The following is a 68458-nucleotide window of genomic DNA, read 5'->3' on the forward strand; positions in this document are numbered from 1 at the left end:
TACTATTAACTATAACTATACTCTTTTGTTGGTGATTTGATGCAGTAACAATGTCAAGTGTTGTAAGATTTTTATGTAAAGTGCCTTGAGATAAGGTTTGCTGTGATTTGGTGCCTGACAAATAAAACTGAATTGAAATAAATGTATTACCTCTTCCACAGAGTATTTTAAATATATTTGAGTATATTAATGAGTGTGTGGAATTTGATGCAGATCCAAATAGAAATCTAGATCTTGTGAATATAAATGGTTTCATGAAGAGACTGTTGGGCCTTGGTGGAGGTGTGAGCTCTACTGATGTTCACTTAAATTACGTTATCGACACTACAATGTAAAATCTATTCCATTACTGTGTCAGGGATATTAAAGAGAGCGGAATGCATGTAAAGTGACCAAAGGGGTAAACAGTGTCATGTGTCTGTTTGTTTCCAAACATCCCAACTAATGTAACCCACCACTGTCCAGTCCAGATAAAGACTGAATGAGATGGCAACATGAGTCGGTGTCAGGTAAATGAAATCTGATACCGGGCAGCTCCATCGTACTGTGATGGTTGAATGAGACAATGTGCTGCTTCTCCTAAATCTTAAATCGTAAAGTGAAAAATGCTGATGGCACTTTCCTGGATGGCTGCCTCCAGCTGGATGTCTTATCTTCTGCTCTTTCATTACCAGTACCCCCCCCCCACCCTCTCTCTCTGGATCCTAACACGTTAACCCTGATATCTGATTTCACATTCCAGCATCTTAGAAATCACAAGGTTTTAAGTTGCATTTTCAATTACAAACAAAACAAAACCCACACTTTAATTGCTGAGTTGTTGACTCGCTTTAGTTCTGTTCCCTTCACTTCTTGTCAGATACCTGAGAATGGAATGGCCCCAGCCTCTTCACACCTTTCCTTACTGTACCACATCAAAAGAACTTACTGGAAGTAAAATCTTTCACCATGCTGACAGGGGTGGAGGGTTGGTACACACACACACACTCAGAATGAGGGGGGGGGGAAAGTCCCTCCCTGCCACCGTCATCTGCATTGGCTGGATCAGCATCCGATGCAGGCGAGCTGTCAGCCAATGAACGCAGGAGATGCAGCCAGAGGAGAGGGGAGAGTTTGCAGACCGAGTAACGGAGAGTGGGGACAGACATCTTCTGGAGAGTGAGCAGCCACAGTCGGCTTCTTAATCTGCAAAAAAAAAATTAAAGTTATAATAACTTTTGGAACCACTCTGCATCAAGATGGAGGATAAAGTCACAGATTTCTCTGGAAAATGGAAAATGAAGTCTTCGCAAAACTTTGAGGATCTTTTGAGAGCTCTGGGTGAGTAAGAGAAACATCTCCAGTGAAGCTTTTTGTTCTGCTCTGAAAATGTTCCCACTAAATTGCATCCTCTTTTTGTAAATAATCTTCGAAAAACAAAAAGTTTTTCATCACTTGTGTTGCCTGAAGCTTTGTCAAAGGTCGATGCCGCTTTGGAGCCAAGCTGCACATTGTTATCTAGTTTATCATCAACCACCGTGGCCCATTGTGAAAATGCAAAAGAAATACAGAAAGGAAAGAGATGCATCTTCCTTCACAAAGACCTGTCAATCATTTTGTGGCATTGTCAGCGGGAAATCCACTTTGGCTTCCAGGTCAACTGGTAAAAACCAAAGTGGTCTGAAGTGAAGTCTGTGGTTGAATTGGTTCGCCGCTGCCCGGCTAACCCATGTTCCAGCTGCAGGAAAAGGACTTGTACAGGTACATGAGGCCGAGTGGAAGAAGTCCTCTGTGGGGAGAACAGGACAGGAAGGTCAGACGAGGGCCAGCCAGTGGCATCCATTAAAAATCTGAAGACAAATAGCCTGTGGAGGAATGTTAGATTAGACTCATCTGAAGCAGGGTCCTCCTCATGCGGTTGTAATTAGAGCCAGTGTAAACGGAACTAAGCCTCGACATGGGCCCCAGCAGCCAGCCGGCTCTGAGAACGACTTTTACTTCTCTACCCTGGGCCTCTCTGACCCAGTCTGGAACTTTGTGTGTGTGTGTGTGTGTGTGTGTGTGTGTGTGTGTGTGTGTGTGTGTGTGTGTGTGTGTGTGTGTGTGTGCGGCCTCTTTTAGTACCACTCCATGATCAAATCAGGTTTGACTTCAATCAGATTTGTTGGGTCGTCCTGATCTCTCTGAAGCCGGTCCAGCTCACACACGCACAAAAAACGGCAATAACTTAAGGGTCAACAGGCCGTTTACATTTGTTGTACTTTTTTTTTTATTAAACATCAAATCACATCTCTACTGACCTGGACCACGGATGAAAATACAAGCCGGGAGTTTCATCCTGGTTGTGCTTTGTGCGCCAGTGAGTCGGCTGATTTCTCCCGACAGGTTATAGCTCCCTGTTTTAAATCCTGTTAAATATTTCCTCTTGCTGAACAAATCCATGGGTGACTTGGCCTGTCACAAGCCCACTGACTTAACACATCTTGTTATATTAATTAAATGGTTACAGGAAGGCAAAAATGACTCAAAAAGACCCTAACGAGATGCAGAACAACCACAAAGAGACACAAAATGACCAGAAAGGCATGCAAGACAAGTACAAAGACAGGAACACAAAGAAACTCGAAAAGAATAAGCACAAAAAGACGCAAAACAACCACAAAGAGATGACAAATTAACATACATTTGCATCTCTTTCACCGAGAGTCCATGCAAGGGTCCACCAAGGAGGTTGTGTTTTCACTCCTGCCAATTAGTGTGTTTGTAAGAATGATGACACAAAAAGTACTGCACAGTTTCCAAAAAACTGAGAGAAAGAATATGATATGAGTCAGGGAAGAACTTATTACATTTTCCAGGAATCCAAGAATATTTTTTATGGCGTTTTTTCAACATTTTCTTTAATGTTCCAGTGAATACTTCATGGATCTTGAGGGGAAAAAACCCAGACATGTTTGGGAAAGATCTCTGTAAGTTTATGGAAGTTTTTGCAGCTTGATCGAATTTAAGGGGACTATCGGGCCTTGGTGGAGGTATGTGCTCTACTCTCCAGTCTATAGCCATCTCCCAAAGTTTCATCTCCAACTGACGGAAGTGGAATCGATATCTTTCCACCTCGATGTCAGAGAGAAACAAAGCTGAAGTTTATTGGACAAGTGAATTCAAAGTTTCCATTGTTCCACTTTGAGCTTTTGCGGAGCCGTCATGTTCGATCTCCGTCTCTTTGTGAAATCAAGCTGTGAAAAGATGAACCCCCTGAACCTGATTGTTGGAGCAGCGTCAGCAGAGATTTGGCAGCAATTTGAGTGGATAACCACCGATTTCTGTTCCAGGGTAAACTATTATGTTTTGCAGCTTTGGGGGTTCTTGCTCCTGCACGTTGAATTGTCAAGAATGCACTTCTTCTGTCCTTTTGCAGACTTTGCCTTGAATCACTTATTACAGTAATTAGTGGTTTGAAGGAATATACCTGTGGATTTGCACGTTGTAACTTATCCATCCGTCCATTAGCTATACAGCTTATCCTATGAGAGTCGCTGGGGGGGGGGGGACTGGAGTCTATCCCAGCTGACATTACGCTAACAAGCTCAAATCACATGTGCTTTACATTACTGGCAACAGTTTGCCGGAGCATACCACACATTCTGACTCGTAACCAAGGAATTAATCACGACGAGATTTTTATTGCCTCATGGTTTTGGTCAAAACGAAAAAATGTTATTGTTTTGGGGCAACGCTGCCGCACAGACGTTTTTTATAGACTGCTAAAAAAAAAAAGCATTCATAACTTTTGTTATCCTAAAACCAAACCGAGGAGATAAATGAGGAGAAGAAAACATTGTGAAAAAGAAGATTGAATTAGGTTGTTTCTTTGTTTTATTGAACAACGAGCAGAGAAAGAAACTTCATGCTCGTGGCTTCTTTGGTAACACTTTCTAAAAGTCTTAACCCTAAGTGCTGAAAGTTTCATAGTGATGGATCAGCTTCCTAAAGCAAACAGCAGATGTCTGCACATTTACACTGCTCATAATCCGCAGGCGTTTGGGGCTATAGCATCACCACAGCTGCCAGTTTAACATCTCCTCTGTTTGCATGGGTCCAGGTGTGAATGTGTTCCTGAGGAAGATCGCAGTGACGGCCGCCTCCAGCCCAGCGGTGGAGATCACCCAGCAGGGCGAGAGTCTGTCCATCAAGACTTCCACCAGCGTCCGCACCACCAATGTCTCCTTCACCGTGGGTCAGTCCTTCAATGAGGCCACAGTGGACGGACGTCCCTGCACGGTACGCAGCCCTTTCACTTCCTGTATAATGTAAATACATGCATACCAGCATTTGGTCAAGGTAATAACTAGCAACGGTTCTGCACAGACGGAACATATGGGAATAATAAGAGTGCAACTGCCGAGTCGTTGGTGATAGTGCATGGATCTGTTCTTCATTTCTTTATGCTGAGGTAGTGGTGAAGTGCATTGTTTCCTTAGAGACGGTAGAAATGTTCTAAGGTGTGGTTATGATGAAAACCAAAGTTTTTCCATCACATCTGTGTCCAAAGCACATGAATGATGTCAGGTGTTATTATTCTCCCTGCAGAGTTTTCCCAAGTGGGAAACAGAAAGCAAGATCAGCTGCGAACAGACTTTACAGAAAGGTGACGGACCCAAGACGGCGTGGACCCGAGAGCTGACCAACGACGGAGAGCTGATACTGGTAATCCTTTGTGTGCAGCGACCAAGCAGCTAAAACAAGAATCAGAGTCTGAGAGTTTCACAGTAAACATTTGTATAAACATGACTTTATCAAGATTTAAAAACTAGTAATTAAGATTAGTTTACTAATTATTAGTTTATTTATTTTATTTAGTTTAATAATTATTAGGCCAAGTCTGCAGTCATGCTCGCTGCTATAAATTTATATATTAACTCCATAAATCAAAACGTCAGGGAATCAATTAAGTCTGTGAATCATCTGTGGGTCATGAATAGCTGCACATAAGTTCACAACAATTTTGGAGGAATGCAAACCTTGACCTTAACCGTGCCGCTACACACATTATCAGGCTGTTGTTTATCAACCATTTGCATGATACTCTTAACTTTCTTTAAAGTTCTACCACTTAGCTTCTGCAAAAGCTCTGAGGATAATTAATTAAAATGGCAAAACAAGTTTCAAGTTGATGGAGGAATATCCACAAGCCGACAATACAAACCATATTTATGTTTATCTTAATATTTAATGAAGCATAATATTCCAGTAGGTTGAACTTTCCTTTTGTTGCTTTTCTCTTTCAGACGATGACCGCCGGGGATGTGGTCTGCACCAGAGTTTATGAGAAGGAATGAGGACATTTTTCAAAATCTTCCTCCAACGCTTCTCTTTTGTGTCTCCACCATCACTTCGCTTTCCTCGCCTAGATCTCTTCTTGTCGTCCTCACAGCCAATCAGATGTCGGAACAGTCCACCGTGTAGAAAAGGCTTCAGTTTTATTGAATGTATGTATATGCGATTGCCTTTTAACCCCGAAGCTGAATTCACTCGCACATGAATGCCACATATTCCGATTTAAAAGCTGCATCACAGTGTCTGACTCCATTTTCACGTTGTTATTAAACTGTTTTATATGAATTTACTGTTTTGACGACTTCTTTTCAAACATTCGTTCTTCATGCTGCCTCCTCCCTGCACCTCCTATTCCCCTGTCCTCCGTCTCCATTTCCCTTTACATCACTTTCTGCCATTTGTTCGTTCTCTGGACACGTTGATTATTCCGCACCCTTCCCCCCCCAACCAGTCTTTCAATTTGCAATCCAGTCCCCTGTCCTCTGTGTGCTCTCTGTCATCATAGCTCTGGACAATATGTGTGCGATTAGTTTAAAAAGGCCCAAAGACAATTCAGGTTTCATAAACTCTGCTTTGAGAGATGCTTTGGCAAAGCCACGGACGGAAATGGGGAGTGGAAAGGAAAATGAAGGAGAGCGCGGCCATGAGAAAATCATTTCATGACATCAGGAGGAGGTTATACATCTTATTCTCCCCCTCTCCAGCTGAACCTATTTACAGAATGAGCTCAGTAAAATCTCCCCCAATCGTTCTCTCTGGCTTTGCACCCAGGTACAACACGTAAAGTGACTTCCTCTTGCTCTCTGTGCTGATGTTTCCAGCTGCTCTCTCTCAAAACCCACTTTTTCACCGTAATGGATCCAAAGAAAAACATGCAAACCGGAGCTGGAAAATGAAGCGAGAGCACCACCAGTTAAAAATGATAGATCTATTGGTTCTCCTCGTCCCCGAAGTCCCTCCTGTCATCAACTACAACTCAACACCAGTGAGTGTGTGAGACTAACTTAACCTTTGCCCTTAAAAAATGTGTCGTTCACAGTCTCCTTCCTGAGGAGAGCTGCGTGGTTCACGGGCCAGTGATGGTTTTTCCAGGTTTTCCAGCAGAGTGGAGACAAGCGCCCCTGTGAAGTGCTTCCCAGTTTATACACACAGCGCCAAGCAAACAGCAGCAGCAGGACTGGGCCGCCTCGGGATGAACCTTCTCAATATGCTCAATGAGTCAATGAGTCTGTGATGGGAAAGCGTCAATGCAAAAATGCTCAATTGCAAGTGAAAGTCCTGCATTTAAGTTCTTTAAGTAAATGGGATGTTTATGTTTCTGCAATTTGGTGCAGATCCACATAAGAACCAGAACCCAGTTAATTTGAATGTGGTTTCATCAGGGAACTGTTTGGCCTCAGCGGAGGCTTGTGCTCTCTGAGTGCTCGTCTAGTCAAACTGTTTATTCATGGGGCATCATGAAATGATTACTGAGGTAAAAAAGAGGAAAGAAAACTTCCATGACCCAAAACTACTTGTTCTTTGTTGTGTGAAGTATTGGTTTATTTGACTTTAGAACGGAAACCATCTGAAAAGCAACAAGGGGAAATATCTTTCGGTGAAACATCTCATAAACATCTAAATGTTATGCCCAAACCAGACTCTGGGTTTTTCCGAGGGATCATGAGACAAAAGTTGGGAACTACTGGTTTAATCTTCAACATCGCATTATATTCTATAATCTCGTTATTTGTGATTTTGCGTGTAAAAATTTTATCCGTAAACTAAAATAGACTGTAGTAGACGTATGTTATTTGCATCTAAAATGAGGTGAAGTGTAAATAAAATGGGAATTAAGCACCTCAGAGTTGTGATATTTGACTGAACCCACATAGTTTCTTTCCTCCGCTGATCCTCAGTGTGCGTCTGCATGAAAGAAGGAGAGTGAAAAGATTATGTGTGACTAGGTATGTGTGGATTACACAACCTCAGCCGTCATGTACATGCTTTTATGTCTCCCAGGCAGAAAGTACATGTATGGATGTTTTGTCAGTGGTCTCAGTGAAACCCAATTTATTGTGTAAGCGCCCATCTGAACCGCAGAGGCTTTTTCCGCATTCTGGAGGGCACGGAGTGGTCCTGGCTTTTTGCACAGTAAGAAAATGCATTGCTCACACACACACACACACACACACACACATACGCACACACACACACACACACAAACACAAACATACAAGATGCCTGGTTCTGTCCAAATGACCTCTTTGACTCAAGCTCGTTAGAAACCACCCAGTCCCTCCTTGTTAGCCGGGTCACTTTCCACACTCAACTGTGATGCCAGTTCATTCCTCAGGCAGTGATGTCATGGAGCACTTGAGCTGCTCGATTGGCCGAGGAATGCTGTGGTTTTGGGACGGGGAGGCAACCAACTCCTGCGTTTGAGTCTGGGCCATCTGGACCAATCGTGACAGGGCCCATTAGAGGATGAGTCACAGGAGTCGGCCCACAGACGAAGCCTGTGAGCAGGTCCTGGCAGATCAGTGCTCACTCAGCTGCGACAGCCAAACTGAAAAAGCCTTCATCCATAATTATTAAATCTGTGAAGGCTCATTCTTTGCTGTCCCAACACATCCGTTTCCACCCTGTCCTGCACATGTTTCTCTTTGCTTTTTCATTTAACCTCTGTGGTTGCATTGATCTTTAAAGTACAGTTTATTGGTTGTTATATGAAAAAAGAGACAGTGTGCATGTGATGTATAAAAATCCCTGAATTCTTGAATATCATGACATAAATCAGTGTTTCACAGCTTTTCTGACTTAAAAACAACCTCTGTTAGTCTTGTTTGTGACACATTGTTACAGTATGTACTGTAAATGGTTAGGTTAAGGTAGGTTAGGTTTTTATTTTGAACATGCTTAATATAAAAATATCAATATATGCAAGAAAGCAAGGCCCAGCAAGTTCAACATCTAATTATCAGAATAAATGACCATGCACGAAAATTTATGATTTTGTGAAATGCTGGAATATTCCAACTTTTCTCATAAGGAGCTCAATTCCAGCTATGTGTTTGAGATCTAAGCAGTGTGAAATAGAAAAGATAATATATCCTTTAAGATTGTTTCAGAGGCATGAACAGGCTGTTTTCTTCTTTCCTATTCCACTAAATCTGATTCGTCTCGCTCTGCCTCACCGCTCCACTTGGACAGTCAGGACAAGCTCAAGCTGAGGAGTTAAACCAGCAGGACTTTCTATTGAAGTCGAGAGGAAAACCAAACATTTCAAATAATACTAAATATGTCAAGTTGAATTCTGGAATCTTTAAAACATCCAGAAGGTTTCCGTCTGAGGAAATGGTGCGGCCATAAAAAAACAAGGACGACTGGATTAGAAAAGTCAAGGCTACTTGAAGGGGAAATAAAAGTGTACAGGATATAAATGCACTTATACGTAAAATATTTTCCGTTATATCCAGGTTGCATATGTATTGATTTCTTAATAAATATCTGCCTGTTGAATAGAAACTCAGAAAGTGTGGGGGGTCCAGTGAAAGGGATTTACAGTATGTACATGAACAGGTCGGTGTGCGTGAGAGACACAGTCCAGCCTGTGTGTTTAAATCAAAATCAGGTGACTGCCCTCACACATGTGACTTGTATGAGAATGAAAAGAGACCAGGATGGATTGTACACGGGCATTAGCCCATGAAATGTGTGTTTAGAAGTGGAGCTGAACATGTAATCCTTGCTGCTGCTGCCGGGTCGTACAGAGGCACAAAGAAAAAACTGTACATGCAAGTTGCACATAAAAAGATATGTTACCTTGGTGGATATTGGCGAATATTGTCTGTCTTGCACAGATAGAAATTAATGTTGATGGTTGTGAATCTATTGCACTGTTGCACTTTCCTCCTCTTCATCACATCAGTGACTAATTAATACGTGTTACTGACCTGACTTGTTTCCCAGGAGTCCTTGTGCTTCATCGTCACAGATCCAGGATCTCAGCTGTATTGTGATTATGAATCGTTTGGGAACTCGTCAAATAACTACAAGTTTCATGAACAATGCTCAGATAAATTCTACATTCATGTTAAACTATTTGGATGTAGTGAAAAACAGTTTTAAAACTAATATATTTTGCTTTAACTGAGCCACGTCACAGTTCTCAATGTCCTGAGAATCTGTTCAAGCCCAGGAGTGAGAATTATCCCCTCAATGCACAAGAGGGACATCTACTGGACGAGGAGGGAAATGTCTTTTAAAACCAGGATAAAACGAAAGAGAAAGGACTGTTGATTTATAAATAACGTTAAACATATGCTGTAGGATTCTATATCATTTTTATGAGTGATTATATATGTAGTTTAAAGTGTTAATAGTGAAGTCTGTTTCGAAAATGTATCAAGACCTTATATCACTAAATTATTGTAATACTGATGAATGATACTAATAAAGAGAATTATAAATGTTAATAAAAAATAAAAATACAAAATAAATAAAAAAGTTAATTAAATTTAATTAATCCGCATCTGGGCAGGACATGCGCAGTTCACTTCTGCGCAGGAGGTAAATAAAATACAAAAATTAAAATTAAACTACAACTCCAAAATACAATTATAAATTTAAAAAAATATAGCATGTTGAAGCCCTCAAAAAAACAATTAATTTGTCTGAATAATAATAATAATCCTTACAATTTCAATAGGGCCTCACTGTCTGTCAGTGCCTCTCTGTGCTCGTCTTTTAAAAACAGGATAAAACAAAAGGAAAAGGACTGTTGATTTATAAATAACGTTAAACATATGCTATAGTCATTCTATATCATTTTTATGAGTGATTATATATGTAGTTTAAAGTGTTAATAGTGAAGTCTGTTTCGAAAATGTATCAAGACCTTATATCACTAAATGATTGTAATACTGATGAATGATACTAATAAAGAGAATTGTAAAATGTTAATAAAAAATCATAATAGAAAATAAATAAAAGAGTTAATTAAATTTAATTAAATTTAATGAATACGCATCTGGGCATGACATGCGCAGTTCACTTCTGCGCAGGAGGTAAATATACAAAAATTAAAAAAAAAAAAAAATTGATCATGTTGAAGCCCTCAAAAAGCCAATTAATAATAATAAAAATAATAATGATGATAATAATAATAATAATAATAATAATAATGATAAGAACAATAATAATAATAATAATAATCCTTACAATTTCAATAGGGCCTCACTGTCTATCAGTGCCTCTCAGTGCTCGGGCCTTAAATAGTAAAAAAACTAATTTACATTAATCAAATAAAACAAAGCATTAATCATAACACTAATTCAGATGACGTCCAGTGGTGGCCACGCCCCCCGGCGGCCCCACGTGCCCCCGTGCCGCAGCAGCAGTCACATGACCTAGCGGGCTGGCCACTTCCTGATCGCCTCTTGTTTTCCTGCAGGACGGAAACATGTCGGCTGCGTGTTGACGTCGCGTCCCGGATCGTGACCAGCGGGACTGAAGAGGACCAGCATCCGGGTGATCGCACCTCCGACCTGCGTGTCTCCTCCACCGCGTTCACCTGATTCATCTGTGCAGAGACATGGTCGCCGGAGGAGGGGCGGGTAGCTAGCTCAAAGGATAACACCGCCCGGCTGTCGTTGTCCTCCCAACAAAACAAACCCGTCGTCTGATTGAAGACGATTGATCTGGTTCCTTCTTCTTTTCTCTGTACGTGGTGGCTGCTTCGCGTTAGCTCGGATTTCTCAGCTCCGCGGTCATCATGTCCAAGTACACCAGCTTCCCGGACGCGGCCGAGGACCACAACCCGTTCCAGGTGGGTGCTGGGAACCAGTAGGCCCGTCCCCGGTATCCCAGTGTCTCTAACATGTTGTGTGTGATGTGTGGAAGTCGGTGATGTTTGTGTAATATCAGGCGTGTTGCTGCTCATGTGACTGTGTGTGAGGGGCCTGGGGGGTTTCTCTCTCCCTGGGCCTGGTCGTTCCTCCTGATCTGTCTATCTGATGCTTTTAATTAATTATACAGCAACATCACACAAAAAAAAGACCAATTGTTAAACCTTCACGTTCCAGTATTTGCTCGCTGAAACGTGTGTTTTCTGCCTCAGGACCCTGCAGTGACTCAACACAGCAGCAACACAGGATACGCCACACTGGACCTGTACAACCCATTTGACAACACGACCACTGGAGTGAGCAATAATGTTATTATGCTATCATATAATTATATGTGAAGTAATAACAAAGGAAATCACAAATAACCAGGGCTGCAGTTTTAATTGTTTTTTTTTTTAGTGCCAGAGTAATATGGATTTCCAGCCCCATGTCGATATCAACATGAGGGACTAATGAACATGTCCAATATAAACTGAGACATAGGCCGATGTGTTTATAATAGATGCCATTGATTCCTAAGATGTTGTTATTAAACCCTTATGAAAAATAAATGGATCTGAGGCTCAATATTTAAACAGTTTAACCACAATCTTTATATCCTTAAATATACACAACTCCAATTAAGAGAATAACCAATTTATTTATGTAGAATTCCAACATAAATTAATCATTTTACTCTGGTATGGTATAATAATAATAATATAATAAAACTGAAATAATAATAAATAAGACAGATTGCCCCTGAAGGCAGAAGGCAGACACAACAGTGCTATAGCATACAGTACACATTGGAACACTTCAGTTTTTTTTTTTATGGGGTTTATTGATTTTGTTGCTAGGGAACAGCTTGAGTCTAAGCGATGAACTGTCAAATTGGGGTTTTGTTGCTAGGAAACAGCTGGAGTCCACTTCCTGTTGGTGTGTTAGTAAACACACCAGCCTCAAGCCCACTCCCACAATCACCCACAGTTCTCTGACTTGCAGGTTGGGTTTGCTAATTTTTATCTTTTAAACAAAATATTTTCCAGCCTCCACCACCGTATGAGGCCACGTCCCCCACTGCTGCACCTGTGCCTGCGCAGACCCCACCCAGCAGGACGACGCCCACTGAGCCACGCAACTATGGCTCCTACACCTCCCAGGTAAACATGCTGCACCTGTTGTCACCTTCACGTCAGCACTTCAGTGGCAGCAGGATGCTCCACAATGGGATCTCACTTGAACTTTGCACAGAGCCCATTAAGGTTTGGCTCAAATAGACTTTCTACATGATGCTTCCTAATTTCATACTCATAGGTGACATCTTTAATGCTTCGTTACTTGAAGTAGGGGGCGCTATGGAGCCATATTTGCCACAACCCAAGCTGAGACCCATAAAATGTGTAAATCTTCACCAGGTCTGACACAAGAGCTTTTAAGAATGTTTAGTCCTTGAAATACGCAATTTTAGGAGTTCAAGGAAAAATTTGAACGATAATAATTCCCTTCCACTGGTTGGTGTGCAGCCCTGAATTAACATTCTCAATTATACTTTGTGTAGCTTAATTAGTTGAATGATTTATTTAGTCTCAACACCAAATGCTACCTGATTTTAATAATCGTGCCTACGTTCAGTCACCTTCACTTAATAGAAAACACTTTACGTTTGTATATTTGGCGTCTCCACCGGGAATCTCTTAACCATCAGATCCCGAAGCTTTTACATAATCCTTTTCATTATTTATAACACAAACACGACCTCTGACACACAGTTCTGAAGCATCATTTCCCCCGTGTCTCACTGTGTTAAGACTGCGGTGAATGCCACCACGGCCGAGCTGCTGAGGAAGCAGGAGGAGCTGGAGAAGAAGGCCCAGGAGCTGGAGAGGAGGGAGCGGGAGCTGGAGTCCCACAGCCTGGGACCTGGAGCCTGTAAGATGGGGAGGATAGGAGGGATTCAGAGTTGAAAACCATTAGTTTAACATTTTTATTCTATGTATAGAATTGGTATTTTAAAAAAGTCCACTCATTGGCATTTCTAAACATATAATAAATGTGTTATAACCCACTATAATGTTATTGAAACAGTAATAAGGTGATTTTAAGTGTTAATTAAGTTAAAGTATTAGTCAACAGGTCTAAATCTCATATTAAAGGCATATTTTCTGTTTTAACCCCCGTGTTTTTAATATACTTTCCTTCATTGTCTTCCCTCGCTCTCTGCTCCAGCCCGTCAGAATAACTGGCCCCCCCTGCCCTCCTTCTGCCCCGTGGGCCCCTGCTTCTACCAGGACATCAACGTGGAGATCACCCAGCGTTTCCAGCGAACTGTCACCATCATGTACTACTACTGGATGTGTGAGTTCCTGTCCTCCTTTCTCAGCATTTACTGTCTGAACGTTAGTTTCGTTTCGTGACGCTGCAGATGACTTCGCAGCTCTCACAGCGGTTGGGTTGGGTTGGGAGTGTGTTTTAGTTTCCTGTCTGGAGTATGAGCATGTATGAGTATGAGTATGATCCTGCGTGTTTGCACAAAGACTCTGACACTTAGCTGCTAGACAGAGGACTGTAGCAGGAACCTGCTCATTGTCGATATGTCTGGACTCGTTTTTATCAGCCAACCAATCGGCCGGTCAGGCTCAGACAAAGAGTGAGAAGTCAGGATGCACAATGATTCACTGTTGCTCATCCACTTCTCTTCATTCTTCTGTTTAGTCTCCGCTTGCACGCTGGTCTTCAACCTGATCTCCTCCCTGGCCATGTTCTGCGTGGACCCCTCTGGCGGGGTGGGCCTGGGCCTCGCCATCCTGTGGGGGCTCCTCTTCACCCCCTGCTCCTTCGTCTGTTGGTACCGACCCATGTACAAAGCCTTCAGGTTTGTAGCTAAATCCTTTAGAAAAACCTTAACTTCCTCCTTTACTTGCCATTTCAAGTTTTTGGTTTTGGTTTGTCACATGTCACTGTGTGGGGGACATTCTTCAAGGTTCACCTCTGTCCTTTCTTATTAATACTGTCTTGAGAGCGAAAACAGTGGAAGTGGAACTTAACATCAGCAGAAGAGGCCGGTAAAGGGAAGAGCCAACACGGAGAATTCATTTCATCTCTTTTGCTTTTAACTTTGTTGTTGTCCAGATTTCTATTATCATTTCTCCAGTTTCTCATTTGTTCTTCTGCTTTTAAAGGTCCGTGTGGACATCTGCTTCAATTTCCTGTCTGTGTTCTCGCAGCTGGTCGGAAATGACAGCTTCCAATCTTTATCATGTTTTTTGTTAGTAGGTGGATTTCAATAGTCTCACGCAACTTTCCAGCACAGTTCTGCCCAACTTCAACCTGAGTCTAATCAACCAGAACCAGTGAAGTTATGCATCCTGTTGGATTGTTGTTGCTTCGTTTTACTGACTAATCATATTTTTCCTCTCTTCCAGGAGTGACAGCTCCTTCAACTTCTTCCTCTTCTTCTTCATTTTCTTTGCCCAAGTGGTCACCTCTGTCGTCATGACTATCGGCATCCCAGGATGGGGTTTCAGGTGGGACTCATATCAACTTAACACTGATGCAAGCCTCTTTCCAATTCATGTTTTTAATGTTTAAACCATCCAGTTGCCTTGTCTTGTGAAGACATTTTTATTCAGTTTTCCCAGAGGCAGTTGAACTTTTTCTTTCATCCTGCAGCTCATACTTTTATGTCTGTATAACTAAGTACTCACTGTCCTTACTTGACCCAGCAGTCCTGACAGAACAAAGATAACGAGAGTATAATTAATACTGAGTGTGAGCCACATTGTCTGGATAATTCATTCACATCTAGACTGTCCATTATTTCCTGGTGCAAAAGAGGATATTAGCTGACTTTCCTCACTGTTCTTCTGTCGTTCTCTTCTTCTTCTTCTTCCTCTCGTCTCTTTCTCTCAGTGGGTGGATCGTGAGTCTGGCTGCTCTGAACACCAGCGTCCCCGTCGGAGTGATCATGATGATAAATGCCATCTGCTTTACTGCCCAAGCCGCCATGGGGGTCGTCATGCTGAAGAAGGTGAATAAAATAGTTGAGCTGGAGGGAAAATTCAAAGGTTGTGACTCGCATGAAGGGGCCATCTTTGACAAGGCGTCAGTCACACTACCCCTGCACGGACTGATTAACAGGATATTTAGAGCAATACCATAAAAAACAGCGTCTCCACAGTGTCTTATGTCTTTGAATGAGTTTACACAAATGTTATAATTAGGTTTAATCATAGACTTGTGGACAATGCATTTACGCTACATCTCATTGTACAGAAATTAAGATAAAATAGCCAGACTCCGTGCAGTAGTGATCGTGGTGTAGAGCTGCTCTATCGAGGTCCCTCCGATGTATGACCAATGAGCCAATTGTCTTACTCATCATTAAATACACCCTCACCTACAATTAACACTACTCATATGTGATGATAACTACCTAAAATCACAGAAACCATCTTTATGTGTACATGGACGAGGTTGGGTTTATGACTTATATTGCAGCCAGCCACCAGGGGGCGGTCAATATGATTTGGTTACTCTTCTGGGGAGCCTTTACAGTATGTCTGTCATCTTTATTTACCGTCTATGGTTGAGATCTTCGACTTAAGCGCATCGTGAGAAACCTGTTTAGTTTTCAATAAACGAGAGTGAAAACTGTAGTTTCACTTTCTACCTGCTCCGTGTAAACACCCGCGCTCGCTTTGTCCAGGTGGTCCGCCCACCATCGAGCCGTCCGTAGATAACAAACAGTCTGAAGAATGGCCTCGATATCGGGTGTCTGTGTATCGTTTTCACCCTCACAATGTGCCCGATGTGATGATGAATTGCTGCGTGTATCGGGTGTCAGCTTATTCTGCTCCTTTCCCCGCTCCAGGTCCACAGCCTGTACAGGCAGACCGATGCCAGCTTCGTGAAGGCCCAGGCTGAGTTCGCCACCGGAGTCATGTCCAATCAGGCAGTACGCCAGGCCGCCACCACCGCTGCCACCACTGCCGCCCAGGGGGCCTTCACCGCGCCCCGGTAGAGAGGTAGAAGAGGGGCCAGGAGGAGGGTGAGAAGATGGAGGATCAGATCGGTATTCATTTCCCCACCGATGATTAGAATTTGATTGAGGGGAGAGGGGGGGCTGTGTCTTTACAATTACCCCGGGTCACCTAAACTTTAGGGCACTTGCATGAGACAGAGGTGGGGATGTCTAACTTCAAAATACAGTCATTTAAATGTACAGGCCAAGTTAGCTATATTGCCAAAACATGAGTCAGCATATCACAAGTGTTGATCGAAGGAAAAAGAAAAATGATGTGAAAACGGTAAGACGTCGATGCTGTAAGAAACCTGTGTCACTGAATGCTTTTTATATGAAGACGACGAGCTGCGTGTGCCAAGTGGGATAGTACTAACGTGCATATGTCCAAAATCTAAATGACCTGGATGTACATTGTGTTTACGAGGAGTCCTGTTACGCGACAGATGTGAGAGTTGGAGCTGAACCCTGAAGCGCTGCCAGTCTAACACGTGATCCATATCTGAGCGGATCAGCTTCGGCCATCCCTACTTTCTGTTGCTTCACTGTAAAACTAACACGTTGTTTTTGTTGTTGTTCCTATTGAGAATGCCTATTTGCCGTGTTTGCCAAAACCTCACATACTATCAGGTTATGAACATGTTTTGTTTTTGGTCACATTATACTGTACCTGTCACTGGTCTGTTTGTGCAACTTGTGGTTCTTATGATTATTATAATTCACTGTCTTGGTTTAATAAAAAAATAAATTGTCTTGCTTATACAGTCAACTGCGGTTGTTGCTGTCTTATGTTATTGATCATGCAAATCAGAAAGGTTTGCTAATTAGCTGCTCTCGGGCTTTTAAATTCTATCTTCATCAGCAGATGGAGCCACCCAGTTGCCATGGAAACAGTTGCTATGAAAACAGTACAGACTCGCATCTCAACAACATTGAAAAACCAATTTGAATCTAAGTGTTTTTTAATATTGTATTTATGTAGTAATTGAAACAGGTGAAGATAGCTCACTGCAGGGCTGGGCAATAAATCCAAAAATAAATATCTCAATGTAATTTTCATCAATAAGAATGTAACTGAAGTCCAGTATAACTTGATTTAATGCATTGCCTTTTATTAAGTGTTCAAAAAGTGTCCACTAACCAGAAGGTCAGTGGTTTGATCCCAGTCCGTGTGCCAAAGTGTCCTTGGGCAAGGTACTGAACACAAAACTTCCCCTGTACACTGGGATGTATTATAAGTGCTTTGAGTGGGAATCAGTACTAGAAAAGTGCTATAAAAAACAGTAAAAACTCGCATCTCGACAACATTGAAAAACCGAGTTGAATTTAAGTGTATTTTTTTAATATTGTATATATGTAGTAATTGATTCAGCTGGTCCCACGTGAAGATGTGTGCAAATAGTGAGGAGGTTAAGCACAACTTCAGATTTGTTAAATGTTGCCTTTTAATAAGTGTTTAAAAGGTGTCCACTAACCAGAGGGTCAGTGGTTTGATCCCAGTCCGTGTGCCAAAGTGTCCTCGGGCAAGGTACTGAATAAAAAATTGCCCCCCATGACTGTGCTGGCAACATATGAGGGTTTTGAGTGGTAATCAAGTGGTCATAGGAAAGAGCTACAGACTGTTACTTAGAAGCAAAAATCTTTATTTAAACTTAGAAACAATACCTAAATAATAATTTTGTAATTTATGGTGATATATATGGATATTTACTCATGAAGACCTTTATCTTGATATATTTTTTTGGCTGTACTGTAATTGTGTTGCTAGGAAACGACCCACTGAAGATACGCTTAGATTTAAATGTTGTGACTCAGACACCATGTCCACTAAAAAAGAATCTTTGAAGAGAGAGGACTCCCCTTATAGACTTTTAAACTCTGGCGACACCCAACAGTCTTCAGAGGAGCTGCACCCCTGATGTCACCATGACATCTCGTTGCTTCTTATACAAACTCTAAAATTATATTTTTGCAACTTGATATTTATTAGAGCATAAGGTGAAGGAAATATCTCCATTAACCAGAAAACAGGTAAATAATTTAGGTTGAAAAATGATCCAAATAAAAAATCTTGCATTTTTTTATCTGTATTTATAAGCACGGTAAGGTGAGGATTGTGTGGCATGCTTGTTATCATAGTGACCCGTGTGTTTCCGGTGCTCTGACACCCCTGGTCCCGGGCACCAGACCCTCCTGCCCTGCTGTGACCCGGGGAACAGACCAGGGAGACTTGTATGGGCTTCCACTGGCACGTCGGGCTCTGCACCGTGAAGATGGCGGAGGCTGCGGAGGAACCACAACACCGGTTTTTCTGTCACTGCTGTAAATGTGAAACTAACCCAAAACTCCCGGTGAGTTTCCTTCTGGAGAGTTTTGTGTTTTTTTATTCCACACTTCCAAACCTGGGAATCACCCACTCGCACACGGAGGGAGGGATTACGACTTGTTGGATCACTTTGTTGTTTTAACGCGCAATTATTGATTTCTTTAAAGAACTATTTGCTTTAAAGTGACAGATATTATCTCCACGACAGAACACGTGTGAGGGCACGATGGTGGTTTTTATTCGCGCTCTGTATGAACCAGGATCTTACATTAGAGACAGAAGGGGGGAGTAGAATCTGGCGACTCACGTTGCCATTTTTAGAAACACCAGTGTGTCCAGTTGTCTTCTGTCAACTGCGTGTAAGGGACGTCACAGGAGCAGGTCATGTGTCCCCACATGCAGCAGCAGCATGCAGAGCTCCATGCACCACAGGAGCAGTTTAATATCCACAGTGGAGCCTCCTTCGTTTAGTGTCAGTGAGAGTTTGACTTGTATTTATTCGGCTTGACGTGCGTAAAGGAGCTGACGCTTTTACGCATGGCACCTTTACGCACTGGCATTGTTATGATGGACCAGAGAGAGTTTAATGTGCAACAAAAGGACAAAAATATCTGGACACCCCTACTCACTCTCTGTAAGCATTTGCATAATGAGTTTTGCGTTTTATTTAATTTTTACCCAACAATATGTTGATTAACATTTGGGTCACTTTCCATTTTACAGTAAAATGCTGGCAATGCATCAGTAAACCAGTTTTATAATTTCTATTTTCCATAATAACATAAACTTCTTAAAGGGGCAACAAGTACTCACATTGTTTTTTCAATTTAGAACCTTTTATTGTTTTTACCTCTGTGCTTTTGCAAAAGTAACATTTTGGGGATGACAGTAAACAGGTTCTAAGCCAGAATAAAATGTGGACAGTGCAACTATGCGCCTCAAGTCACAGGGATGGTTTGCCCCATATGTACCGTTCTAATAAGGTAAATCATAACGCTAATACAATAACAAAGAGGAGAGAAGTGTGCTCCTGGTTTTGTGTCATTCCCTGTCACATGATTAAGATACAAACCATATAACCACATTGTGCCCTGTTTGATTCTCAATGGGAACCTTTTTGCATGTTATAGCCTTTGCTCCTTTTCCCTTCCTACTGAAAAAAAACTCAACATAACAGTCACCCTGTGCGTAAACCAAGATCCAGAAAGAAATTATTTGTGAGTTTGGTGTGGAAGAACTTGACTGGCCTGGTCAGATCCCAGAGCTCAGCCTCACCTAACACTGGAACAGTGATTATATCCTCCATCAGTGGCGACCTCACTAATGCCCCTGAGGCTGAATGAGTGCTGATCTCTACAACCAGGTTCTGAGATCTATTGAAAGCATTCCCTGAAGAACTGAGATGGAAATGAGAGTGTCCATAATTTTGGAATGAGATGAGAGATTTGAGAGTGTAATGCATATTTATTTCCCTTCTCAAAGGATCTTGTCTGTCCCAGATGTGACTCGGGCTTCATTGAGGAGGTGGCGGAAGACTCCAGGTACACTTTAGTTTAAACTTTACCAAAAGTTGGGAAATGTTCCTCTCTGGTTTACTACAATGTTTAAACTAACCAGAGTTATGAAGGTGACAGAGGAGCCAGGTCTAATACTTTTGAAAACATCACTTTTTAAAAGCCCTTCTAAGTTTTGTTTTTCATTTTACAACCCTGATATGAAGTTGACTTTTGTTGTTGCTGTCCAGTCTCCTGCAGGACAGCACGCCCGCAGCCAGCGAAGACTCCAACTCGTTGTTCTCAGAGGTATGTCCTTACAGACGGTGTTTTATTTAGAGCACTCCTCTTTCTCGCAGGCTTTGTTTGACACATTGCTTCTCTGGTCTCTCTCCAAGTTATGGCAGCTGCTGTTTATGGAACGCTCTGCTCTGCTGTCGCATCCGCCCTCCTCAGAGTCCCACCCAGATGACAGCGAGCAGGTATCTGCAGGTCAGAGCCGTCCGTCTCTGGTGTCACCAGCTGCCGACACCGCCGACGCCACCGCCGAGGCCGAAGAACCAGAGTCTCCCTCCCAGCCCGAAGAAGAGAGGTCGTCCATGCCAGAGCAAAGCTCTGCAGTGGAAGGGTGTGTGGACATGGTACACAGCAACATCAACAGTGTGGGCTGAGCTCTGAGAGTGTAACAATCCTTTAGTAGACATTTATTTCTATTTACTTAACATCAACTTGAAAAGGCAACTAGCCCTTTAGATAACAACCTGCAAATTATTGTCTACGTACATGTGGGATATCAGGAGGAAATCTCACGGGGCTCACACCTACTCTGGGAAGAATGTGAAGAAGAAGGTTGAGAATTTAGGTCTAACAACCAAAGAGGAACTTTAATTCCCTATTTCCTCATATTTGGCAGTATGAATTTTTAAGATCCAATGTTTGGTCCATCTGATCATCAGAGTTTATGTCAGAGAAGAATGTTGACAGCGTTTGATTCCCGTCATAACCACAGAACACAAATAATTTATCCTCACAAACAACATATGCAGGATAAAGGAGAGTGTGGTATGTTATTCAGGACTCACACATGACTTATGTCTTATCTTTGACTCATGCATGTTTTATAAGAAGTGATTCCAGCAGAGGTAATGGCTGTTTCCTTATAGCAGCAGAACACTGACCATCACAGCACAGTTATTACTAAGTAGTCTGGAATGTGGGGCCTTCAATTGACCAGTGACTGGAACAGACCTTCACCCACTCATTTTTGAGTAATTTCCTTATCTGACCCACATATGGTTTCCACAGCAGTTCAATGAAACTGCCATAGTGTATAAACACCTCTGTAATCATTTCATATCAAAACTGAAAACCGTTATGACTCAACAGATCAGTTGCGTGCAGAATGAATGGATATAAACTGTCACTGTTGAAGCCTGTGTTTCTAAATCACACACACTAAGACAAGTTTGCTCTCTTGTTTTTTTCCTTTTACCTTTCAAGGATCATGCAGCAGTTCTTGGCCGACCTCTTCGCCAGCAACGGGAACCCCGGCGCCGCTCCAGCTGCATTGTAAATCGCATTTTTGGGAATTTCGATTCACATCATTTACTTTTGATTTCGTGTAATTTGATGTGACACCCCCGACCCCCTTTCGCTCTGTCCCGCTTTCTCTCAGATCCAGCATGCTGCAGTTGCACTCGAACCCTGGAGACTATGCGTGGGGTCAGGGAGGTCTGGACGCTGTCATCACGGAGGTCAGTGATGTCCGAGTGCTGAGGTTGAAAAACTGCAGCTACATTATTGATCGTAATATGTTGTGTCTTGACCCCAAGAAGTCAAGATATGAAGTGTTTAAATGCGTTTATCCTCTTTTGGACGATGTTTTTGTCTGTCTTTGTCCACCCGTCCCTTAACCATTTCATCCACTTTATCCATTTCTTCTGGCGCTCTCCCAGTTGTTAGGACAGCTGGAGAGCACCGGTCCACCTCCTGCGGAGAAGGAGATGATCTCGTCCCTGCCGACAGTTGGCGTCTCCCAGGAGCAGATAGGTGGGAATCCCAACAACAGAATAGAACAATACAGTTCATATGAGGAGAGAATCTGAGATGAGGCTGCTTTACATTATGATCAGACTGCTTCCTCTATCTCTCCCCTCCGCCGCCTATCTCTACTTCTCCAATTATTAATTTCCTCCTTTTATCTTTCCACTCTCCCTTCTTATCTAACCCTCCCTCTTATAGTTCTCCTTCTTTTCACCCCATCTTCCCTTTCTTCCTCATATCTCTCCTTCGCCTCCACTAATCGTCCCTTTCCTTCTCCTATCTTTCATTCCCTACCTCTATTTTTCCATCCCTCCTCCTTCCCCTCCTATCTTTCCTTCTCTACTTTCCTTACTTTCGCCAGTCTCTCCTTCTCCCCTCCCATCTTCCCTTCCTTTCTCAGACCTTCTCTGTCTGTCCTCTTATCGCTCCTTTCCTTCTCCAACCTTTCATTTCCTCATTCTATCTTTCTCCATCCCCATACCTCTCCCTACTTCTTCCCCTTTCCTTCACCTATCCCTCCTTTTTTCCTCCTGGCTTCCATTTTTCCCATCTCTCCTTTTCTCCTCTTATCTTTCCTTTCCTCCTATCAATCCACCCTCCATCTTATCTAACCGTTGTCTTCTATCTTTCCTCTTCTTCATCTATCTCTTCCTCCCTCCATCTTTCATATCCCACCCTAATCATAAGAAAGTATCACTCACAGACTTGCTTTGTGCATCTGTGGTGCCGTGGAGTTGACTTTCTGTTCATCTTTTTCTCATGTTTCCTCTCAGACTGCAGACTGGAGTGTCCAGTTTGCAGGGAGGAGTATTCACTAGGGGAATCTGTCAGGAAGCTTCCCTGCCTCCATTACTTCCATGGTCATTGTATAGTGCCTTGGCTGGAGCTGGTAAGGACAAGGAGTGCTTGTGGTTAGTTGGTTGAGGGGCTTGAAGCTCTGTAAAGAGTATTTGCCCACATCCGGACTTCATGGATGTGAATTTCAATCCAAAAATGATCTGTTCTGACGTTCTTCCTGCAGATGTGTGACCATGTTCTTTCCCCTCCCCTCTCCAAGCATGACACCTGCCCGGTGTGCCGCAAAAGCCTGGATGGCGTCGACAACAGCCTCCCGCCCACGTCAGAACCCCCGGACGACCGCTCCGTCAGGACAGAGCAACCAGAGCGGCAGGCCATCTGAATCTCTGCCTCCTCTGCTGTTTTCAAAGAGACACGCTGCTCACCACGAAACCTCTCCCTCCGACACCAACTCCAAAAATTATTTTAAAAAGTTGCCGCCTCAGCTCTCACTTGATTCATACCTTCCCCTCTAAGGATTTTTATATTTTCCACACCAACATCTTTTAGGACACACTGCACACAGAAAGGACGCGGCAGCTTGCAGAGAAGACTTGGAGGTGGTGTGTCCTTCTCGCTACACTGGCCTCCTAAGTGTTTTTCTGAATGACTGACTTTGATTTCACGAACTAATCACCACTGAGCTGCCGGTGGTTGTTAAAATGATGGGGGGACTCACAGAGTTATGAAGCAACGTTTTTGCATTTAAAGGCTCTCGGTAACACAGTTTGGTAATTCAGCATTTTATCGACCTTTTTTCAACTCAGTCTGATTCAGAATTGATCTCATCTAAACATGAAGCTGTTATTAAAGCCTAAACCATGTGACCCTCAACCTCTGCTCTGTCTGTCTGTTTGTTGATTGTGTGTTGAGGTCATTCATTGACCCTCAGGTTGTGGAATGTTGATGCAGTATATGATATGATATGATAAGATAAGACAAGATAAGACAATACAAGATAAGATATATGATAAGCTTTGCACCATCTCCTTATATAATTTTCCTTTCAAGACACAATTTAGACTATTGAAGTTTAGTAGGCCTGTTACATAATTGTTAAAAGTAAATGTTCCTTGTTTCATTGAATGATTTACAGTGTAGGAGGAAGTACGCCTCTGTCTCAACCTGTCGAGCAGCGACCACATGTTCTGTTTACTTTTGACAACCATAAATCCTGTCTTCCTTGTTTATAATAGCTGCAGACTAGAGCAGCAGACAATAGAAACCAAATGGAAACATGTCAGTTGAGGGAATAGATGACAGAAAATCAATCATCACCTATTTAGATAATCAAGTTGAACTTATACTGGTTTTTTTTTAATCAAACATGAGGATTTACTGTTTTATAATATTGTAAATTGAATTATTTTGGGGTTTTGGACTGTTGGTCAAACTGAATGATAAAAAATGAATAGATTAATCATCAATGAAAACAAACAACGCCCCAAAAATGAATTATATAAAATACGATGCTGAGAAAATAAAAGACAAGTTCTCGTTTTCAAAGTTTGTTCTTAAAACGACAATCAGATCTCCTTAGAAACATTGAAAATCTCCTGCCAATCAAAACCCAAAGTCACATTCCTGCACAAAAAAATGTATTTACGCACTGTTTATACAAGCTTTAATAAGTTATATATATATTTAGTGCAAGATTCCCTCTTTGGACGGCTGATGAGCAATAAAGAGCAAAGAAATTAGTAGATTTTGAGTAAAACTAAAACATTTGGACAAACTTTGAATAATGTTCGTGCACAAAACAAGGATATAACATTATATGTAAGTTATGTCCATCACTTCCAAGTGCATTATTCAGGGGTCTCTCTCCTGGTCCCATTTGTTTGTTTGCTTTAACACAGACTACGTTAATGCTCTGATTGACTGGTTAATGGTCTCATCCCAGCACAGGAGCCACATCCTGATGGGAGCGGGATGTTTTATTCATGGGGCTCCTGTGTTGACACCGCGGGGTTTTGACAGTGGACACCTCCTCCTTCTGCACCTCCTCCTCTTGCACCTCCTCCTCCTCCTCCTCCACCTGCAGCCACCATCCAGAAAACACACAAATAATGAAAGTCAAACCTAGGTTTCTTTAAATGAGCAGAGGAGCCAGCACACACACACACACACACACACACACACACACACACAACCGACATTTGCTCTTCTCTCCTCTCCTCCGCCCTCCCTCCTCGGTCCTCCTCCCTCCCTCCCTCCCTCCCTGGGAGCAGAATGCCCGTGTTGCACTGACACTGTACGATCCGGGCTGAGCAGACATGGAGGCCCGCGGAACGAGGGAGGCCCGAGCCCACACGTCCCGGCCCAGCTAACCCTAACCCGGGAGCGGATTATTCGCAGCACCGGCGTGGGGGGGGAGACACCACGACCACCAGTCGCTGTAAGGGACCCGGAGGATTTTCTTGCTTTTCAACCAGAAGGACTAACCAGGGGAGGGGGGGAGATCCATTTCGGGTCTCTGTTGATTCAACGCAGCCGCCATTTTGTTGACAGTTAGTGTTTTTTTTTTTTTTTTTTAATAACCTACACTGCTGCATCTGTCACTTTACACCGCTGGAATATATCCCTCCGCCTTTTATTCTTTTTTTAAAACCCCTACGTGTGTGTGTCCCTCGGTGGAATTGTGCGTTTGTGTTGTTTTTTCAAACCCGACATTTGGAGATATAATTTTTTTCCTGGGGGGGGTGGTTAGCTAGCTAGCTGACTTTAAGCTATCGTTAGCCTGTCGTAGCGGAGTTGTGTTATAACCCGAGTTGTCCTGTGTGACGTGTGGTGGTCGTGGACATCACTGGTCCGGGGGTCTAGGAACCAGTAAGGACCAGTGGGACTCGAACCCGAACCCACCGCTGGAGCTCTGCACACGGAGGAATTAGCTCCACTCGCCCTCCTGGTACATGCTAGCTAGCCGCTGCCAGGGATGCACTAACATAGCACCAGCCCTGTGTGTTATTGCACGGATGGAGGCTGCTAGCTTGTCACCAGATAAACACAAACCCCTGTTAGTGCACTGGGGGTCTCATTAAGAAGACCCCTTGCATGCTTATGTCAACGCAGCCGGGGCTTGTTGTGTTGTTAGCTTAAAATGCTACGAAACTGCATTCGTGTGTGTGTGGGGTTCAGCTGCCTGACACTCCGGGGTAACTTTGTGTTTTGGAGGAGGCAAGGTTAAATCTGGTTTCCCCCGATTTGTGTGCATTGATTTCTGGTTGAGATTTGTGGCCCCGGGTCGTTATAACCCATCCGGCAGGTCTGGAATCTGCACAAACATTTGTTATGCAATTGCAGCTCGGATACACAGGAGGAGGTGGTGGTGGAGGTGGTTTTGGTGGTGGTGTGGGAATGTGCTTCTTCCAGGCAGCTGAAGTGTGGTTAGATTAGATTTTTAGATTTGTATTCATCAGCTGTAATCAAAACACATTTTTGACATTTTGCATGTTTCTTTTTTGGCCCATGCAGCACTTGGAAGATAAACTATGTGGCCACCACGTTGATACACACGAAGGGAGGACACAGAGCTAAATAATGTGAACACCGTTTCTGGACAATTACACAGGTGAGTGTATTTCATATTAATACAATGTGTGTTTCTTTAGCTTCATGTATTGAGTCCTGATCCAACAGTGTAGATCCACTGAGTCAGATCGACCTCTGCTTCTGTTGTTTTGCAGAGTTTTTATTAATCTGATATTGACACCTGAGCAGATGTGTGCATGTAGTGTCAACCTAATGTCTGTCAAGCTCATCTCTAAAGTCTGGGTCTATTTCCAGTGATCAGGAGACTGACTAAACACTGGAGGATTTGCTGAGGCACTTGCGGTTAAAGCAGAGAATATGACTGATCCGTTCTCATTATCATGACTTATGACAGTGTTGACTGTACAGGAAACCCCCCTGAATAACGGTATTCGGTGGCAACCACGTTTTTTATTTTTTGCACGACACGTGGGGAAGCGTGTCTGAATTAACATGTTTCTCTCTGCACTTTAATGTCTTGTAATAACACAGCCTGCAGCAGAGAAAGCCCGGGGTCTGCATGGTGCTGGTGCTGACTGACACCTGTCATTACCCACCCCAGATTTATTGAAGCCTCCACCGCGGTTCCTTTATCTCCCACATCTCACCCGCCTCCTCCATTCAAGTGTTTGAACGCTGCTGCTGTGAGATGAGACAAACCAATCGTAGTAGTAAAGGAATTTGCCCCCCCTTCTCCCTCTCCATCTCCCTAGCCACACAGCTCTGTGTTTAGTACCATTGGTGTAAAAGCCCTGCAAAAGACACCGAGCTCCGAGGGCAGACGCCAGCCCTCATGTGAATGATGTGGAGAGGGGGGTGTGGGTGGGTGGGTGGGTTGGATACTATTGCTATGGCCAAAGGGAAATCAGCAGTTATGAACAACGTGTGCAAAAGTGAGGAGGGAGGGAGCAAGGGGGAGGATAGAAATGGGAGGGGGCGCGGGAAGTTGTTTACTACGTTCCTGCCTGAGCTGCCGTTTCTTTCTGGATTCTTGATTCTTGACCAGATATCGATCGTTGATTCTTTGTTCGTCACGTTCATATTTATCATAATCGGACGGTTGTTCTTGTTTCATATACGATTAGGGTCAACTGTAACTCTCTGGCAGTGGCTCTGAAAGTAAAAGGAAGCAAAAGACAGGCATGAGTAGTGTTGTTATTCTGTTGTGTTGCGGGTTGACTCAAAAAGCCCAGATGACTATAATGTAGTCCTACTGCTTTGTGAATAGAAAAGTACCTCGATGCCGAATGTGAGAATGATGCGTTTTGGTCCTACGGCTTATTAATCAAGAGTATCAGATCCTTTACAGGAGAGCGAGTGCCAGTAAACCACCCGACTTGGCCTTTCAGAGGTGAGAGGAATGTTTGGACTCTCCTGAAGGCTTTTCTCCTCGAGCCTCTTACTGAGTTTGGTACTACACTGGCTTATTTTTGGCCCGGTTGCTATCGGGCAGCGGAAGCAGTCAGCATCACTCCAAGCGTTAACTATAAAAGAACGGGGAGAACATTTGTCACTCTGCGTAAAAAAGAAAAACAGGACATGGGGAATGGAGTTTGGTGGTGGGTGAAATGTGTTTCTGGTTAAAGTAGGAACACAGCGACTTTAGTTTGTGTGCTGTTAGTACTGCTTTCCCAAGTTAGCGGACTGGAGGTGGAAAAGCTTTAGGAAAGCGGTGAAAGAATACAGAGATTGATGGAGTGTTAAAGAAAGGAGGGAGGTGTGATCTGAGTGCGGTATGTGTAGTGAGGGGGAGTCCGCCGTTTTGAGGCGAAATGGAGTGAGTAATTGAAGCAAACACAGAAAGAGGGCGTGGGGGAAGTACAGGCCGGACTCTCGAAATTGGGCTGCGTGTACTTTGTGGTTCAACAAAAAATAATCTTCACTACTGCTTTCCACAGTCATAACCCAAAGCAAACACGGTGTAAGATGCTGTGTTGGGTATATGCTGTTTTTTTATTTATCTTTCTTTGCCTTAATGATGACGACTTGTATGACTTTCCTGAGGCTCCATTAAGAGGCTCCTTTAGTGCTCTCTACTAATGTAGGGCGCAGAGAAACCGCCGGCACGTTGACGCTCTATCACTCACTCTCATTTGCTGCTGGCGAAGGCTGGGAAAGGCGGCCGGATCCTCTGTCTGGTCCCAGAGGGCCCAATGTGCTGAGGTCACAGTTCTGAATTGCCTCCAAATGACTTCGCACAGAGAAAGCACCTGCTTGGGGGCGAATCCGCATTAAATCACTCAGTGGCCATGGGGAGCTGTAGACAACTTCATTGAATTGGGCCGCGCTCTAAGGAACACAATTAAGAAACGTGCTGTACTCTGCAAACAGAGTATGAGCAGAATTCCACAATAACAATCATGTTTTCACTGCAACTAAGGAAGGAACTTAAAGGATTGCTTATTTGACATCTTATCTCGCGACATCGTAGAAGGATGTGACAACACTTTGGGATTAACTATTGACTCTGGATGTGTTGGGTTTTGTAGTTCTCACGTCGACTACCTAAAGTCCTTGAGCCGAAGGTTACCTTTCGAAGGTAGACGATCCTTGGCTGTGTAAATAGGTCACAGATTGTTATAGGCTGTGAGGACGAACAAACCATAAAAAGTCACCCAGACAGGATGAAGGACAGCCTCTAACCAAATAGATGATAAAAAAATTGTTGCCCTCCATCTGCTTTGCACCATCATTCATTGAAAGACATTTTATACTTCTCGGTTGTAGGGCACGGTTTAAAACTGTCAGTGTTTGGTTGATGTTCTGTGTTGCAGTGACTGATGGAATTTTCTTTTTTGTCCCCTCCATCCTTTCCCTCCCCCTTCTCTACCTAATTTTCTTCCAACAGTTGAAGGACGGAGAAAGAGGGCTGGACAGCCGAGGAAGGGAGAGAAGCCGCCTCAAATCAAGGAGAGCTTCACCCTCACCGTTACCCCCCCCTCCCCCCTTTCCCCCTTCACCCCCATCCCATCCCACCCCATCCCCTGAGAAAAACTCTTACCTGGTTACCACACCATCCCCTCCCTAGTCCACTTGTACACCCCCTAAAGTTCTGATGGATCAGAAGATGCAGGGGGGAACTGCAACTCCTCCCCCTCTTAACTCAGGTGCTCCCACGGGGGAGCGAGAGAAGGATGGAGGAAGTGGAAAGAAAGAAGAAGAGGAGGAAAAGAAGAGGGACAGAGAGAAGGAGGGCGCTGCCACTGGCTCGGCTGGTCCTGGAGGGGAAGGTGCTGGTGGTCCGGGAGGCGGCGACCAGTCACATTTCTCCATCAAAGAGAGCAGCCTGTCCGAGGGCAATGTCAAACTTAAGATTGGCCTTCAAGCAAAGCGCATGAAGAAGCCACCGAAAATCCTGGAGAACTATGTGTGCCGTCCAGCCTTCAGGGCCACGGTGAGGCACACAGGGCGTGGAGGAGGCGGAGCCCGGGGAAACCGGGCAGCGGCTACAGGTGATGGGCCAGGCACTCAAAACCAGTGTCCTTCAAATGGCAGGGAAAAGGAGAAGGAGAAAAATCCCAGTGTCAACAGACCATCCCCATCGTCTTTATCAACCCCCTCTTCTAAAGCTCCTACTCCACCTCCTCCTGCTCCTCCTCCTGCTGTCACCACCACCCTGTCACCCTCCCAAGTAAATGGGAGTGCTCCAGCAAAAAGGGTAAGGATGGAGAACATAATCAATTTATGTACTTTGACTCAATGTTGGATTCATTCTTTGCCAAAAGCAAGCATTGCAGATTGACAGCCTGCATGTTCACCAAAGCGTTATATTTGTTTTGTGTGTATACACTTGTGTTTATTTACCTCAGTTTCTTTAGCTGTTATCAGTCACTCACTGGGAAGGCAGTGGCCCGCAACACGGTGACTGAAGTAATCACCATGTTATTGCACAGATAAAGAGCCCAACATAAATTGTTCTTTAGTATTCTTTGTGCTCTCTGTTTGCCTGTCTCTATTCATCAAGTACCGCCTCCTCCGGTCTCCCTCTGTCTCTGCCTGGCCATGTCCTCTCCACCCCCTCCCCTGCTTGACCCTTCTCTCTAGCTCTCCCCCCTCTGTCCCCAGTCTGACCCTGATTAAATGTTATTGAGTTGAGGGTTATAACCCCCCCCCCTGGATGTGACCAGAAAACAGCTTTGGACAGAAAAATCTCAACAATGAATTGAAATTTTTAGAAAGGGGTAAAAAAACTATTGTTTATTGATAGTTTCTACTTGCAGCTGAGAGTGTCTCTGGCCGGATGTGTTAGCACCACCCTCTCTAATGTGTCATTAGGTATTAGCTTTGACAGCTTATGACTTGAGTGTGTTTAGAGTCTTTTTAGATACATCTGTCTAATTTAGAATTTCAGCACTGTATTTCTAAATACAAAAGTTATTCATCAGTTGACACGTATTAGTTTTAATTATTCACTTGCTCTCTTGTTGTCTTTTTTTCCAGGGTTCACCAAAGATAGATAGCAAGGCGGACACAAAGCCAGACTCAAAAGCAGCAGCCACCACATCTGAGAGACCCGTCAACCTCCACCGGCCTCCTCCAGACAGTAAAACGCATTCCTCTTCGAAGAAAGCACCGAATCCACAACTCAACCCCAGGACATCCTCACCTTCTCCACCACTACCTGCATCAAAGGAACCCAGTTTTGAAGGTGCAAAACCGGCCCAATACGCCTACAGTACTGAAAGTCAGAGAGACAAGGACAAGAATCTCCAAAACTGGGGAGCACCCACAGTCACTGAGAAATTAGCTCAACTCATAGCGACATGTCCACCAACAAAGACCCCAAAGCCAGCCAAACCCACAAAGACTGACTCCACTCCTCTCCCAAACTCAGGCTTCATGGCCCCCACAGCCAAACAGCGAGACAGGGCTATGGCCAATAGGAACACATACTCAAGAATGGTGCACCTTTCTCCACCACCTCCCGTATCACGACCACCAGGTCGGCCCTATGGTTCTAGGAACAAAGACAGTGTTATGGAAAATTCACCGCTGAGAAAGGAGGACATGGATGGGGCTGGGAAAGCAAGTAGCAGCAGCGGTAACCACATCAGCAACAGCATGAGCAGCAGCAACAGCAGTAGTCGCAGCAGCAGCCCAGCACTCACGTATGGCAATAACCGCCAGTCAGCCATTTCAAAAGACAGTATCAATGACAACAGTAGCATTTCGAAGGGCCAGTCGCGTGCTGCTCACTGCCAACCCCACGCAGCATCCTTGCCATCCTGTCCTATTTCATCCTCTTCCACCACCTCAGCCGAGCAGAGGACAGCGAGTGCAGTGAGTCACCTGGGATCCCCGGTTCCCTCGCAAGGACACCATGCACGTGAGAGTCCTGCACTAGCAGAGGAAAGCAGTGCAAGTGAACTGGAGCAGGACAGGGACAGCCCCAGAGACTTAACCAAGTGCTCTCCCTCAACAGGAACAGGAAAGCCAGAAGGGAAGGACAAGGGGGGTAATAATCAGTCACTGCGGGTTGAGAGGGGGAAGAGCTCTAGTCCAAGTAAGCGCAGTCCGAACCGGGATGGTAGTCGACCCGGCCGGACAAGTGGTCTCCCTGAGCCTGTGAGACAAAGGGCGTCTTCTCCATTAGATCAAGATGGTGATGATGGTCCACCGACGCCGCTTAGAGACGACTCTCCCGATTCCTCCATAGACTCTCCTGCAGAGCAGGACAGCAAACCCCTTAAAAAACGCAGGGGAAGGAAACCCCGCTGGTCCCGTCTTATGAACAAGACGCACAGTCAAAGAACAGGCCACGACAGTCCCTTCGACCAGAGCAAAACCACCATGCCTTTATGTTCAAGCTTGGAATCTGTGTTGCCACCTGTTAAAAGACCAGTGGGCCGGCCCCCCAACCCAAATAAGGTCAAACCAAATCCTGTGCCACAAAGTCAAGTGTCACTGCTTTTCCCATGCCAGCCTAGGAAAAGGGGAAGGCCAAAGTCCAAAATGCCAAGGCTTGATGCCCTGGCCCATGGGCACCCACCTAACAAGCTAGCCCCCTCCAAGGTCTTTTCATCTTTGCTACAGTCCAAAGAAGAGCAGGACCCACCTGTTCTTCACCCAGAGGTGGACTTCAACCCCCCTAAGCCCATGCCTAGAAAACGTGGACGTCCCAAGCGCCTTCCCCCTACCTTACCACAGGAGGGTCAGCCTCCCACGTTGGCTCCAGAGTCAGGAGACATGGGAGAGAAACGGTTCCGCAGTAAAGGAAACGGGCAGCTCATCATGAAAACTATTATAGGCAAGATCAATAAGATGAAAAGTGTGAAACGGAAACGCATTCTCAGTCAAATCCTGTTAGGCCCAAGACCAGAGGAACCCCCCAAGTGCCCTCCCAGTGGGGTGGTTGGTTCGGTGGAAGCCACCACCCAGTCGCTGTCCTCTCTGGCAGCTTCTTTTGGGGGAAAACTTGGGCCACAAATTAATGTCAGTAAAAAGGGCACAATATATATGGGTAAGAGGAGAGGCCGTAAACCAAAAGCAGCGTCAAATTCCTCCGCTACGCCTCCACAAGAACCTTTCCTCTCCCCAAACACCACCTCCCCTCTCCATCACCACCAACACCACCCGCTCTCTTCAGAAGTCTTCCCCTCTCCTTCCCTTTCGCAGTCCAGTGGAGGTCACAGTCCCATCAGTGATGCCAGCTTTGTGGAGCCGGGCTCAGTGCACTTTGCAGGTCATGCTCACTATGCCAACTCCCATCATAGCCACAACACATTCTCCTTCTCCCCCCCAACTTTTTCGGCCCCTAATCCTCGTAACACAGGGCTGGGCTCGTCATCTATGGCCGCTGCAGCTTCCCAGAAAAAGGCATCTTACAGAGGATACCATCATCACCACCACCATTATAGGCAGCACTACCATTATCATAAGCTCTCCCCTCCTCGGCCGCTTCATCCCACCTCCCCTGCCCCCCTCAGTGAGCTAAAAGAGGCCACTCCCTCACCAGTCAGTGAGTCACACAGCGAGGAGACAGTGCCCAGTGACAGTGGTATAGGAACGGATAATAACAGCACTTCTGACCGGGGTGAGAAAGTGGGAGGAGCGGGTGGCTTGGGGGCAATTGGCTTGCCACCTGGGATGGGCAGTGGATTATTAATGCCAGGGGTCATCAGTTCGGCCATGGGTCCAGGAGTGGGAATTAATTCTCGAGGCAGGCGGCGACACTCTGCTGTGCTCATGGAACATCCCTCACCCTCTCCATCACCTCATGGGGCAAGGTCATCACCTGATCCCCGGAGACCTCACCCAGCAGCCCCCGCCGCTTCTTTATTGGGACACAAGGAGAAACATAAGCACAAATGTAAACGCCGCAGCCACGGGTGTCCCGGCTACGATAAGCTAAAAAGACAAAAGAGGAAACGCAAGAAGAAGTATCTGCAACTTCGCTCCCGCCGACATGACCCAGACTTTCTTGCTGAGTTGGACGATATTGTTGTGAGACTGAGTGAAATACGGATAGCACACCGTACCACAGGGCACCGGCTCGGCAGTGGAATAGGCATCGGTGCGGGAACAAGTAGAGGGCCAGGGGTGGGGAGCAGGGCCGGCGGGGGCATAGGAGGCCCAGGTGGCCCACCTCCACATCATTATGTCCACAGGGACCTCCTGCCTACAATCTTCAGAGTAAACTTTGGTAGCTTCTACTCCCATCCTGCATACTCTTGTGACCCAATGCACTATGTTCGAAAACCAGACATGAAGAAGAAAAGGGGACGGCCTCCTAAACTGAGGGAGTCCATGTCTGAGGTTCCTTTTTTACCTGGCCTTGGATTCCCACTGTCCAGCGGAGGCTTCTATCACCCCTCCTACAGCGTTCCTTACTCCTCCGGGCCCCTGGGGTTGGGCTATTACAGAGGCTATCCTGGAGCTAGTGCTCTTTATCCCCACCCACACCACCAGGCACCCCACACAGCCCAATCCCATCACTCTCACCACTCGCCATCCTTCCCTCCTCCTCCCCCAACATCTTATATGCATCATCATCACCCCTCACATCTCCTGCTGAACCCCTCCAAATTTCACAAGAAAAAACACAAGCTGCTCAGGCAGGAGTTCCTTGGAGGAGCGAGGTCCCCTGTCCTTTACCCACCCATGTCCTCTGAGCTTTCCTTCAACTGGCACCACAAACACAAACACAGGCACAAACACAGAGAGCGCGGTGCCGAGGAGGACAGAGAGGAAGCGTCAAGAAGTGGATCAGGGAGCCGGGCTAATGCAGGGATATCTGACAGTGGAGCATCAGGGAAAGGAGAGCGAGTTGGCAGTTTGGGAATGGCCGAGTCTTTACAAAGATGCCGCTTTGGCCGAGACACCTCCAGCACCAGTGCCGGCAAGCCAACTGCTTCCACCTCGGCCAACTCCCCTTCTTCTTCCTCAACCTCTTCTGCAGAAAGGTACAAGCGCAAAGAGAGCTCAATGTCCTGTCTAGGCCCCTCCAGGCTCGCATTGGGTAGTAGCTCAAAAGGCCACCACCCAGTGGAGTCCTGGTTCAGGATGGGCAGCTCTGAGGCGGACTACTCTAAGCTTTCCCGGGGTCACGTGATGCCTGGCCAGGGTCCCTTCTCAGAGGGACGGGCCGAAGACCCAGCCGGCTGCTCGGACAGCGAAGACGAGGAGCCTCTCACACCCACAGAGGATGTCGAGCCTGGAGCCCATGATTCTCCAAACTTCACAAATCTCTTTGCCTCTGCTCTCACCCGCACTACGCTGAAGGGGGGGAGGAGCAGGAAGACTGAGGCTGTCCCGGAGAGCTCCAGCTTTTCCCGCATGGACCGGCCAATGAGGAAAGACCGCTCAACATCAGCAGAAAGGAGAGAGATGGGTAAGTCAAATTTAATTATGTTAAATTGTATATGTATAAATAACAGTTAACGTTCACTCTTAAACTGATATTCCATATACAGCATAATCTGCAGAGCTAATCTTGGTGAAAAAGAACATGCAAAGAACACAAGAAACAGTTACATGCAATTATTTGTATTTATTTGTTCTTCTGACATTCTTCACACTGTATTAAATTCCACATAATTCATGTAGCTCGATGCACTTTCAGCTTGATAAACTCTTCAGTGCATAGCATTATTTAATCCCTAAAATAAATTTGACATTGTGAAAGGTTATTGAAGTCAATTATGCACCAACTTAATTTTCCAAATACAGTTCAGATGCTGTTGTGTCAAGAATCGTGTGGCTGAATGTGATTGGCTAATGAGCTTTATGGCTGGGAACAGCTATGGTGAAACCGGCACAAGTAGGAATCAGATAGATCGAGCCCTGATGCCAGGACTATTTATGTGGGCAGTGTGCCAGATGGCAGAACAAGTGGGCTCTGAAATCTTGCTTGATCTTTGCTCAGGGAATGCTCTATTTCTCTTGAAAAATCCCTCTGAGTGTTGAGAATTACCACGGAAACCATCCATACCTCAGTTGTGGTTGGATCAAACATGACTGGTAAATGATCGGCTCTGTCTCTGTAGCTCTGTCAGCTGTCCCCCATCTGAACAAAGAAATTACTCAGTGGAATATGCTACTGAAAAAATATTCCTTTGAAAGAAACAGTGATAACCCCTGTGCATGCGCAGTCTGACATTTGGTAGCTCTTACGAGTTGTTACAGTTCTGGCAAAAATAAGGAAAACATGTGTAATGATTTAAACCGACTCCACTATGAGTGTGGATGCCCATAGCAGATGTAGCGTTTCTGCCTGGGCTCATCTTACTGCAGGGGTGGAGTGTTTTGTTAACATGCTATATTTAGAAGACATTTCCCTCAAATGCCCACAATGTGAGGCCTAGTCCTCAGCTTCAGCCAGCACCTTGACTGAGCCACTGCCGCTGTAAGACCACCAGTGTCCCCCTGGCTAACAGTGATGTGTCTGTCTTTGAGTTTAAATGTGAGTATTGAGTTATATTTATGTTCATGGCTCACAGGGAGATGGGAGGCAGTAAGAGGCTGTATGGTGCAGTTCAAACCAAGACAGGGTAATCCTGGATTATAGCTCAGGACTTGGGGTCAGTCAGAAGTCGCAGACTGCATCATGGAGATAGTGGAGGTCAAAGGTGGACTGGGACACCAGACAAGTGGGGAATGATGGAGGCCGATGGATGCACACTAACAGAAGAGGTTGGGGAGAGAGTGATGAGGGAAAAAAGGGAGCAAAGATGAAAGGGAGATGGGGACATGGGGGAACCCGCTCACTGAGCAAGGGCTAAGCAATATGAATGGTATTGATCTACTTACTACACTAATATTTAAGAATGTATTAATCCCAAAACATTATTTTGAATGATTTAACACTTTCTTAAACAGTTTTCTCTTTGCTTCCTTGTAATATAATATATTTGTGCAAGGAACGAAAAGGGAAAGATTAAAAGAAAGAGATTTGAGGATGGAAGGTGATGGTGTGAGTCAGAGAAAAATTAAGAGAAGCTAAAGTAAATAATGAAAAGGCAGCTCCCGTTCATTTAACCCTAAATGCCTGTCTAAAATATCAGCCAAGTAGGGATAATATGATCTGTAATGCTGTGTTAACCAATTACCTGATGTTTGGCTCTGTCAAACAAATCTTACTGTTGACTTTGCGGTTTGGTTGAGACACAGCTGAGACAGTCATGGGATGTTAGTTTCCTGACTGTGACCGTGTCAGCAGTGCTCGTGTCACTCATAAATCCTAAGAATGTGTGCTGAGTGCTTTTATATATACTTAGCATTAGTTTGCTGTGTTTTTTTCTCCCACAGGGTCAACAAGTATTCAGGCAAGAGGGGTTGCCCTCCCGACCCCCGATGGTCCCGAAGGATCCCTGCACCACCGGCAGCAGCACCATCACCAGCCTTCTCTGTTTCACTCCCACAGCTCGGCCTCCTCCTCCTGCCTCTCTCCCTCTCAGGACTGCTGCCTGGATGACTCCCCGCCCCACCACTCCCACCGGGCACAGCCATCCAAGCACAGCCTGCACCATGTCAACAAAATCCTACGTGCCAAGAAACTGCAGAGACAGGCTCGTACAGGAAACAATGTGGTGAAGAAGAGGGGCCCCGGACGTCCCAGGAAATACCCGTTACCCTCCCCACCGCCATCACCACCCCCTGTCGTTGAGTCGAACCCGACCCGACAGAGGGACAGAGCGGGAGAACGGCCTGCCGGGTCCAGGGGCTGGGAGGGGGACACTGTGACTGATGCCATTGAGGCAGTAGTTCAGGGACAGCGTCGAAAAAGCCAGAAAAGGAAGCAATGGGAGGGAGACGAGGATGAGGAAGAAGAAGAAGAGGAAGAAGAGGACGGGGAGGTAATAGAGACTGAGGAGCGCCTGCCAGACAGAGAGGAGAACCTGGGAAACCTGGGAAACCTGGTGGCAAGGGCCAAAACTGGCACAGGAAGAAGCTGGCTTACTCAGGAGGAGCTCCAGCATTTTCGTGGGTAAGCAACTGTTCACCATATTGCATGTTAACCTTAACAGCTGAGAGTTTCAGCTCTGGCACACAGACAGTGATTCACAGTAAATACTAATGTGTGGACTCAATGCTGGTTTATATAGGAACATTTATTGCATCCAATTGCCACTAGAAACCAAGTCATGGTTCTATTTTTAGCTCAATGGAAAACAAGCCAGATGGCCCCGTCTCCCCAGAACGCCCAGGCACTGTCTCAAGGGAACAAGCTCCACCCATTTCCATACCCAGCCAACGGGAGAAGAGACCAGCGAGACCTCCAAAAAAGAAGTTCCAGAAGGCGGGCCTCTACTCTGACGTGTACAAGACACAAGAGTGAGTGGAAAGGAAATCAAAATCAAAATATTCTATTGGTTTTTAAGATACTAGCACAATATATATAGTAGGTCTGGACAGCATCAAATCTGTCTTTACATTGCTCTCTTTCTCTCCACACCCTGTAGTCCCCGGAGTCAACTTCTGCAGCTAAAGAAAGAGAAGCTGGAATACATACCTGGGGAACATGACTATGGGTTGTTTCCAGCTCCTATACATGTTGGTGAGTCTGGGTCACATTTTGCACAGCACTTCGTATGTTTAAAACAAAGGATATGACCATGTTTGAATGATCAGTCTAAAAATAATGTTTCTAATCACGCAAACATTGTTGAGTAGAACCTTGAAATACTTTTTTACTTCAGTGCATGAGAACACTTCTTCTTCAGTTACCACAAATGTATATTTTCAGCCATTACAAGATGTCCAAATATACATCAACAGGTCAAACTTCTTATTTACATACAGTATGTCTATACAGCTGTGATAAATGTACAGCATGTGTTAAAAAATGACTTCCTCCTTCTACATTTCCCCTGGTTTGATTTTACAGGGAAGTACCTGCGACAGAAGCGTATTGACTTCCAGTTGCCTTACGACATCTTATGGCTGTGGAAACACGATCAGGTGATCCATCACATTGAGTGCTAATTGTCTTTTAGGGCTTTTCCATTCTCGGAATGAGCAACTGATGGGTAGTTTAAAAAAGTCCCAGGCCGCTCGTCATTTAACGCCCCTTGTGTTCACTCTTGTGTTTCAGCTTTACAAGAGGCCCGATGTCCCCCTGTATAAAAAGATCAGATCAAGTGAGTATCTGGCTCGTCCCTCGGTCAGTTCTGTTGCCACTTCTCTGTTGATCCCTCCCTCGGTTGCTTTGACTCTTGCTGTCATTAGTTACATGAGCGTTGTTTACAAAACAGGAATTAAAAATACTTAATGCTCTCACTGCTGGCCACAGCTTTGAATGTGAAGTGGTAATCTTCTGTTTGTGTCACAGATGTCTATGTGGACGTGAAGCCTCTCTCTGGATATGAAACAACGACATGCAGCTGTAGGGGTCCTGAGGGCTCAAATGAGAAAGGCTGCCTGGATGATTGCCTGAATAGGTAAAGACACATGCAGAAATTGTTATTCTAGTTATTATCAAAAACCAAGATGCTGTTTCATACATAATGACGCTTTGGAGTTCTTTTGTTTAGTTAACATTTAACTTGTGTTCAATTGTGTTTCTTCCAGGATGAGCTTTGCAGAGTGCTCTCAAAGCACCTGTCCGTGTGGTGAGCTCTGTGACAACCAGCATATCCAGAAACACGACTGGGTCCAGTGTCTGGAGCGGTTCCGCGCTGAGGGCAAGGGCTGGGGCATCCGCACCAAGGAGTCTCTCCGCTCTGGACAATTTATCATCGAGTACCTGGGAGAGGTTGTTAGCGAACAGGAGTTCAGGTGAGATACATTATGCAAGATATTCTTATTTAACTATGTATGTGGACGTCAGATGATTTAGAATATTCTCATACTCTTGTTTAGACTTTTTCACTTTCTCATTTCAGTACTTATTTAGAAATGGGTGATATTCTCTCTTTGAACCTTCTTCTTCTTTGCTCTTTCCCTGATTTAGGAGCCGAATGATGGAGCAGTACTTTGCCCACAGTGGCAACTACTGTCTGAACCTGGATAGCGGCATGGTGATCGACAGCTATCGAATGGGCAATGAGGCGCGCTTCATAAACCACAGCTGTGAACCCAACTGTGAGATGCAGAAGTGGTGGGTGTCATATCAGCTTTACACCAGTTCCCTACATGTGTCCTTTTGGTGCCTTTGGGTTCTGAACAAAACCACAGATTTTGGCTTAAGCCATTTCCGGAACAAGCGTGAGCACAAATATACTGCGTTCACTCCCACTATGTGAATGGTAACGCCGACCATTAGGAGTCCGATAAGAGAAGGGTATATGATTTAAGGACTGTCTGGTGCATCAACATTCATAAGCTGCTTTCAGACATGCACTTACATTTTCTGAAGAGGCTGAGTGTAGGTACGCAAATGTCTGAGATAGTTACTCAAGGCATTTTCTGGAACTTCCTTTGCCGGCACCCAAAGTACAATGTCCATGTGAGAATATGCCAGGAAAAGCTCAGCGAGCGAGTGGATGTGTTGATGATGATTCTAATATGCAGCAGATGCAAAACTGTAAGAATACACATAACTCAGAATGGAAAAGGCGCCATACACGTAGGTAGAAGCTGCCGACAAATGTGTCAAATTGGAAAGACGACGAGACTCGAGAGCTTTTGGCAATAAAGGCAGATGTTGGTGTCGATATGCCGCAAACAAACACATTTTTCTATCATGAACATGCAGGACCCAGCAAATGTGCTGCTGTGTTCTCCATATGTGAATGTTCTTCATATATGAGCAAGTGACAGTGAGACATTTGCTGAACCGTTGTTAGAGGACAGTGGGAGAAGCTGAACATTTTGTTTTCCGAATTCTTCTGGCGTTTAAAGTTAATGAACTGGAAAATAAACCAGCCCATTAACTAGATAGTTTCTCTTAATTGCTCTCCGTTTGTGGGCTTGATGATTTGGATGAGATGGATAATTTCATATTCTCGCTGCAAGAGGCAAACTCACTTTACTGGAAGCACCTGAATTAAACCAGTAAGATATTCAGCAAAGAACTAATGATGAATCAAAATAGAGACCAGGCCATCCAAAGCACAAAATGTATCCTGTGTATTTGATATTCTCAGCACCTCATGTAGTTTAAGAACTGAGCATTTGTACGTTAATTCATGTAAATGGCCTTATTTGTATCAGTGTTATATTCCCTTATTATCGCAGGAATTCTTTGTTATGTTTAGAAGTTTTTGGAAGCTGTGTGGATTTGTCACAGCGATGGAGTAAAATCCCTTTATCCTTGGATTCGGTTAAATCGTCACAGTGGATGCTGGTGAATATGGTGTTGTCCTAGTTTAGGCGTCATACACCAGCTCTAAAAGGGACACGTGTAGCAGGTGCACTTGGTTGTTAATGAGAACGCTGTGCCTGGAAACCCTAACCTTATTAATGTGGTTTTGTGGTGGTAATCTGATGAGATCACCTCTGTCACACTCTGCCAGTGTTCAGAGACCTAAATGGCTTAAAGGCCTTGCACCACGCCAAAACAATTCACTGGTTTCCTGAGGGATTGTTCTCCCAGCATGGCTAAATCCACTGCAATCAGAGCCCTGGCAGAACGGGCTTCGCCGTGCCCGATGTTACGAAGTGAAACCAGCTTGGTTTTGCTTTAGTCGCGGTTTGCTGTGTTTGGTGAATCTGCGCCACGTGTCACTGGAGAGGATTTGATTTTGGACCGCTAACGACCTTGAGAGTCAACTATCCAACCGTACCCTCTACCCTCCAGCGTAGACCTGCTCATAATCTAGGCCACTGGTCTGTGCGAGTCTGTGTGTGTAATGTATAGTGGCTGGGCTGAAATAAAAGGCACCACAAGGATGGAGGATTTTCCCCACAAAGCCTGACGAGTCATCCATCTTGTCACAGAAGAGAGATTACATGCAGCGGGGCCTTAGATACAGCTGTAGTGCCTGAAGACAATGCGCTGAACCAGCTTTTTACCCCTATAGAAGGAATAAATTATGAAGTGGCTGGCAGGCAGAATAGTGCACTTTATTCTTAGAAGAAAGGCTAAAACCTGGAGCACTGCTTGGTTTGAAAAGGCGAGAAAAGGGGGGGGGGTTACGATGTGTTGAGAGGTTGCCAATTCGAGCAAATGAAAACCTGGCTGTCCTTTTCTCTTTTTGTTCAAATTTTAAAATGTCTTACCTTTAAATTGGCCCACTGACATCCATATTTAAACATTAACTTTCAAGTCGGGACAGAAACTTGGAAACTTGACTTGAGGGAGAGGATGGTACCTCTTTGGTACGAGACCCAGTTGCTTCCTGACAGGTCACAAAACACTTTAGCCTTTTGCAGCCAGAAGGGGACTGTATAAAATTATCTGTCTTAATATTGAGTTTTCTTTAACCTCATATTTTCATATACACAGAAGTTTATTGTAGTTTTACGCATTAACTCATTCTGTGTGTCTGTGCTTCCTCTCTTAGGTCCGTGAACGGGGTTTACAGAATTGGTCTCTTTGCGCTGAAGGAGATCGACAGCGGCATTGAGCTCACCTACGACTACAACTTCCATTCCTTCAACACAGAAGAGCAGGTGAAGCACCAACAACCACTTTGACCTCTTCACGGAATAACACTTTGTTCAGAGCTGTACTCGCAGCAGTTTCAATTTCAGACCCTTTCCCTGCTTAGTACAACTCTGTCTCTTTCTCTGCCCTACAGCAAGTCTGTAACTGTGGCTCAGAAGGCTGCCGGGGTATCATCGGTGGGAAAAGCCAACGCATTAACGGCCTGCCTCCGAAGACGGGGGGGACTCGGCGGCTCGGTCGACTTAAAGAGAAAAGGAAATCCAAACACCAGCTCAAGAAACGAGTAAGTAATCAACGCACTTACAAATACTATGAACTTGTGTTAGTATCAGTTCACGTGTACAATGTTTGATTCTTCCATAGCAACATTTTGCACAGTTTTTGAAGTTTTAAAAATAAAACTTCTTTTCATCTGTAGTTGCTAGTTGCTAAATATAGGTTTTCAGTCATTCTCAGTTTAGGTTTGAGTAAAAGAAATCAAGAGTAATGCTTTTGTACAACTGTCTTTTTATCAGGAGGAAGAGTCGAGTGACAGCAACAAGTTTTACCCTCATCTCATGAAGCCCATGTCCAACAGAGAGAGGTAAATACACACACACACAAACTGACACCAAAGAGACACACAAGAGAAACAGAACTAAAAGCATGTTGTGCACATGTGATCATTAACATGTTTTGTCTGTATTGCATTCCTGCAAAGCTTTAATGCAAACTATGACTTATTGAATTATTTCAGACTAAAACAGCACTTGGTTTAATATCTAAAATTGAATTTAGTGCTGCCTCCCTTGATAGAATTGTGGTATTTAAATATTCCAATTTATCAAAACAAATTCCACCGGAGAGCAATCTGTATATTTGCTATTTCAAGTATGAGGTGTGAGCGCACATTCACAAGCTGTCTTCTTCACACCGTTTTCTCTCCCTCGCTCACCAGAAACTTTGTGTTGAAGCACCGAGTGTTCCTCCTGAGGAACTGGGAGAAGATGAGGGAAAAACAGGAGCTGCTGAAGAGAGAGGGCGAGAAAGAGCGGGACTCCAGCAGCCTTTCCATATACACACGCTGGGGAGGAGTCATCCGCGACGACGGCAACATTAAGTCGGGTGAGTTTAAAGGTGTGAAGAGGCTAGGGAAGAAAAAAACGTTTTAGTGGCCACAACTGAGATGTGATAGACATGTTATAGCAATAAAACTGCACACAATTTGCAGAGAATGTAACTAACACATGCAAGCAACATTAAAATCAGTAACTGTTTTAAATGTTGGAGCAAATCAATGTTGTTTTGATCTATTCAAGCATGAAGCTATGGAGAATCCGAGATTTAGTTAAAATACATTTTAAATCACAAAACAAGTGATACCTAATGTTTCAGATTGAATTCATTCAACACAGGCAGCAGATATTCACTGATCAGTGTATGTGATCTAAAATGACGTCACTGAACTGTAATAAAATAAAAGCCTGATTTGCTCCTCTGTTCATCTCTGGTTTCCAGATGTGTTCCAGACGCAGTTCTCCGCTCTACAGACGTCACGGTCGGTTCGTACGCGGAGACTCGCCGCTGCCGAGGAAAACACAGAAGTCACGCGCACTGCTCGCCTCGCCCACATCTTCAAAGAGATTTGTGACATGATCACCAGCTACAAGGGTCAGTTTCTTACCGTGTGATGCTTTGTATAGATAACCAATGAAATTCCCAGCTGTGTCTGTCTATTCTCGTGCCCTCTATGAAGCTTCCCCTTTGTTTCAATCGCTGGCACACACACGCACAAGCTATTTCCAGAAAAGGATGCTTCTCTCTTACTTTGAAACAAGTGATAATAACAACCAGGTGCCACACAGAGAAGCTAGAGTTTGATTCTAGAACAGTTAATGGTGCTGAATATGTGACCCCACTATCCACCTCAACAGGCCTCTAAAACACATCCGTCTCTTTGGTAATGTGGTGAAAGAAAAGATGTTGACATTAATGTGTTTCTGTCCCTCAGATTCTGCCGGTCAGACGCTTGCTGCTCCTCTGGTGAATCTTCCTTCACGGAAGAGGTAAGAGTTTAAACCCGCATGTCGCCTGGTTCATTCATAATGTTTGACTGTTATCCAGACAGCACAGTGTTATCTGGTCCATCAGTGTACAACACCCACATAGTCGAACACTTTATCTTCCTCCGAACGCTTTGAGCCATGACAGCGCCTGCTTTGATTTACTCATCCAGTATTGATATAATCACTTCTGTGTCGAAACAATAACAGCCCATACACCGTTGTGGTCGGGAGTTTGATTTCCGCTGTGTCATCTGTAGACCCATTGACTTATTGTTGCTCTACCTGATGTGTATTTCATTATTAAAGCCACATTTTCAGAGGCTAACACCACTGTGTTTGCACCATCAGGAACAGCCAGTACTATGAGAAGGTGTCTGACCCTCTGGACCTGAGCACCATCGAGAAGCAGATCCTCACGGGCCACTACAAGACGGTTGAAGCGTTCGACACGGACATGCTCAAAGTGTTCCGCAATGCTGAGGTAGGCTGCGTTAACGATCCCCTTCCTTTTACAATGAGAACTGCAGAAAGAGCATTTGCTTCTGCATTCATACATAATTTAAATCGTTCTGTCAGTTGAGCTGCACACGTTGCTGCCAGAAGATGAGTATTTAGGGGAAGTTTTGTTCCTCCTTTAACTTACTTTGTTCTCTCATTCACTGATCCCTATGTCTAGCCGTGTCTACAAGTTTCTTTGTTTTGTAAAGTGACATATATTAGGTTCGGAAAAAGTATGTTTGTAATGATGTGCGGGTTCAAGTCGGGTTCGACCACATTGGCGGAGCTTCCCTCTTGATATTTTTATGCTGCACATGCCTGTGATTTGGGAAACCACAACAAAACCATAAAAACAATTGACTGTCGAGTTTGGGTTGGACTTTTTTTTCTAGCAGACAGAAACTTCTGGCCCGAGCTGCACTCCAGGGTTTTTTGATCCGTGCTATTAAACCACATAATCATCAAGTTGATAGTTCCTAAACGTTACAAGAATACTTTCTTTCGGAGCAGGGATTTATTTTACATTTGGAGCTGTTTTACATGAACAACATTTAGTTCTTGGTTCTTCTAGGCAGGTTTAGATCTTCAAGAGGATTGTGTTATCCTGGGAAAGAGTCTAGAAACTATAAGCTGGTGATAACAGACAAACAAACATCTGTTTTTTAACGAATTTGTACCAGCATCGTTATATTTGTCATTGATCATAATTTACAATATTTTTCTTTCAACTCAATGCTCAATCAGTGTTACATATCTGTATGTTTTTTAACCAACAATCATTATAAACATAGATCTGATGAATGCATAAAAGCTAAAGCTGCTGTGGAATCCAGTTTTTCACTAACTCCCGAGTATGATCCCAGATTCTTTGCGCAATCAAAATCAAGAGGCCTCATCAGAATGATAATTTAAGCTGTTTCTGTGCAGCTCCGAGGCGTTCGTCCTCCCACTCAGTCATCGCTTCCCTCTCTTCGTTCCCACACAAAAACCTCCCTAATGGGATGTAACTACATGACTCCTGACGCGTAGCAGGTCCTTTCTATTTACATCTGTATAGCGTAGCAGTTAAAACAAGTGCCACTTGAAACCTCTCAGAGGAGCGTACGCTTCCATTCAGAGAAGTTTGATGGGGACGTCTGAATTAGATTGACCCCAGGGTCCCGGGGCCTCTTTTTTTTTTTGGCAGACTGAAAAATGCGTGAGTGGAATGTGGTTGATTGTTAAATTGAAAGCCGCTGGGTGTTGTCCCCGTAGGTGAAGTTTTGGCAGTTGCAGAGGAAATGACCTTTGTTCTGCAGCAAAGTGTCTGTTGCTCTGCACAGAGAAGTCTTATCTGACTGTTTGAACAGCGAAGGTGTAATTCTGGAGTCAAATGTAAATTATTCTAGTAAGATTTATCTCCTCTGTTCATGCTGTCTGTGAGATCCTGCTGTGTGTCCGAACAAACCTTCAGCAGCAGCTTCACAATGATTTCCTGACGATTTATTGTTTTTGGCAGAGCAAGGAAGTAGCTGCTCTTTTACGACCGTCTTGTTTTCCCACCAGAAATATTACGGCAGGAAGTCATCAGTGGGCAGGGACGTGTGTCGGTTGCGGAAAGCCTACTACAGCGCTCGCCACGAAGCCGCCGTCCAGATTGATGAGATCGTGGGCGAGACTGCCAGCGAGGCCGACAGCTCGGATTCACTGGAGCGGGACCACGGAGGAGGAGGGGGGCCGGGGTCCCACGACAAGGACGACGACATCATCCGCTGCATCTGTGGAATGTACAAGGACGAAGGCCTGATGATCCAGTGTGAAAAGTGCATGGTGAGAAGCAACGGGTCAAACGCATACAACTGAACAAATCTATAGTTTTACCTTTCCCCTTTTTGTTGTTTCAGTGAGTGTGTTTCTCCTGAGACTTAACACCTGACTATGAAGCACTTTGTCAAAGAGATTTTCTGCAGTCGGTCCTTTTGTGTATATTTATTTTTAGACAAAGAAAACAAGGATGGTAACAAATATCGACGGAACAACCACAGTCGTGAATCACCAACTCTTAGGAGAGGACAAACGCTTCTGTCCTTGTCAGTGATGCAGAGCTCTCGAGTGTTAACCGAATCAGCCGGAGAGTAATCAAGTCAGCCACCCATTTTTTACTATGTGTGATTTCAGCAATTTTTTTTTATCATTGCAGGTATGGCAGCACTTTGACTGTATGCGGCTGGAGACCGAGGTAGAGCACTACCTGTGTGAGCAGTGTGACCCTCGGCCTGTAGACGGGGTACGTTTATCTCCGCCAAAAAACTGCCATGAATACTGAACTGGCTCAGCGACCTCTTCTAATCTCACTTACATCATTACAGGAAGTCCCCATGATTCCCCAGCCCAGCTACGCTCAGGCCGGCTCTATCTACTACATCTGCCTCCTGAGGGACGAACTGCTGCTACATCAAGGTAAAGAAACACTTGAAACCTGCAGCCATGAGCTCATAGATGCTGAGAAAGGTTTGCTCTCAACTTTTAGAGCATTTTAACAGCTCTTGAAAATCTTGAGTTTGCTGACCTCCAGTGGTTTAACTCCTAACGGCCCTGCAGTGATGTAACATGACATCACTCTACAAGAGGTTGCGGGTGTGTTGCATGTGGTCAGAGGTTAAACCGGTTCGAAACATTTAACCAGAGATGTCAGAAACACAGGTTTTCATTCTGATGTCATGACAAAGCAATCCTCTCCAAAGGACTGACCTGAGTTGTCTAACACTCTATCTGTCAAGGGACTTGGTTGTTAAGCAGTCAATTTCCTGTGAAATGTACGGTTGCAGACAAGTTACAAGTCGGTGTGTGTGTGTCTGTTGTGCAGGCGACTGTGTGTATCTGATGAGAGACAGCCGACGCACACCTGAGGGCCAGCCCGTCAGACAGTCTTACCGTCTCCTGTCCCACATCAACCGAGATAAGCTTGACATCTTCCGAATTGAGAAACTCTGGAAGAATGAAAAGTAAGTTCAACCAGATGATGCCCTAAACACGTCTGACTGTGAGAAAGATAAAGTTGTCATTGAGTGTGGAGTTGTGTCAAAGTGTTTAATATTCTGTCCCTGTCTGCTCCATCTCTGAAGGGGTGAGAGGTTTGCCTTTGGCCACCACTACTTCCGTCCTCACGAGACGCATCATTCTCCATCACGACGGTTCTACCAGAATGAGCTGTTCCGGATGCCGCTCTACGAGATCATCCCCCTGGAGGCAGTGGTGGGAACCTGCTGTGTCCTCGATCTCTACACTTACTGCAAGGGTGAGGGGGAAAAACACACACACACACACAAACCTTCGTCTAATGTATGACTCACTGCATCTTCTGTGACGGACTAATTCTTTGAAGAGCTACTGCTCAGGCTCCTGTGCTTTTTGATTAAAGCTCCTTACAGGCTCAATGTGTGTAATTATGGATAAGAAGTAGGACAGTGCTGATAAAGAAAAAGTATTTTTAAAATGACGTAACCTGCAGCAGTTCTTTGATAATAAAGATTTCCTTTTCTTCATTCAGGTCGGCCAAAGGGCGTGAAAGAGCAGGATGTTTACATCTGCGATTACCGCCTGGACAAGTCGGCTCACCTGTTCTACAAGATCCATCGTAACCGCTACCCAGTCTGCACCAAGCTGTACGCCTTCAACCACTTCCCCAAGCGGCTGGCGCCTAAAAGAGACTTCTCGGTGAGCGTGGTGGGGGTTGGGGGGGGGGGGGGGGGGGGGTTTGTTCCTGACGGGGCGGGTAGCTGCTGTGTTGGCATCTGTAGCTGATTACTAAACACTGAAGGATATTTTAAGAGCGGAGGTAATATTACAGCCCCGGGCACATTTGCAAGGGCGGCTCATCTTGCTGACAGTGTTGAGACTTCCTGTAACACAATAACAGGTGAAGGTATTTCTAACCAGAGAAATAACTGAGAAAAACCTCAAGAGCTGACACGCAACCGCATCAAAAACCTGTTCTGCAATTTTGTTATTGCTGTTGGTATGTTGACGACATACAGTATATTCAAGTTATTCTGTCCAGTGTAAAATACATTACAATTCATTGAGGTCTGTGTCAGGAAACTTTAACTTTTCAAACCTCCTCTCTGGTTTCTTTACTTTATTGCATTGATTTCATTCATTATTCACAAATTGCCATTATCTGAAATCTAAATCAGCTGCATAAAACTTTTTACAAACATTATTTCGAACCGAGTGTAAATCTGACTTTTCTGCAGCCTCATTACGTTCCTGACAACTACAAGAGGAACGGCGGCCGCTCGGCCTGGAAGAGCGAGCGACCGAAAGGCGCCGGAGGCGGCGAGGACGACGGCTCTTCCTGCGAGCGGGGGGACGACTTCCCACCAGAGACGGAAGAAGGGAGAGGAGCGGAGGACGACATGGACACGGCTCCCGAGGATCCTGAAGTGAACTCAGCGAAGCCCAGGAGAACGGAGCAGGAAGGGGAGGGAGAGGAGGATGACGATGATGAGGATGAGGAAGAGGAAGGACGGGAGGCTGCGGAGCGCAAGGAGCTGGATGAGGTTACCGCCGAGAGGATCGGAGAGATGCTGGAACTCCCGTCCTCCTCTGCCTCCTCGCCGTTACACCACCCGGTGCTGGGCAAGAGGGAGGCCCAGAGGGACCGGCTGAACAAGATTCTGTTGGATCTGCTGCACAAAACTCCCGGGAAGAATGGTGAGGGACCGGGATCGAAGCAGGGGGGTAGGTCAACGAATGAATGAGTGTCAAATACTCAAATCATTTGCTGTGACATCATTTATCATTTTTACCATGTTGGATAATGCATTTCATCACCATTATCTGAATGATCAAGTTTTTGTGGGATGACAAGGAATCCATATCAGATCAGCTTTCATTCATTTTTATGTTGCACATCCTTCACTTTAACCGATGCTGCTTCGTCCAAGTCCTTTCCTCCTGTGCTATGATAGAGACAGTTGTTTTCATTTGCTGATACTGTTACTAAAAGATCCTTTATCTATTTTTTCATGCATTTAAATTGTAACAAAGCTGTTGAAAATCCCCATTATACCATTTAAACGTTACACAAGATACAAACACCAGAACAATATCACGAAACACTGCTGTTGAACGTGACAGTACCCCTAGTATTTACCAGTACTGGTAGTTTTTAAATACAAGCGGAACTTCCTATAAGTTGATGTTACATAGAAACAGGCGTCGCTGCTAATAAAAGTTTTCAACTGTACACGACTTGTTGACAAAGCAGAAGTAAGAAGCGAAAAATGGCATCACAAACATCACAAAGCCAGTCTGTAAAAGATGTTTTAAACCTATGCAGACAAATGGAGGCTACACATCAAATATGATACATACATTATGATATCATGGCCTCAAACATAGGTCAAGTGTTTGTTGTCTGACGAGCAAACTATTTGTTTAAGGAGGAGATTAAGGGCAGTGATAACTTTTTAATTGGGCTTCAAGTTTTTAGTTAACTCACCAATGTGGCAAACGGGTTTATATTTAAACAACATTCATTTCTGGATGAAAGTTGCAACAAGAACAAATAAATATTTCAATTCTGGATTCAGGGAGATGAAAAGAACTTCAGGAACAGTTCCCAGAGGCTTCCTGGATGTTGCTGACTCTGTCTGACTTTTGAGCACTTGAATTTTAAAGTGGAAATAACAGAAAAGACACCTTTACCGTTTCTCTGCTTTGATACAACACCCTCTGTCAGCTGCTTCTGTCCAAGCTCCTAATCCCCCTTTCTCTTTCTCTGTCTGTTCTTCCAACAGCCATAGATGTCAGCTATCTCTTGGAGGAGGGCGCAGGCCGGCGGCTACGGCGGCGGACGCTTGGTTTCGGTGATTTCGTCGGGAGGAAATAACGTTGCTACGTGCCTGTCAAGCACACTGCTTTTAACCTTGTGAGCAAGTGCGGAAAATGGAGCGAAAGCAAGAGGGGAGACGAGCATTGCTGGCTGCCTGACCATTAAGGACCACAATGCATCCCTCGGGGCCTCTTCCGGTTTACCTCTTCCAAGACTGTCATCTCAAACCTGAGAGCGTGGAGGGGGTTTGGAAGCGCTGACTCCGTGGCAGTGAAGTTCTCCAGGAGCACGAAGAGAGAGCTGACCCAGACTTCTTGCTTATTTAAGTAGTTTGATGCAAAACCTGTTTTTCGAAACACAAAAAAACGAACATAGGAGAAAAAACCCATGCACTTAAATGCATTGAAACGTGACAGACGTGGGCGGATGAATTGAAACAAGTGGTACGGAGTTCGGGGGGGCGGAGAGGCGGAGAGAGGGACGGTTCTTCCTTTCATTCAGTGGTGATGTGAATGCTGGAGAATCGGCTCGATGCTGCAATGACTAAATGCAAACAAGCGAGAGAAGATCAGCGCCGGGACCGGAGGGGAAGGGGTGGGAGGGGAAGGGGTGGGCAGGGGGCGTGGCTTCGTAGAAATGTATGATGCTGCTCATGAGAAAGAGAACAAGGGGCGGTGGAACTGCACTTTTGGTACCATGGATATTGTGAAGCTCTGTGTAATGTATCTATAATGAAAACACACTAACACTCTCACAGTATTTGATGATGCAGTCTGAAAAAATGAAAAAAAAAAAAATGAAATGCGAGTTAAAAAAAAAGTCTATTATCTTTTCCCTGTTATACTGTAGTTGCTCATTTAGGAACAGAAGAGGCCGGGTGGCGTGTTTATTGACGCGGCCGGGGGGGGCGGGGGGGGGGGTTGAGTGTGCGCTTTAGTCAGTCAAAGTGTCTTGTTGAGGTTTTATTTTATTTTTTATTTTCTTGTGAGGCAGTCAGCTCGGCCCCTCTCTCTTTTTTGAAGTAACATGATTCACCAGCTTAACTAAATCAGGCATGCGGAGGGGGGGGGGGCACTGGCTTTAACAGTTACGCCTTACACAGCTGTGCTCTCCGGGCGGCCTTGCGTGCGAGTGTGTGCGTGCGTGCGTACACACTTTTATTGTGTGTCTGTACTCTGCCAGATTTCTTGAAAAATATACCTTTTTAAAAAAAAAAGAAAAAAAAATTAAGGGCTCGATGGCAATTAACAGTTTTAAGAAAACTATGGAAAACAATACTTAACATGAAATGTATCGTGATGGTCATATTTTCTTATATTCTGTGAGACGGGTGGGGCGGTGTATACTGTATATTGGGAGGGGACGGGGACTTAGCATCTTTTCTTGTCTTTCGACTCTGTTCCTGGTTGCCATGGAGAATGTTTCAAAAAGGAAATTGTGATATTTGACGAGATTTCTTTTTTTTTTTCTTTCCCAAATGCCTCTGCTAAAAAGGGACAAGCCTGCAATGTCCCCGTGCGGTAAACTGACAAGAGACGTGACAGGAATGAGACACTGAGGGGGGGGGGGGGGCGGTCGAGAGGGGAAGCTGTACAGTGCCAAGTTATGTAAATATATACACTTTACATTGAGGAGTGTCTCCAAAAGCAATATCTTGAAAATGGATTTTGTTTATTATTGTACTGTACAGGACTCAGCCCTAAATGTATTATTATAATAATGATAATATTATAATTTCTTCCGTTTGTATTACTATAATGAAGACACTTAAGCTCGGAGGAAAAATGATTTTTTTTAAAATGTCCAGAAAATCTCACCGTAAAAATTTCCTGATGACGTCAAAACTGAAGCGGAGTTTTCGTTGCCTATAAATGAAATTCATCGATGAACTGCATGAACGAGAGGAATGTCGGAACGGACACGAAGGCATCGGGACATGACAGTGACTCAGCAAGACACCTTGTCACTGAATATTGTTAATAATATTTACTTTGAAGGAGAAATGTACTCCTTGTTTTTTTGCTGCAAAGTGTTGAACACTAAAAAAACAAACCAACATAAAAATGTTATGATATTTTTAAAAACGGCGACAGAAACAAAAAGTAACGCTGTCTGCCCGATATCATGTTATTATTTTTTTGTTTCCGTTTTTCTTTCAAATAGGAAATGGTTCCGTTTTGTGATAGCAGTCATTGTATGATGCTTGTACTTGTATTTGTGTGTTTTTTGTGTGATTCGTTTAGTTCTTTTTAGACAATCACAAAATAAGATGCAAGCATTGTAAATGGCAGACTGGCGGACATTTTGTGATGTGTACAGTTTGTCAAAAAAAAATACTTCTTCCACTCGTTTAAAAGTTTGTAATTATGATTCTTAAGTCATGAAAAATGCTGTTGGTTTTTACTTTTTGTTTTATATTTGTTTTTTTGTTCGTTTGTTTTTTTTAATAAAAAGCACTACATTATTGTGAATATACCTGATGTTGTTGTGCTTTTATTACTATAGAGGAAATGCAGATAGATGTTCAACTTCAGAGTGATCTAAAGAAATTTTGATTTTATTATAATCCTGATGTTAATTAGCTTCATGACACGAAGATACTATACATGTTCATTGGTTGATCAAAGCCATTTGACTTTGTAGAGGGAAACATTTAGGAATAAGACAATCTTTCTTAAAAATTCTATATATATGAGGCTGATAGTAAATGGTAAATGGATTTGTATTTATATAGCGCTTTTCTAGTCTGATGATGACCACTCAAAGCTCTTTACAGTACAGTTTCACCCATTCACACACACATTCATACTTGCAGCACTAGGTTATTCTATGGGGGGCTATTGAGGGTTCAGCATCTTGCCCAAGGACACTTCGGCATGCAGATGGTTCAGACTGGGGATCGAACTGCCGACCTTCAGGTTGGAGGACGACCACTCTACCCCTCAGCCACAGCCGCTATAGTCAGATGCAATTTTCATACACGCAGTTTCCATCTTGCTGAAAAAATCCTCTATAATTCTACTGTATATATAATGTCACAAATAACCCTTTAAGACAATTCATTGATGAAATATTAATAATTTATCTGACAGAGCCTCTGTGAAGGTGAAGAAACACGACAGAGACGTTTCCCTCCGTCTGGTGTTTACTGTCCCGTCTCCTGAAAGTTCAGACTTGTGTTATGTGAAATGAAAACTTGATCTCTTCTGTGACGAATGAGTAAACCTTCCCCCTCCACCAGCTCCCAGCCTGGAGAATTACAACTGTCTGTCTGTGACAAAATGATCCAACGATTCACAAACACATTAGAGTTTGACATAAATTCTAAATAATAATATTAAATAAGCCTCAAAACAGTTATAAATTCATTAGAAGCTGGTTTTCAAGACCACACGTTGGTTAAATATATTTACTAGTTATGCTTAACAAACCCACTTGCACTACTAGTTAAACTCATCCTGTGCAAATAAAAAAACCATGAATGAATGGATGAATGAGAAGGGGGCGTGGCATCCCCTCTCAACTCTCGCGTGGACACGTAGCTGGTTGCCATAGCGACGTCTCATCGCTTCATGTTGATAGCAAACGATCCTCAACGAGTTCAACTTCACTTTGAGACCAAACAATGTCCAGAAGGAAGCAAGTGAAGGACAAAACGGACAAGACGAATCCAGAGGATGAGAAAACAACAGGTTTGATAAACAGTCTGCAGCCTGTGTTAGATAGAGCTGGGAGTTAGCCTGGAGCTTGCTGCCTGTGTGTCAGTGTAGAGGAGGAGAGCAGGTTCAGAACAGGACACTTTCAGTTTTTAATAAATATTGTTTTCCCTTTGAAAAGTAGAATAAAAAATAAATATGTAAGTGTCTGTAAAGTGCAAATGAAAGTTACACAAATATGGTTAAGCAGATGAAAATAACACTGATAGAAAAACAAAATCTGTGGAAAAGTTAAATAATGATAATAAAAATCGTTATAATAATGATAGTAACAACAATGAACGTAAGTTATAAGGTGCTTTTCAAGTTTAACATGAAAAACTGAAGGAAACCAACAGGAGACAGATCAAAGCAAATTTTAAATATGTAGATCAAACGACAACATAAGAACACAAATAGACGTTTCACAATCGTACACACGAGAAAAGAGTAACAACAAAGTAAAATAAAACATTAAGAAATTATGACAATGGTCAGAACTAGATTAAAAATAAATAAATACAAATTAAAAAATGTGAATTCAGATCCACAGGCCAGAGAAGCCCCAGGCAGATTGTTTCAAAGAGTTAAGAGAGGAACAAGATAAAGGATATAAATTATAAAGAATGGATACATAAATAAAAATAAAGTAACAAATGGCTGTAACAAAAGATCGTATTCATTAGGTGTAATAATACTTGTAAATACTCCGACCTGCGTCCCATCTATGGAAATAACTAGTTGTGTTTAAATAATCACAACAAAGTGTTATTGTTAATAGCATTATGACTTACTTAAGATTACATGACTTGTATCATTGTCACGGGATTAAATGCCAGTCTCATTCAGTTTCTCTTCTGTTACATGTAAGTGGTTGATAAAAGGATAAAGTGTAAACTCTTGTCCTCCTGTTGTTTTCAGGACAGACTCCATCTGAAACATTACCTGCTCAGACCTTTGGTAAGTGACGTTATCAGTCTGTCTCTGGAGACGCTAAGTGTTGTGTTGTTATAGCTTTAAATCCTCCATCCGGCAGATGAATATCAGTGCACAGGCAACGTGGAGATCGACTTCCCTGGGCTTTGTGCTCTCCTGGACGTGAGGTGTATCCCAGCTGTCGACACCAAGCAACCAGCCTCCTCCTCCTCCTCCTCCTCCACCAGGGGTGAAACCGAAGGAGAGGATGCAAGTAAATAACATCTTTGAATGAGAAGATACTTAAGAACCAGGAGCATTCATTATACTGGAAATACAATTTAATGAAATGCACCAATATGATTGTTGTATAGAAAGTCTGAATGTATAAATAAACTGTTTCTTTCAGAGGACATCCCCTCCCAGATAAAGGACACGTCTCACTGGTCTAGGCCACGCCTCCAAGTGGAGCTGGAAAACGACGACCCCCTCTGTGCCAAGAGCCTGAAGGTTTCAGGTTAGAATCAAAAACTGCAACAAAAAAAAACTCATGACCATATTTCACGTTTGTTTTGACATGTGATGTATGCATTTTCATAAAAGTCTCATTTTACTTTCTAAATATGGTAGTGACCTGTCCAGGGTGTTGCCCCCCCTCTTGTGACCCTCAGGCGATACAGATGATGGACGGATGTAATATAATATAATATAATATATGTTTTTAATATGCACAGGATGGAAGGTAGATGAGCAGATTGCCACAGTGCTACAGAAGATGCTTCCCTCCCTGAGCCACCTCCAGAGCCTTCAGTGAGTGATGAGCTGCTGCAGACAGGTGTCCTCTCGTCTCACGGGACAAGGTTACAGCTTCACTGGTGTCTTCATGGTTTCGTGTCCTCACAGGTTTTGGAAGGCGGGACTGACGGACCCGGTGGTCACCTCCCTGGTGAACACAACGCCACTGTGCTCCAGCCTCAGGTCAGTGGACTCTGTTGTCGTTCATTGTGCGAGTCCCTGTTTTGTTGCTTCCTGAATCACAGTGTTGTTGTTTCTTTTTCAGGGTTGTGTCTTTAGAAGGTAGCACTCTCCCTGAACACTGCTTCCACTGTCTTCTCTCTGAAGACAGCGTGTGAGTCATCAAGCAGTTACACACTTCACATGGCAACACAGAGCCAATACACTTCCATGTGCATTCACACACACACACACAGAAGCACAAACACACCTGATTCCTCCGTGTGTGTCTCTTCGGTCCAGCCTCACTCACTTGTCCCTGAGAAACAACCGGATGGGAGATACCAGCGCTCGTCTGATTGGGTCTTTGCTCTCAACAACCAGGTCGTCCAACAAGAACCTGCTGTCCCTCAACCTGGCGTTCAATTCTATCGGTGATGCAGGTGCTGCTCACATCGCTCAGGTATGATAACCCAGAGCTGTCTCATTGGTCCCTCCACGTGTTCCCCTCCTGACCGGTGAGGTTCTGTCTTTGTCCTGTCGTCCCTCTCAGGGCCTGCGCTTGAATCGGGCTTTGCTCTTCCTCTCACTGTGCAACAATCAGATTGGAGACTCAGGAGCTGCTCATCTGGCTGAGGTATCCGTTTACATTAAAGTCTTGAAACCCGAGAGATAATGCATTTAGATCGGTAGTTAAGTTGTTTTAAATTCAGCTTATCGGGCCATTAGCATGTAAGTTAATAAGCGTCCACTGCTCAACACTTCTCGTTTCAGGTACTCGGCGAATTTGCTCTGACTCATGACGAAGTTGTGGAGAGAAGGAAGCTGCTTCTGGAAAGATCTCAGTCTGTAAGTGTGGAAGTGACAAACATCGATAACTTATTGATAACCTTTATTAGGTCCTTGAATACAGTACTTTACTAAATGTACTCAGTTAGTATCCAACACTGGCCACATATCCCTTAGCGTGAGTGAGAAATAAGGTTGTTTCTGTCTTCTTTTTAATGAATCTTTTAAACACTTTGTAATTCTCTGTATTGCTTTATATGTGAAGTCATCTCTCAGGGTCAACTCTGACCCAACACCCACTGAACAACTTCCCCTGGTGGCCAGCAGCACTTCACTGAAAGAGGACAACAAAGGTACGTCCAAAAAAAAGGTAACACGTCAACATTGGTTAAATTCCAAAGTATCTGATTTGCTACCTTCTGTAAATCGTGTACTATTGATTATTGATATCTGTTAAATTGTAGGAAGCACCCAAAAAAGAGGAGAAACCCGCAACCAGCAAAGAGAAGTCGAACAAGAAATGTAACAGAGAAACACTTGTTTTATTATTCAATAACCTCAGGGGTGATTATCGCTTAATGGCTGTTTCTTTGAATCTCTCTCAGCCTCTGATGTGAAGGCAGCTCCGAGTAAAGGTGGGAAGCCCGGGGACCGAGAGAAACAACCGAGTGCAATGGAGGTATCACACTCATGCTTTCTGAATCTGTGGATCAAGTCCTATAAGATCTAAACATGCACAACACAGTCAACAGCTTCTAAAAACTTCACTTTGGCTTATTTCTGCAGGTTCAATCAAGCACAACCCTGATTGAGGTTTGTTTCCTCAGAGCCAAAATGTCGGAGTTGATAATGACTCAGGTTTTGATTGCTGTTGTTTATCTATTCTGCTCCTTCTCCAGCTGCAGGTGGAGACGGTGGAGATGGGGAACCCCCTGCTGGACGAGCCGCTGCAGCACAGGGACGGGCAGCTCTTTCTGCCTGGAAACACAACTCTCGCCTCCCTCAACCTGACAGGTCCGTCAGAGACTGTGACTGTGATGCTGTCTCAGCCCGAAAGACAAATCTTAGCTCAAAACATCTCACATCAGGAATATTTTCAATTGTGGATCATCAATTTTGCTGCGAATTCCTGTGAATTTTTAAAGATATAGGAAGTTAAAACTAGGAGATTTATTATTAACAGTTCACATGAGGTTAATCAATAGATTTTTAATGCAAACTGGTTGCTCATATGCAGATACTGACCACATGGCTCTGGAGGAAAATAAATACTGAAACCTCACGAGGACTTTTAACATTGTTTCCAAGTGGTCTTAAAAAGTGTGAAATCTAATCATCTGAATTTTAGCCCCTTAAAAAATCTTAAATAAGTTAAAATGTTTTAGAGGGTGTTAAATTTGTCTTAATCATAATAACGCTTAATTAACACTGCTTCTGACATGCTTTAAAATTAATGTAGATTGTGATGTAATAAGCACGCAAGACCAACATGGAACTGAGAACTGAGTCTATAAACTAGGGCTATTCTCCACTTGGCTGCTTATCTTACCTTATCTTCAATTATGGGGAGGTGTAAGTAATCCTGGGACTCTTCACTTTCCTTCATATCTGTAGGCAACAGAATCACAGAGCGGTCGCTGCCTCTGTTCCTGACGTCAGTGGAGACGCAGGGTGAGGATGGAGGTCTGCTGCGTCTCTGTCTGCAGGTGGGTTGCTCTCACCCGACTCAACGTCTTTGTATCTACTATCAATTCAAGTTTGATGCCAATATAATTTCTGATGTGATTCAAGTAAATGGGATCTGTACATTCTGGAGCTGTGATTCATAATCTGGGGATCGCAATATTTTCTCTGGGTGTCAACAGAGGCTGTAAAGAAAAAACATTAAATGTAAAATAGAGGAAATAATCATTCTCTCTCTCTCTCTCCCTCTCCCCATCTCTCTCTCTCCCTCTCTCTCAGAGAAATCGTTTCCCACCAGAGTGTGAGACCTATGTGAAGATGGAGGAGGTGATGGCACTCAGATACCAGAGAAGAAATGCTTGTGGAGAGACAGAAGAGGAGGGACAGGGGCCACTTGGGCTTTAAATTTGCTACGATGCATGCATCAGTCTTGTGGGGAATAAAAGGCCAGTGGCTGAACAGGAGGACAATGTTTTTATAATTAAAAATCCAGATGCCTGTTTACGGATCCATTTTACTGCTTGGTTTTTGCTGACGGTCAGAATTTACACCAAGGACAAAGACTGAGAACAATCAAATACCAAGTGCTGAATATAAAGAAGTAGATTTTTGAGTGAGTGTCTTTTTTATTTGTGCAGTTTCCAAGTTTTGTTCGATAGCAAAGTCGTGATTTTATGTTTTTGGCCGCAAAAGACGACGTTAACTTGAGCTTCAGGGAATAATCACTTTTTTTTTTTTTTTTTTTACTATTTTCTGACATTCTATAAACCTGTGAAGTAATTTAATTCCAACACAGATTCAGCTGCTTCCATTTTCCAACTTGAACAATGAAGTCAAGAGACAGAAACCGACCAGTCATCTTCAAAGGAACAAAGTCAGGCTGTGAGTGAGAACAGTTGGCTGCAGCTGACTGAGTTAAAAAAGTATGATACAATGAAAAAGCTCATATTTAATATTGCACATTATTCCATTATTGTTATTCTGTCACATAAGCCTCTTCTTCTACTTCTTAGTTCAGTGTATCTACTGTATCTCTTATTACCCTACGAGACTCAACAGAACCAGCCGAGCACCTTCTCTTCCTCTTCTTCCCCATACTCGACCAACTACTTGCCAAACAGAATTGTACTTGTTGTTACCATGGTAACCATGCCTTTGATCCTATCTTTAGACTCTAGACTTTGCCTATGTCACTTTTGATCACCAAAGACCTCCAAAACCAAGTGTATTGCACCTGCCTACGAACCAAAAGAATAATCAAAGAAGAAGGATCAGTCTGTTTTTAACCATGTATAATGAATGATACATAGAGGGGGCCGTAAGAGTCTTCATTTCTCAGTGCAATGGCTGGATGTGGGAACAAGAAAAACTGGGTACCATTTAAAGTCAATGCCCATGAGGGCTATTCAGATTTCAATAAACCACAAGGTCCACCCGACAATGAGCACTCAGGTTCGCAGACTGCTTTTGGGCAAATCGGGCAAATCGAAAATAACCACATGGGCAATCCCATCCCTAAGCCGGAAGCTGGAAGTTCGTGGTTCAACTACAAGATCAGTAAAGATAGAGTGAGGGTCAGGAGACTCGAGCAACTACTAGCGATCAGGGAGAGGCAGTTCAAGGAGGAATATGCAAAGTGCTACCAGGTCATCTCGAAACATGGAATTGAAGTCTTCGACCTGAAGCCCACTCTCGAGTTCAGTGAGGAAGACGGCAAAGTCACAGAGCTCATCAATCATCAGAGTGGGAATCAGTTGAAAAAGCCACTCCATCATTGGGAAAATGAAATTGTGACGCTCAAGAAGCAGCTCACAGAGGCCAAAAGCAAGCTGAGGGACAAAGATGCAGAAACACTCTCAACCCTGAAAGCTCTGGAGACAAAATACACCTCTCTGGCGGAGAAGACCAAGGCCGACATCACCGGGCTACAACAGCGCTGGGGAAGGGAATTAAAAAAGTGGAAGGAGGAGAAGAAAGACTTTGACTACAACAAGGAACAGCGGGTCAAGGAGAGGAAACAACTGGACGAGGAAAGGAAACAGCTGGAAACGGAGAGGACACAGGTGAACGAGGAGAGGACACAGCTGGACCAGGAGAGTAAACAGCTGGACCAGGAGAGGGAACAGCTGCACCTGAAGAATTTGGACAAGAAGGAGGAGAGGAAGAAGAAGAGTATTTTGAGTTGGTACAGAAAGTTATTTAATTGTACGGCTCAGGCCGGACAACAGTAGCTAGCTCTCATTATGACATCGCTCTTCCAGCAATGGACGTCACAGCTGAATAGTTGATAACGTTCCAGAAGTGATAGTAAACATTAAAAACTACAGCTTTCACTTCTGTTGATATACGGAGGACCCATCTTGGATTTTGAAGTTGATGGTGGTGAGGTTCCTACGACGTTCTGAGGTGAATTTCCGACTTGAGGGGGCGCTGCCGTTGCAAATTTTAAAATCTAAGGTTTATTGGAACACCGGATTACTGTTTATCAGTCTTTGTACTTTCCAATCTAGTATCTGTCTGTGGATGCGATTGGTAAAGAGCTGTTGGTGGTTTTTTGTATTTGCAAACACTCCCCCCCCTGACACCGGTGAACATCCAGGGAATGGACATGGAATTAGTGACTTCTTACAAGTAACTGGGTGTTCACCTGAAAAATTTACTGGATTGGACTGATCATGACAGTGCACTCTTTAAGAAGGGCTGGGATACCTGCTTTACTCAGTGGAGGTGCTGGGACAGAGGAGGATCATGGCGAAGCTGTCTTCTCTGATGGAGACCCAGTCCCACCTTGCAGCAGTAAGACTATATAACCAGCTCTGCTCCCAGTAAAAAAACACATTCAGCACCACTGGATTGCCGTTTTTTTTGTCTCAACTGTGCAATAATCATCTGCCTGTGGCATATAAACGGTTCACGTGCAATTCATTCACTATAAATATCCCCTCACTGCATATATTTATTCCTGTGTTAAAACTATTTTAATTACATTCATGTGTTTCTATATTTCTATATATTTTTTTATATTCCTTATATTTAGGTATTGCATGTTACTTATTACTTGTTGATGTCTTTTTGACTCTTGCTGCTTTGACACTGCAAATTTCCCCAACGTGGGATCTAATAAAGGACTTTATATCTAATCTTATCATAATGAAAGCTCCGATGTAGAAAAATATTATATTGAAACAGTTTTTACCACCGGAAAACGTTCTAATACAAAGCAGATAGCTAAAAAGAGAGTTTAGAAACATAGAAGTCACGTCTTTATAATAATTATTATGTCCATTATTGGCACTATTGCACATAATTGCACTATTATTTTTTCTTCAGCTGTATATATATATATATTTTATTTTAAATTTTTGATATTCTATTTTATACTAATTTATTCAAATTTTGTTTTGTTTTTCGGTTGTTTTTACTTGAGCATTGCTAGAAGAGAGCCTGTGACTCAAGCATTTCATTGCCAGCGACTGCTGAATGTTATTGTTGTGCATTTGAAAATAAACTCTTGAATCTTGAATCTTACATTTTGAATCTTGAATAAAGTAAAAAGAGAGTTTAGAAACATAGAAGTCACGTCTTTAAGATAATTATTATGTCCATTATTGGCACTATTGCACATAATTCCTCTATTGTTTTTTCCTTCAGTTGTATATATATATATTTTTTATTTTACATTTTTTATATTCTATTTTATACTAATTTATTCAAATTTTGTTTTTCGGTTGTTTTTTGCTTGAGCATTGCTAGAGGAGAGCCTGTAACTCAAGCATTTCATTGCCAGCAACTGCTTAATGTTATTGTTGTGCATTTGAAAATAAACTCTTGAATCTTGAAACTTGAATAAAGTAAAAAATAAAAACGGTTTAGACCTCACCAATATGGCCGTTGAGAATGAAGCCGTCACTTCCGGTTTGGGCTCAAAGGAAACCCCGATATGAAGCCCTCGCTTCCGGTGAAGCCTCCTTTTCGGCAGCGGCTATATCCTCGCCAACATGCCAGTGAGTACCGTAGCCCGCGGTTCTTTGCCTTTTCTCCACTTTAACCCCGAGTAGCACGTCCGTCGCTCGGCTCCATGTGTTCGTAACGAGCTAGCGAACAATCTGGAGCCGGTTCCGGAGGCTTCCGCCGAGTTTCCGCCCCAGTTATTGAACAAAATAAATGTGCACATTGCGAGCGCATTGTGACACAAGATGGCGGCGCACACACCGCGGACATGGAGCCAGCGACCCGGGCTGAGCCGAGTCAGGATCCGCTGGGTTCGGGTCCCGGTCGTGATTAAGCCACGTTACCACAGATTCGTTATGCGATTTTAAAACATATCACCCGGAAGGTTGGTGGAAGTGTCCAGCCTGCGTTGGTCCATCAGGGGACACGGGCCGGAGCAGCAGCGCTAGCGGTTAGCATCGAAGCTAACACGACGTGACGTGATTTGGATCTAAAATAGACAATTATACACAAACCATACCCAGCTGCTTTACGTTTTTATAGTTAAAAAATATGCCCGATATGCAGTTGAAGATAGATATGTACTTTATTGATCCCAAATTGGGAAAAATTTGAACCGACCGATAAGAAAATGGAATTCATTTACGTTTATGAACTCCTTTTTGCTAACAATAGCTAGCCGGCTAACGTACACATTTGTTACTGTTACACAGAATAACTCGGGTTATTCGGGTGAGACGGCATTTCGAGCTCCGAGGTAGACAAATAATAACATGGGCAGTGAGTGTGGGTGAAGTTATACGTGTATACGAATTAGTACTTGAGAACCCCGGAAATCTCCAGTTTTAGATATATACATTCACTTTATTGATTCCAAATTGAGACATCTTTGAATCAAGTGAGAGTTTAAATTATTCACCTCAGCCTCCTTGACGTTTCCTTTGTTTTTCCTTGAATCCAGCTCGCAAAGGACTTGTTGCATCCATCCCCTGAGGAGGAGAAGAGGAGGCACAAGAAGAAGCGTCTCGTCCAGAGTCCAAACTCCTACTTTATGGATGTGAAGTGTCCAGGTACAGATCTGCAGATGCACTGACACTTATGCTCTCCTGTCATTGTGATGTGATGATTCCCCTCAGATTGAGTTGGTAACCGGTGTCTTTTGGTTTCTTCCAGGATGTTACAAGATCACGACGGTGTTCAGCCACGCTCAGACCGTGGTGCTGTGTGTGGGCTGCTCAACAGTTCTCTGCCAGCCCACTGGAGGCAAAGCGCGTCTCACAGAGGGTCAGTACTGTCCTACAGTCCTATGTGTCTCTGCACCGACAAAGACACAAGTTGTTGTCATGTGCTGCATTTGATCTCGGAAGTCAGGCCAGTTTCTATCAGCTGCTGAGACACAGTATATTTATCTAAAGGGACGTGAAATTCACTCTAGAGTGTTAATCTTGAATAAGCATGCCTCAAGAAGTGTTTACAGTTCCTTTAAAAACAGGTTTTACAAAGTAGATACTCTGGGTTACAATAATTATAATCTAGTATAATGTTAAAACTGTGGAAGGAGATACAAACACAGGATTAAACTGGAATACATTACATCCGGATACTATAATTAAGCCCATCAACCAATCGGGGCCGTCAGTTTACTTCCATTGATAAAGAAAAGAGGAAATCATTTACTTGATGTCACCTAATGTCACAACAGGTACCACTCAGATTTATATTAATGCAGCTCAAAGTCCAACTGTGTCTCTGATTTGTACTTTTAGACCCTTAACCAATTATATGTGTGAGTTAATTGTGTATTTAACGTGTGTGACGTTGGCTGCACTGCCAAGTGACTGGACTTCCTCTCTCGTGGTCTTCCAATCTCATTCCAGTGCCAGATTAACCTCAGCTTGCAGAAGGGTTGAGCTAGACCATTGGCTCCCCCCTTTCGAAGGCTGAGAACATTAACACTAGTTACTGTAGTTAGTTCATTGTTACAGGTCTGATGTTGCTGATGGAGGAAGTCAGTGTGACTGGTTTCATCATCATCATCAAACCGTTTTCTTGTCAAGTGTAGATTCTGGTGTCGCTTCAGTGACTTTCTCTCCGTGCTCAGTAAAGTCAGTCAGTCGCAGGAAGAGGTGTCGACCTAATCAGTCACATGACGCAGCATTATGTGACAATAGTGTGTGTGTGTGTGCAGCTTTTCTGTACTGTACGGCTTCTCTTTTGTGAGTCTGACAGTCATTGTGTCCTCTGGCAGGGTGCTCATTCAGGAGGAAGCAGCACTAGCTGTTGTCCCTGGAGCTGAAAAGGGAGAGGAGGGGACGGACCGGTGGATGTCAGCGTCTTGACCCAGCTGTCTGATCCGAAGTGATAAGAACCAGACCCCCCAAGACGAATTGGACGGCAGACGAACTTCCAATGTTCATGTTGACAGATCGGTGGTTGCTGTAACTCCACCCTCCAACCCTGTCTCTCTTTAATAAATTGTTTTGGCTGAAACGGCAGCTCGTATGTGGTTACTTCACTGTTCATGTGCAAGAATGTGTTAGACAAAGACAGTATTTTAACAACTTTATTAGAAAGTACAACAGGTGTAGAATTTGGATTTGAGGACATAACTCCGAGAGGTGTATCTTTGTTTTTAATACTAAACAGTTTTTCATTTCATAAGTTTTTAAATCTGGTTAAAAAGACTGATCGATTGAGTTACACCATTTCATCTTTTTGAGTTTTTCTTAGTTTGTATTTTAATTAACAGTTGGCTGCACTGCCAAGTGACTGGACTTCCTCTCTCGTGGTCTTCCAATCTTATTCCAGTGCCAGATTAACCTCAGTCTGCAGAAGGGTTGAGCTAGACCATTGGCTCCCCCCTTTCGAAGGCTGAGAACATTAATACTAGGTACTGTACAGGTCTGATGTTGCTGATGGAGGAAGTCAGTGTGGCTGGTTTCATCATCAAATAGTTTTCTTGTCAAGTGTAGATTCTGGTGTCGCTTCAGTGACTTTCTCTCCGTGCACAGTGAAGTCAGTCAGTCGCAGGAAGAGATGTCAAATTCTGAATTTCACTTGTGTTCTTTTTGATACGTAAACAACATTCCACCTTAGTGGGTCCCTGGGATATTAACTATCTTTTCGGGGTCCTTGCTAAGAAAAAATTTGTTGGATAACATGTCCACAATTTAAAATATTACTCATTTGAGAACCTGGACCTTAAATTATAATGTTCGACACCTACGTGGTTCATCTGTCAGAGCAGATTCACGTTGACAAATGTCCAGTTTGGTTGCACATCTGGATTTTCAGTAACTCCAGGGGTGATTTTAAAAAAACGTCATGAAAAGTCATTCATGACCTTTTTAAATTTAGATTTTGTGATATTACTACAGAAAATGGTCACCTAGGTTCTTAAGTATTTGACATGCCTTACACCTTGAGAAGCCTCCTTCAGCTCAGCCTCTTCTCTACCGGTCGCTGCCGCTCACGCTGGCCGCCTCGGCCTTCGCCTCCCTCTCCCTGAGCAGATGGCGGATGGAGGAGTTCTGTGTGGACAGGGTGTTGGACAGGAGTGGCATCAGGCCCCTGAAGCCCTCCCTCAGCTCCTCCACGCTCTTCTCCAGGCTGTGGATGTGCGAGTCCAGCTCCCCTCTGCAGCCCTGCACCTCGGCCAGCACGTCGTACATCAGGGTCTCCATCTGTGGGGGGTTTGACGTCCACAGTGGGGCAGAGTAGGGCGGAGAAAGAGAAGAGGATATTAGATGCTACTTTGTTGAGGTTTTTTTCACAGGATGGGATATAAAGTGATGTGTTCACTTGCCTCTCTCACCTTGCCGAGGTCCACCAATGAGTTGCTTTGGTCTGCAAGTGTCCTCTTCTCCAGCTTTACCTGACGCAGCCTGGAGACAAAGGAATCTTACAAAGCTGCTGCGGGAGCTGAATGTGATATTAATACAACTGAACTGATTAGAGGGATTTAAAGGGTGAGTTCAACCACATTACCAAATAAAAACATTCTTTCAAACTAATTTCCCATCGTCTCCTTTCATTTGAGTTCTAGGATGCTGTTTTTCAGTTGCAGGATTATTTTGATAACAAAAATTGAGCATAGTGTAGCAATATTTGATTAACTTTCATTAATTAGCTTATATAAATCACCACTATCTACTGTTCACACCAGTTTGTAAAGTGAGTTCAACTTTCTATTTCTAAAGAGGAAGAACTTTTAATTTCTTGTAAATTCCAAAATATTTCACTTTAAATTTGTGATACAACCAGCAGCGTCTCAAAGGATTTTGGGGCCCCAGGGGATAAAAGGGCCCCAAAGTACAGCACAGTATACATAATGTGTTTTTATAGAGGTGGCTCAATCTGTGATTTGGGGGAACTGACCCTTTAAAAGTGTCGGGTCAATAAATTACTTCACTTTGAATTTAAAATATCACGTTAAAATTTCCATTTTTAAAATTACAGATCATTTATAATGATTATGACTCAATCAAATGGCTGTGAGAGAATAATTTAGTCAGGAGGTGGAACTACATCAAAAAGTGTTTTCATACGCTGACACTACAAACTAGCACATGCATTAGAAATACACAGTTTCCTAAGATGTCAAACTAAACACAACTTGATGTAAAAAGCATACGTGTTTCATTGTTTACATATGGCGAATTAAGTGAAAAGGCCGACACCAGGGTTCAGTGTCTTACTGGTGGATGGCCAGCAGCAGCTTCCTCTGGTGCATGCGGACTCGGCTGTTGTCTCTTTCTCTCGACAGCTTTGTGTGTTTGTAGATGAGCCAAGTCTCTCTCAGCACATTCGCAGCAGCAATTTTTTGCTAGTGAGAGGAAGCAGAAGAAGAAAATACCCACGAGGGAAACATTAAGATTCACGTACATAACCTCATTGGTTTGTTATTTACTGCACACGCTGAACAACAGTGACAGGACCGGATTGTAACACAGCGAGTTTGTCTCATTCTCGGCTCACAGGCTGGTGAGGTGAGATAGTTCTGCTGTTTTTCATTAGTGAAGTGTTAGTGTCAATATCGCACAGCAGGACGAAGTTACACAGATCAATAAGACAGGCTGCTGGGAATAAACAACTTCATATGCGAGGGAACAATTCATTTCTGACTGTGCAAATTCAATTTCATAAATGTGCAATCCTGTTACATTGTATATATTCTGTTTAGGTTCTATTCATTATTTTCCACTTTTTATATTTCCTTGCATGGTTTTAACTTGATGAACTGAACTGAATTTTGTGTATATTGCATATTATATTGTAAACCTGACCCCTCTTATCTTATCTCATCTCATCTTATCTTATCTTATCTTATCTTATCTTATCTTATCTTATCTTATATATGTGGTGACTAAAGTATCCTTCTTAAGGCTGAAGCTGTGCTCTTCAAGCTGTTAAGCTGAACAATACAAATCAAATCAAATTTATTTGTTAGCCTATATTGCCAAATCACAATTTAGGTTCTAACAAGATGTGACATCCTCTGACCTTTAGGAAAAACTACTAAAGTAAACCACAAGCCTTTTAAAAAGGGGAAGAACACCTTAAGGAGAAAGAAGTGAGGGATCCCTCTCCCAGGATGGAGCAAAACAAATAACATTCATTATAACATTCATGAGAAAAGAAGAAACCTGCTGAGGTCAGAAAGTGTGTGCAGGATCTGTTTCTTTGG

The 68458-nt window shown here is 43.7% G+C and overlaps 7 protein-coding genes, 1 long non-coding RNA gene and 2 other non-coding genes across 11 annotated transcripts in view; 9 read left to right on the forward strand and 1 right to left on the reverse strand.

Annotated features, from left to right (window-relative positions):
• The first annotated feature begins 1238 nt into the window (after window positions 1–1238).
• Window positions 1239–5318, forward strand: crabp2b (cellular retinoic acid binding protein 2, b). The gene is made up of 4 exons (XM_061093185.1): window positions 1239–1320; window positions 4082–4260; window positions 4570–4686; window positions 5268–5318. The coding sequence occupies exons 1-4, from the start codon at window positions 1239–1241 to the stop codon at window positions 5316–5318; spliced, it is 429 nt and encodes a 142-aa protein (XP_060949168.1).
• A 5399-nt stretch (window positions 5319–10717) lies between these two features.
• scamp3 (secretory carrier membrane protein 3) lies at window positions 10718–16975 on the forward strand. Its single transcript, XM_061092560.1, has 9 exons — window positions 10718–11125; window positions 11417–11500; window positions 12233–12346; window positions 12995–13115; window positions 13413–13541; window positions 13899–14058; window positions 14609–14710; window positions 15096–15213; window positions 16057–16975. Exons 1-9 carry the CDS (start codon window positions 11072–11074, stop codon window positions 16204–16206), a joined length of 1032 nt encoding a protein of 343 aa, XP_060948543.1. The 5' UTR covers window positions 10718–11071; the 3' UTR covers window positions 16207–16975.
• A 1504-nt stretch (window positions 16976–18479) lies between these two features.
• Window positions 18480–23248, forward strand: rnf115b (ring finger protein 115b). Its single transcript, XM_061093297.1, has 9 exons — window positions 18480–18557; window positions 20015–20073; window positions 20277–20334; window positions 20424–20653; window positions 21526–21594; window positions 21701–21779; window positions 21981–22074; window positions 22842–22957; window positions 23126–23248. Exons 1-9 carry the CDS (start codon window positions 18480–18482, stop codon window positions 23246–23248), a joined length of 906 nt encoding a protein of 301 aa, XP_060949280.1.
• A 1922-nt stretch (window positions 23249–25170) lies between these two features.
• LOC133025508 (uncharacterized) lies at window positions 25171–29384 on the forward strand. Its single transcript, XR_009683151.1, has 3 exons — window positions 25171–25303; window positions 26380–26476; window positions 29285–29384. It is a non-coding gene; the product is annotated as an uncharacterized LOC133025508 (long non-coding RNA).
• A 42-nt stretch (window positions 29385–29426) lies between these two features.
• Window positions 29427–51367, forward strand: ash1l (ash1 (absent, small, or homeotic)-like (Drosophila)). 2 transcript variants are annotated; one of them, XM_061092183.1, is made up of 25 exons: window positions 29427–30094; window positions 30877–35266; window positions 37183–37861; window positions 38035–38208; window positions 38337–38431; window positions 38762–38835; window positions 38969–39014; window positions 39206–39314; window positions 39445–39651; window positions 39827–39973; window positions 42321–42429; window positions 42558–42707; window positions 42940–43007; window positions 43362–43528; window positions 43922–44074; window positions 44415–44469; window positions 44818–44950; window positions 46513–46776; window positions 47147–47233; window positions 47316–47406; window positions 47813–47951; window positions 48072–48244; window positions 48497–48663; window positions 49203–49689; window positions 50751–51367. In XM_061092183.1, the coding sequence occupies exons 1-25, from the start codon at window positions 29492–29494 to the stop codon at window positions 50840–50842; spliced, it is 8859 nt and encodes a 2952-aa protein (XP_060948166.1). In that variant the 5' UTR covers window positions 29427–29491; the 3' UTR covers window positions 50843–51367. The 2 variants fall into 2 exon arrangements, with proteins under 2 accessions (XP_060948166.1, XP_060948167.1); XM_061092184.1 differs by having other exon boundaries at window positions 49203–49662.
• Window positions 51368–54410: 3043 nt separating this feature from the next.
• lrrc71 (leucine rich repeat containing 71) lies at window positions 54411–59226 on the forward strand. The gene is made up of 17 exons (XM_061093383.1): window positions 54411–54477; window positions 55402–55440; window positions 55517–55669; window positions 55805–55912; window positions 56130–56205; window positions 56299–56373; window positions 56456–56524; window positions 56653–56812; window positions 56903–56986; window positions 57124–57198; window positions 57404–57508; window positions 57603–57660; window positions 57744–57817; window positions 57925–57951; window positions 58038–58152; window positions 58753–58844; window positions 59101–59226. The coding sequence occupies exons 1-17, from the start codon at window positions 54411–54413 to the stop codon at window positions 59224–59226; spliced, it is 1503 nt and encodes a 500-aa protein (XP_060949366.1).
• A 3537-nt stretch (window positions 59227–62763) lies between these two features.
• On the forward strand, window positions 62764–65117 carry rps27.1 (ribosomal protein S27, isoform 1). The gene is made up of 4 exons (XM_061092613.1): window positions 62764–62825; window positions 63734–63842; window positions 63946–64056; window positions 65021–65117. Exons 1-4 carry the CDS (start codon window positions 62820–62822, stop codon window positions 65047–65049), a joined length of 255 nt encoding a protein of 84 aa, XP_060948596.1. The 5' UTR covers window positions 62764–62819; the 3' UTR covers window positions 65050–65117.
• Window positions 64595–64724, forward strand: LOC133026544 (small nucleolar RNA SNORA35). The gene has a single exon (XR_009683209.1). It is a non-coding gene; the product is annotated as a small nucleolar RNA SNORA35 (small nucleolar RNA).
• A 408-nt stretch (window positions 65118–65525) lies between the features above and the next one.
• Window positions 65526–65655, forward strand: LOC133026545 (small nucleolar RNA SNORA35). The gene has a single exon (XR_009683210.1). It is a non-coding gene; the product is annotated as a small nucleolar RNA SNORA35 (small nucleolar RNA).
• A 569-nt stretch (window positions 65656–66224) lies between these two features.
• Window positions 66225–68458, reverse strand: part of LOC133025988 (small conductance calcium-activated potassium channel protein 1-like) — a 6629-nt gene continuing 4395 nt past the window's right edge. Inside the window, exons 7-9 of the mRNA XM_061092793.1 lie at window positions 67470–67597; window positions 66587–66656; window positions 66225–66455 (exon numbers count right to left, since the gene is read on the reverse strand). Coding sequence (XP_060948776.1) covers window positions 66225–66455; window positions 66587–66656; window positions 67470–67597 — 429 coding nt within the window. The remainder of the gene's footprint in view (window positions 66456–66586; window positions 66657–67469; window positions 67598–68458) is intronic.

This window comes from Limanda limanda, chromosome 19, assembly GCF_963576545.1.
Source record: "Limanda limanda chromosome 19, fLimLim1.1, whole genome shotgun sequence".
Taxonomy (NCBI): Eukaryota; Metazoa; Chordata; class Actinopteri; order Pleuronectiformes; family Pleuronectidae; genus Limanda; species Limanda limanda.

What these genes read in the sequence shown, in the direction of transcription:
- crabp2b (XM_061093185.1), top strand. Translation starts at nt 1,239, where the DNA reads ATGGAGGATAAAGTCACAGATTTCTCTGGAAAATGGAAAATGAAGTCT. An exon ending in GGATCTTTTGAGAGCTCTGG is followed by an intron (nt 1,321 to 4,081) that starts GTGAGTAAGAGA and finishes GCATGGGTCCAG; the next exon opens with GTGTGAATGTGTTCCTGAGG. An exon ending in TGGACGGACGTCCCTGCACG is followed by an intron (nt 4,261 to 4,569) that starts GTACGCAGCCCT and finishes TTCTCCCTGCAG; the next exon opens with AGTTTTCCCAAGTGGGAAAC.
- scamp3 (XM_061092560.1), top strand. Translation starts at nt 11,072, where the DNA reads ATGTCCAAGTACACCAGCTTCCCGGACGCGGCCGAGGACCACAACCCG. An exon ending in CAGCCTGGGACCTGGAGCCT is followed by an intron (nt 13,116 to 13,412) that starts GTAAGATGGGGA and finishes TCTCTGCTCCAG; the next exon opens with CCCGTCAGAATAACTGGCCC. An exon ending in GGGTCGTCATGCTGAAGAAG is followed by an intron (nt 15,214 to 16,056) that starts GTGAATAAAATA and finishes TCCCCGCTCCAG; the next exon opens with GTCCACAGCCTGTACAGGCA.
- rnf115b (XM_061093297.1), top strand. Translation starts at nt 18,480, where the DNA reads ATGGCGGAGGCTGCGGAGGAACCACAACACCGGTTTTTCTGTCACTGC. An exon ending in CCAACTCGTTGTTCTCAGAG is followed by an intron (nt 20,335 to 20,423) that starts GTATGTCCTTAC and finishes TCTCTCTCCAAG; the next exon opens with TTATGGCAGCTGCTGTTTAT. An exon ending in GGCGCCGCTCCAGCTGCATT is followed by an intron (nt 21,595 to 21,700) that starts GTAAATCGCATT and finishes GCTTTCTCTCAG; the next exon opens with ATCCAGCATGCTGCAGTTGC.
- ash1l (XM_061092183.1), top strand. Translation starts at nt 29,492, where the DNA reads ATGGATCAGAAGATGCAGGGGGGAACTGCAACTCCTCCCCCTCTTAAC. An exon ending in GACGTGTACAAGACACAAGA is followed by an intron (nt 38,209 to 38,336) that starts GTGAGTGGAAAG and finishes CACACCCTGTAG; the next exon opens with TCCCCGGAGTCAACTTCTGC. An exon ending in CGCCTAAAAGAGACTTCTCG is followed by an intron (nt 48,664 to 49,202) that starts GTGAGCGTGGTG and finishes ACTTTTCTGCAG; the next exon opens with CCTCATTACGTTCCTGACAA.
- lrrc71 (XM_061093383.1), top strand. Translation starts at nt 54,411, where the DNA reads ATGTCCAGAAGGAAGCAAGTGAAGGACAAAACGGACAAGACGAATCCA. An exon ending in TTCTGGAAAGATCTCAGTCT is followed by an intron (nt 57,199 to 57,403) that starts GTAAGTGTGGAA and finishes TTATATGTGAAG; the next exon opens with TCATCTCTCAGGGTCAACTC. An exon ending in AACAACCGAGTGCAATGGAG is followed by an intron (nt 57,818 to 57,924) that starts GTATCACACTCA and finishes TTATTTCTGCAG; the next exon opens with GTTCAATCAAGCACAACCCT.
- rps27.1 (XM_061092613.1), top strand. An exon ending in TATGGATGTGAAGTGTCCAG is followed by an intron (nt 63,843 to 63,945) that starts GTACAGATCTGC and finishes GGTTTCTTCCAG; the next exon opens with GATGTTACAAGATCACGACG. An exon ending in CAAAGCGCGTCTCACAGAGG is followed by an intron (nt 64,057 to 65,020) that starts GTCAGTACTGTC and finishes GTCCTCTGGCAG; the next exon opens with GGTGCTCATTCAGGAGGAAG.